This window comes from Amphibalanus amphitrite, unplaced genomic scaffold (genome assembly GCF_019059575.1).
Source record: "Amphibalanus amphitrite isolate SeventyFive unplaced genomic scaffold, NRLGWU_Aamphi_draft 001775F_arrow, whole genome shotgun sequence".
In the NCBI taxonomy this organism is placed as follows: domain Eukaryota; kingdom Metazoa; phylum Arthropoda; class Thecostraca; order Balanomorpha; family Balanidae; genus Amphibalanus; species Amphibalanus amphitrite.
Genome location: NW_024883268.1, coordinates 32297 through 103401, shown reverse-complemented (window position 1 = coordinate 103401; position 71105 = coordinate 32297). Strand labels below are relative to the sequence as shown.

Sequence of the window (71105 nt, the reverse complement as noted above, 5' to 3'; positions counted from 1 at the left end):
GAGCGCTTATTGGTCGCTCGATTATGTACCGAGCTTTTCGGTGGTTTGGGGCGGGTAAAGCTGAGCCTTGGCATCGGGGGAGTGTTTGTTGGTGGCTCCATCCGTAGGCCGTAGTCTTGCGCTCTGTAAAAGGAAGAAGTTAAACGGACACGATAACGCCGTGTAGTTCATCGGCCCGGTTCACCTCGTACGTACTATGGACCTGTGGAAAGTGCTAGGGGAAACTGTAAAACCTGTAAAGAATACTAGGGTAGCTCGGTGAATAGCCTGGGCCTGTTGTCGCCGGAATCAGTATCTGTAAATAGAGAACGTTAGTGGGGATGAGGTATTACCTCACCTTTGGTCGGCACGGCCGACCAAAGGTAATGCAATTCACGACTTACATTGTGGGGTTGCTGGTGGAGCGTACCGCCGAGTCGGAGCACTGCACAGTGTTTCGGACTGCAGAGAGAGTGTCCCCGGTTTGAAGGAGAGCTCTTTTATATCCCACCAACAGTCGTTAGTAGCTCTTGCACGCCCGTTTTTATAATGACATTCTATACATTATCGATTGTTCTCCAGTCCCCCGCTGTTTACGAGCCCACGCGTATCTCGGTCTAACCTTCACCCGTCTATCCCTACGCTATTGTTCCACCACCACACTACGTTATTTTGTGCTATTGTCTGCTTCTAATCTCCTTTACGCATATCCACCACCACACAAACAGGTTTCACATTGTCATTCGTCTTCCTTTGATCCTCTGCCAGGGACGGGTTCCTCGCTCCGGCGTGGCGCACGGCTGAAGGTAACGAGTGGTCGGTGCATCTAATCTGCAAGGCTGATCAGTACACACAATTCCACACAGTTCCGCCGCTCAGCTAGGAGACCGAAGCGATATTTTCTCACATCCCTCCCTATTTTATAAAGTTTATCTGACTTCCTCCTTTGGGGTGTAATAGTCGTCGATTGAGCGTCTGCTCTGCTGTCTAGGGTCTCCCTGGGTTGTCTAGTCATGTCTTGTTTTGTGGATAGGAAGTAAGGACAGTTACAGAGGATGCCTGGTAGGAAGTAAGGACAGCTACAAAGGATGCCGGAGATATCCGGAGAGAGCACTATTTGCCAAGACCCTGACCGGTGCTGTGCATCTTGCCCTTAGAATCGTTTTAGTGTCATTTTAACTGCGCCTTCAACTCGATCGAAATAGGTATACCAACCTAATGAAGCTGGTAGTTCTGTGGCCAATTACCGCAGTCAGTTAATTACCGATAATGAATTCTATCCTCCGTTGCAAAAATAAAACATGCTAATCTGAATCATCGGAACCATATTCCTCTTGTGTTGACCGATTTTTAGGATTTGTGGGACGTCTAGGGAGGACAAGTTTTGGATACCCGTTGGAGCAGATGTTTAAGCGATTTACAGTTTACCGACCGACCATCTGCTGGATTGCAATTCTTCGGGGGTGGTTGAGTCGAGGGTGCTTGATCGTTTGCCTTGGTTGTAACAGAGGGCGCTGTTTCTCGTCGTCGGGTGGTACTCGGAATCCAACCGAGAGCAAAAGGCTACTAAGAGACTGCTGGGGATGAAGTCAACCTGTCAGCCAAGAGGTCGGGGTTCGGTGTGGACCCTTTTGGTATCCTAGATACCGTTGTTGAGCCGACTGCCACCGGTGCCAATGCGAGTACCTGAGAGGCATCGAGAGGGGCGGTTGATGGTGAACATCATGGTATGTCGTAGCTCAAGATTCGAGACGGTTCTGGACCGAAGCGATCTGGTCTGCACTCTACGTTCATCAATTGGTGATGACGTTTCGGATCCTCATGGATCTGTCTCAAGACTAGTCAAGTCGATACTCCAAGCCCTCTGCAGCTTTAGAGCGCCAACGAGCTCCCAATTGATCGTTGGCACTCACCTCGACTCGAATATAGCCGACCATCTGCTAGACCTGGCAAATGAGCACTTCCCGTCGTCGTCTCAAGGGGTCTTACACGGTAACGTCCATGGCTCGGCGTCGCCGACGTCGAGACCTCACAAGGCGTGACTTTCTGGAGCTCGGTCGGCGGACCCATCAGGTCCTTATCGGCGATGTAGCTTCCTATCGCTATGGACGCAGCAGAACTGTCACTAGATTCAATGTCAAGTAGACCAGTGTATCCGGTGATCTGGCTCTGCGGGCTCGATATCCATCGGTAGGGATGATAGGGAGACAATTGATTCTGGAGCGCTCATACTGCTGAATGGTTGTTGAAAGGTTCGGAGTCTCATCGCATCTTTACTGTTCTGTCTTGGTTCGGAGATGGCTCAAGAAGGACGAGATATTTACGGGAGGAGTCACATTGAGGTTATATTACTCCAGAGACTCATGGAAAAATTGAGTGAAAATAGATCCACTATCGGTGCATCCGCAGACTGATCTTGAATGCCCCTTACGTTGACGTAACTGGGAACCCTATTGACCCAAGGGATGCCTCGCATCCCGGCTGTAAGCGGAACATACCGGTACCGGTAGCTCGTATTGCCCGGCGGGGTGGTGAGGAGCACTCGTCCTGTTCTGGTTAGAGCAGCGACCAGTAGCGTTCCTTTTGCTGCTCCATATAACCACATCCCCTACCAAGTGTGAAACACCGGCCCATCGTTGGTATTGCACCTGTGCCGGGCCAGCTGGTTCGTCGGCTGGCTGAAAACAGATCATACAAACACGGCTTTCTTGAGATCGAGGCGACTGTACTGCTTCCTTGAGCGCACAACCCTAGGGCTTTGTCCTTTACACTGTGCCTCGCGAACGGTTGTCATGGTGAAGAAGTTGCCTGACTGCCGGGCTGAGTCGTGAAAAAATCGGATCCTGATTTCTGAATGGCCAAATAAGGGGAGTCAATCGGTAAGAAAAGAAGAGCTTCCCGGGAACTTCGGGTGAACCACAGGCATTGCGATGCTTCGTAGAGCTGATACCTACCAGACTCCTTGATGATTGGGATCCGCATGCAAAAATTGACCCCGCCCTCCGTTGGTGGGTTTCTGTGGTTATGTAACGACGGTAGAATAATGGTCGTCTGTTTCATACAAAAGTTTCCATCCGACTGGAAGATGTTGTCCTAAGTTTAACAGGATATCTCTGAAGACCTTATCCTCCATAGTTTCCCAGGCTAGAGCTCCTCACCTGCTTGGGCAACAATGCGCGCTTATGGTATAAAGACCCTTTTGTGATGGGCCAAACCCTCGCGAATTAAGTCGGTCGCTATCACAAGTTCTAATCCTGCGGTAGCATGTGCCACTCCTATATTGAGCCGACTTCCACAGTCTGAATTTGGCTTAGAGCGGCTGTCACCCCGTTATTGAAGCTTTGATTCGAATGATTCTTCTCCGTTTGGAGAGTTTGTGAAGCTACAGTTTTAACATAACTGAACTGTTGGTCAACACGGTGAATATGTTTTCAGTTTGGTTGGCCAGTGAAGCGATTTGGCCGGAATGACTTTCAATGTCTCTCTCGGTACTAAATCCAACAAATATTTCCACGTCACTTACGATGTTACTAAGCCGCGACGTGCCGGGCGTCATTCTCCCGGATAGTTCGTTTAACAGAATTGAGAGTTTGTTGGTAGCGCTAAGGTCCTCTTTGAAGGCGGTGGAGAATTTTTCTTCCACGTGGCCGTCAATGCGTCTATCACCGGAAACTTTGTCGGACTCGACCTGGCCCCTCACGGCTTGTAGATGCTGCTCTACCCGAGATACTGTTCCAGGAGGGAGGTATGGGCTTGCTCATCTACTCACCAAGCTGATGGTGGTGAGATATTCCTCCGTCATAAGAACCCGTGATTATTACTTCACCCAGGGGCTGGAGTACACCCCGTGATGAAGTTGCTCTTCGCCTGGTTTTGGTCCCCTCCGACGTCTCGGGACAACAGCAGTAGCCAGACCAAATACACCAGCCGCCTAAACAAAACGGGTAGGATCAATCGCTAGTGGATGATAGGGTTACTGGTCGCATGGGGTTAAGGGGAAAAACGTTGAGGTGCTTGACGCCTTCTGCTCGACCTTCGAGGAACGACAGGCGGTGAGGGAATCGTCATATAGTAGCCGTCATCATCAGGGGTTTCCGAATCAGCTGTCTCTAATGGCTCGGAGCTATCTGAGCTCAGTCTATTGGTTCCTAGGTCCAATACATTAGTCACTCCGCTGTCTGATCCTGTTGTCTGACCTTGTCAGAGGTCTGGCCCTTTCTGGTCTGGGCAGAGCTAGTCCAACCAAGTCTGTGTCCTGTTCGTCGTCCGGTCCTGAATCACTAACATCGCTACTATCGACTGAGGGAGCCTGATCCTCCTGAAGGTATGGACTTTCCTCAAGGCGTCCCGATACACAGATGAGACATTCTGGGGTTTGAGACGGTCACAATGCACTTTCTCTGGGGGATGCTTCGAGCCTGGTTTCCTACCTCGTACGTGAGGCCATTGTCGTGAAGTCCCACTACCACGTATCCAGGCTCCCATTTCTTTGTCAGTTTTGAAGCATCTCCTGGTTTGACGGCAGGACGATTAGGTAGACCAATCTCCGAGCTCGTACTTCTTGTCTCGTGCTCGTCGTTGTAGTAGTCGTTGGTATCGTCTCGCGGTCTTCTGGTTCTCGATCGTTTGCTGATAGCGGTACGTTGCCGTTCCTTAACTGGGTCACCAGGTCAGAAAGTTCTGCGGAATAGTCGGATGGTTTGATGCCAGCGCTTGTTCTATCGGCACCTAAAACTGTCTGCCGTACATCAGGAACGCTGGGCTCCAGCGGTTGCTGGTTTGGAACGGGGAGTTCACTGCGTACTGGGATGCACCCAGGAATACGTGCCATTCCCGCTGCGTTCGATCTAGCGCCGTAGCTAGCATGGTTTTCACTAACTCCACACATCCGTTCTACGTTGGAGTTAGCTTGGCTGTGATAGGCAGAAATGAAAACATGTCGGACATCAAGTAACCGGTTGATTTCAGCAAGGAGCGACGCACGGTATTGGGGACCGTTGTCTGACACCAGGTAGTAGGGGATGCCGTATCGGAAAAAAGTTGCAACCAAGGCTTGGGCAACCGTTTCGGCTGTGGTGTCCTGTAGAGGAACGAGCTCCACGAACTTGGTGAAGGCGCACACGATCAAAAGGATCCAACGGTATCCTTGAGGGGTTTCGGGGAGAGGACCCATGATGTCGGTGTGAACCGTTTCCCATGGTCCATATGTGACTGGGGTCTTACCCAGAGGGGCATGGAGTGCCCGCCGGTTGCGTTTCGTGCTGTGGCATTTGACACAACTGTCACAGTAGGCTTTCACATCTGACGTCATCGAAGGCCAATAGAATTGTCTGCTCAGGTGTTCCTGTACAGCCTTTGCATGGTAATGGCCTGCCAAAGGATGGCTATGATGCTCTGCAATTAGCTGAGGGGTCATCTCACGGGGTACCACCACTCGTACTGGGTCAGCCTCCGTGGGTTGATAACATAGGATTCCCTCGCTATTCAAGTGATACGACGGTAGGTCACGCCAGAGGCGACGGTTGCCTCGGACCCGTTTCCCTTCCAACGTTTCAATCAATGGTATCCACAATGGGTCTGACCTTTGCAGTCTGGCGATCTCCGACAGATGGTTGTCCAGAGTTGACTTCCGCCTCGGGAGAGGCTGCGCGCTGTGGAGTGATTCTGGAAGTTGTCGGAGGCGCTGCTACGCGTGAGGTCTCCGAGAGGACGGATCCAGTCCTCCTGCGGGCTCCAGTGGGTCGACCAGAGGTTTTCGTTGTGGTTCGAGGTCCTGTTGCGGCAGCGGTCTGTTCGACACCGTCTGCCGTGACCTGGTCCCCGTCTTTCGAGGTCTGGCCCTCTGTTTCTGAAGTTGTCGAGAACAGGGCGGCTATACCAATGCCGATGTCGGGGTCATCGAAGGTTAGCTCGCGTTGGAGATCTTTCCAGTCGTCCTGTACCGCTCCGCGAGAAAGAGAGTCAGCTACGACATTCTTTGGACCAGGAACATGTACTGTCATGTTCAGACCTTGTAAGGCTAATTTCCATCGCTCCAGGCGAGTGTTCTGGACTCTTCCCTTTTGGGCATGACTAAGCACATATTTTAGAGGGGCATGGTCACTCTCCAGAACAAAAGATCGTCCATGTATGTAATAATGGAATGCCTGAATACAAGAAACGATGGCCAATGCTTCTTTCTCAATAGTACTGTAATTTTTATCTGCCTTGTTCAACGTACGTGAATAGAAGGCAATGGGACGCCTCTCACCTGTTTCTGTTTCCTGGCTGATCCATCCTCCCACACCTTTGTCACTTGCATCTGAAGCGACGATGAAGGGACGGTTAGGGGAGAAATCGGGATATGCCAGTACATCGGAGTTGACCAGGGCATCTTTGAGAGCTTCAAATGCCGCGTTACACTCAGGGGTCCAGTTGAAGTGGATCCCTTTTCTCGTGAGAGCGTTAAGGGGTGTGGCAATTGTCGCGAAATTGGGGACATGTTTCCTGAAGTAAGAACACAATGCCACAAAGGATCTCACATCCTTCGCGTTCTGTGGGGTGGGATACTCCTTGATTGATCGAATCTTGGCAGGATTTGGAGCAACTCCACTTGGTCCGATATGTCGACCTAAGAACTTGAGACCCTCCGTTGAGAACAGATGCGTTTTTGAAGGTTTGAGTTTCAGGTTGTTCTCCCGTAACCGCTGAAGAACTCGTCGCCACGTTCCCAGATGATGCTCGAACGTTGGGCTGTACATGCACAGGTCGTCAATGAACAGAACCAGTCCTTCGTCGGCCAGGATATCGTCAAAGATTTCCATGCCAAGTCGTGCAAATGTGTATGGGCTCTCGGAGAGCCCCATGCTCAATACTCGAAATTCGAGCTTGTCCCATGGTAGGACAAAGGCGGTCTTGTGACGATCGCTTTCCTTGATGGGCACCTGATGGAAGGCGGCGGCCAAGTCAGACGAACTGAACCACTTCGGGTGGTTTTCACCTACCTTGGCCAGGAGTTCGTCTGGATTGGGAAGAGGAAACGTCCGCTTCTTGCTGATGGCGTTCAACTTTTGATAGTTGACACATAGTCGGAGGCTTTTGTCTGGTTTCTCCACCAGCACCACTGGTGAGCTGTATTCTGAATGACTTTTTTGAATCAATTTCTTGTCCAACATTTCCTGAATGATCTTCCTGACCTCAGGTTCTTGAGATTTCGGAATCCTGTAGGGTTGAGAAACGACTGGTTCGTCCGTCAGGGTCTTGATGTCATGCGTGATCCTGGTGCACAACCCCAAGGGATCGTGATCGAGGGCGAAGCAGTCTCGAAATTCCACCAGGAGGTTCTGGACTTGGGCTAGGTGGTTATCGTCCAGGTCTCCGTACTTGAATGCTGCTAGAAATTCTTTGTGATCCGATGGTTCCAAAGACGACCGTGTCTTCGTATCGCCTGAAGGGCTGGCTCTAGAGGGACACTCTTGTCTCTGTCTCACCTGTTGCATGGGAGGTCCTAGATGCGCTGTCACGACGGCGTGGTCCTGTGAAGCTGTGCCTGTCTCTTCACCAGGCGCTTCATCCGTGCTGGGGCTCAGCAGCTCAGAGAATGGTATGACTTGAGCCTGTGTGAGGAATCCCAGCGGCTCGTCATTCCGGAACTTGTAACTCCGGGAGGTGTAGTTGGCGATTCCGATCATGAGTCCTTCGCCGATTCGGTCGGCTTCAATGATGCAGCGCAGGGGCTTGACTGGCTCGTCCGCATTCTGGTTGTGCGGATGGAACTCCCAGGAGTCCTGAGGAGACGATTCGATGCGTTGAATCGTGTCGGGGTTAACCTGTGCTCGGATAAAAGTAACCGAGTGGGGGCTGACATGCTGATGTCTGCCTACCGCTGCCACAGGTATGATGGGCGAGCACGGTTGTTGTTGCTGTGAATCGAACAGACGGACGGGGTGCCCTCTGACATGGAGCAAGAAGTTGGAAAGATCATGATGAATCTGGTGTCTGGGCTCGGCCAAGAAGTCTAGCCCTAAGATGGCTTCATATGGGCTGAGGTTTCTGACTATATGAAACAAGTGGGTCACCGTTAGCCCAGGAGCGAGAGAGAAGGTTACTTCTCCACATCCGATCAGCTCTAGTGCTTGACCGGTGACGGATTTCAATGACAGATCTGAGGTCACGATGGGGTTGTCACTGAGGGTTTTGTACGCATCGAAGTCGAGAAGCGAGTGAGACGCTCCGCTGTCTATGAGCGCATATACCTCCTGGCTACGGGCGGATAAAACTGTTAACTGGTGGGTGGCTGAGGACTCCGGCCCTGCGAGTTTTTTGAGCAGCGGTTAGCCGTGTGTCCAGGTAGCTTGCAGCACGCACACACGATGTTCGTGCACTCTTCAGCTCTGTGGTTCTCGTTACAGAAGGGACATTGCGGCTGAGGGCAGTGGCGAATCAGGTGATTCGGACTATTGCATCGATAACATCTCGGTTTTGACTCGTACCTGGGCTGGTTTCCAGCTGCTTGTCCATGAAAATCGGTTCGGAAGGGCCCATTCTGCTGGTTCTCTTCCTGGTTCCGACGAGTCTGGTAGGCTGGTCGCCGTCCTCGGCCTCCTCGTGTTAGGTTTCGAGCGCCTCCTCGACCACGGCCGGACTGGAATCGGGGCTGGTGGTTGTCGCTCCGGTCGCTGCTGTCATAAGATGCCTGACCTGCGTTGTCACAATGGTCTCCTAAGTCATTGAACATGGCGTTGATGGTTGACTTCCGGAAATACCTGGCGTTCACCTCTTCCATGTGAGCGGCGACACGGACAGCTTCCTCGAAGTCGCTGATCTGACGTTCCACGACAGGGCGACTCAGCATGGGTGGTAGGCCTGATATAAATTGTTCCAAGGCGATGCGGTTCAGAATGTTTTTCTGGGTGTCTCGCTGTTCAGGGGAACCGACATCGCTGGCTAACTCGGGGTATGCCAGCCGAGTCAAACGTTCAATTTCGTATGCAAACTTCCTAACCGGAGTGTCTCGTCCCATTCGTGCAGAGTGTAGTCTGTTCACCTGGGTGGTTGGGTTGGTCACTCCCCCATATTGTTCTAGGAGCGCCTGCTTCACCCTGTTCCAGGTGTACTGTGACGGACTTAGTCTATCACGCAAGCCTTCTAGGAACGGGATGACGTTGGTGTCTACTCGTAGAAATAGTAACGGCAGCAGTTCCTCGTCCTGGATGTTGGTGATTTTTCTGAGGAGGTCCACTTTTTGAAGCCAATCACTGATCGCTTTGCCGTTATATTCCCCTTTGAATGAGAACAGGTGACGCAGAATAAAAGCGTCGGAATGACCGGTTCCCCGATCATCGGGATCTCTAAGTGCATGAAATTGGTGACCTCTAGTCTCATTCCCCGTCTCCCACTGTGATCGGGACTGACCTTGACCTGGAGCAGATGGCTCTAGCGGCGGAAGAGGAGGAGGTGGTCGTCCTCCGATGCCGCCCATTGCGTTCTTTCCAGCTGCACTCGCAACCGGATGTCCTGTACCCGCCGTCTCGTACTCGTAGTATTCTTCCTCCGGTGCTGGCGGTGCGGTTGCGGAGGGGTTTCCCGCTGCACCCGCCTTTGCGTGTCCTTCATCATCCGATTTGACCATGCTAGAAAGAAACATCATTAGCATTGGTACTTTGTCGCTGGTACAAGTGACCTATTGTCCCTGCCACTGTACGCCTGGCCCTTAAACCTAAGACGTGAGCTGACCGAGAATACCACCCATACCCGGCCGGTGTATGTTCGGTGGGCATAGTTCCCCCAGAGGACCACCCTCTGCTATGCGAGTATGTCCGGTAGAACGGTGGGGCAATACCCGAACTACCGGTTCCCCCCAGCTCCCACGCGTCCAGGCTGCGACGACCATCCTGTTCCTCGTGAACAGACGGTGTGGTTTCTGTGGGCTACCTATTCCTTGCCCTACTCTTCAACGTATACGGTCGGACAACGCACACACGGCAGGTTACATAGTGTATACTTGAGTAGATGGCTACACGTCAGTCAGTCAGTCCGTTTCCTGAGTTACGTTATTAGGTACTCTTTGTTCATCGTCGTGTCAGGTCGGGTTTGATTAGTCGCCCCTGTTAGCCCGCTTTAGAACACAAAGAAAAATATTTTTAATTAGTTTTATTTTCCATTTCAGTTTTACTAACAGCGGCTAATAGGGTCGCCATCCACTCCGCCGCCTCCTGGTCCCAGTCCTCATCATCTGGTGACGGAGGTGGCGGAGTGACTCGGACGAATTTATATGACTCGGGGTCTGAGTCATAGCCGTCCCCGTCGGTCTTGTCGTAGTCGTTGCAGATTTCGGTCGAGTTGCGTCGGATCTCGTCGGACCTTTAAACAAAATATTGCGCATTAGTATCATGTCGGGGAGGAAGTGCCGGAATCATAACATGTAACAGCACTCCACAAAAACTAATTGTCTCCATCACCCACCAAAAATTGACTGATTGTAGAATAAATTAAACAAGCGTTAGGAATATTACACACGACAGTATACTGTTAGCACATGGGATGGTGACAAACCCTGTTAAAATACAGGTATCGGTTGAAGATGATATATGTATGTCGGACAAACATACAAACATGCAAACATAAGCGGGGAATCATCAGCGTGTCGCGGGGTTGGGCGTACTTCGGATAGCAACATCACTTCACTGGCTCAAATAGTCACGTCACAACATCACAAGGTGGGTACACAGCACAAGGTTCTGTTCGATCAGAACAGATTTTAAAATACCGCAAGAGCCCCCAGTGTGATTTAAGTGGTCCCTGTGTGTACCCAGTTGTTGCCTCAAGTGTTTAGTTACGTCTAGGGGATTTGTAGATACCGACTCTGCTGCACACCGTGTTGTACGCATGCCCCGCTGGTCTCCGCCCGACCCCTCCGAAGCCCTGTCTCCCTTCGTCACATCATATCCCTCCATTCCCTTCATCACACCATCACACAAAGACACGTACAGTGGGATAAAATATATTCAAACAGGCCGAAAGGGTAAACGTCAATGATTGAACAATGCCTGGAGTCCGTAGAAGCCAAAAAGTAAACATTGCCAAAAAGGGCGGATTCAGGCTTGAGAATACACGGTATATGTTACCGTGGTAGTAAATAAAGGTGGCCGAAATAGAGTGCTAAAAACACATAACCGAACAATATGCCGAAGCACAAGGTTACCGAAAACAGAATGACCGAAACAGTGTCAAGACAGTGCCGAACAAGTATTCGGAACGGAATGGGCCGAAACAGTGCCGAACAAGTTGCCAAAACAGTGCCAAAAGTAATCGAAACAGAATGCCGAAACAGTGCCAAACCAAAATGGCAGAATCACCAAAGTGTAGAGCGCTTATTGGTCGCTCGATTATGTACCGAGCTTTTCGGTGGTTTGGGGCGGGTAAAGCTGAGCCTTGGCATCGGGGGAGTGTTTGTTGGTGGCTCCATCCGTAGGCCGTAGTCTTGCGCTCTGTAAAAGGAAGAAGTTAAACGGACACGATAACGCCGTGTAGTTCATCGGCCCGGTTCACCTCGTACGTACTATGGACCTGTGGAAAGTGCTAGGGGAAACTGTAAAACCTGTAAAGAATACTAGGGTAGCTCGGTGAATAGCCTGGGCCTGTTGTCGCCGGAATCAGTATCTGTAAATAGAGAACGTTAGTGGGGATGAGGTATTACCTCACCTTTGGTCGGCACGGCCGACCAAAGGTAATGCAATTCACGACTTACATTGTGGGGTTGCTGGTGGAGCGTACCGCCGAGTCGGAGCACTGCACAGTGTTTCGGACTGCAGAGAGAGTGTCCCCGGTTTGAAGGAGAGCTCTTTTATATCCCACCAACAGTCGTTAGTAGCTCTTGCACGCCCGTTTTTATAATGACATTCTATACATTATCGATTGTTCTCCAGTCCCCCGCTGTTTACGAGCCCACGCGTATCTCGGTCTAACCTTCACCCGTCTATCCCTACGCTATTGTTCCACCACCACACTACGTTATTTTGTGCTATTGTCTGCTTCTAATCTCCTTTACGCATATCCACCACCACACAAACAGGTTTCACATTGTCATTCGTCTTCCTTTGATCCTCTGCCAGGGACGGGTTCCTCGCTCCGGCGTGGCGCACGGCTGAAGGTAACGAGTGGTCGGTGCATCTAATCTGCAAGGCTGATCAGTACACACAATTCCACACAGTTCCGCCGCTCAGCTAGGAGACCGAAGCGATATTTTCTCACACAGTCTTGTTTCAGTCTTCACTCTTCAATTCGTCATTTGATATTGTTAGAATCGGTATAACTGTCCCTACCTCATACAGTATTCATTTCATCACATGACCAACTCCAGCTTAGTAATAAATGTAGCTAAATATGCCATCACTCATAAGAAAATTGAAAAAGGAATACCTAAACCACGCACGGATTACTATTACCCATTGTCATTGTATCATTAACGTAACTATGCAAATCCTCCATAGGAAATTAAATACAAAAATTGCGGCCATTTATATACACTGTGTTACTGTTGCGGCCAACAGTCAAAATTATCAGACACTCAGTTTACATCATACAAGCCAGTAACAGTAAGCTTCAACTTTATTGTTTTTGGTTTTTGTTTTCCTAACGCGTCGAAAACGTCCCGTGCATCAGAAATGTAGAAAAAGAGTACCACTAAAATACTGCATTTTTACACTTCGACATGTTTTATCTTCTTCGAACTCCAATGCAGCAAGCAGTAGGAACAAACATGTGAGGTTTGAGAATCGTAACAAAATAAGGACAAGCTGAATTTGCGGATCTACTTGATAAATTGTTTTTGGATCTAAGTAGCAAGCTAAGTAGTTTGTAAGGAAGCTAACACTTCAACGCATAGCTATTGCTGGTATTTGTTAGAATCTGCAAGATTGTTGGCAAAGCATGAAAAAGAATAAATGAGGGGTAATGCGTGTGTCTATAAAAAATGATTTAAGTAGGCTTTTATTTTTGGTTCCTAATGCAGTCTTATGTCCGCATTGCTTTTACTTTTTGCAGTAAAAGTTAAAGCAGGTACTTTGAAGTTATTTTTCACCTTTAAGCCAGCTTTTCAGTAATGCACAAATTACCTAAACATCAACGTTTTATCAAAAAATTAACTAGATTTAATTTTTTAGAATCAAAGTATTGTTGATGCCGTTTCATTACTTTTGAAAAAGTACTTATACATCTCTAGACAAAACAAATGGCGAATGAGAACTGCGACGAGCAACGGTGCTGTGCGTCAATTATTATCAATTGTTTGTGTTTTGGGCTTGTGTGTTGGGCGATGTCTGTCTCCCAATTGCAATGGGTCTGTCCTGTCTGAATGGGTCGAACTGTCGATTTTGGGAAGAAGGAGTGCTTAATGAAGTCATTTTTGGTGGATTTTTAACTGTTATAGTCTGGATGCCCAAGGACAATGACGGTTCGCAGAGAATTGGAATGAGAATGCACGTCTGCCCGGCTACTTCAACCTGGGCTTCAAGCTCAAGCTTAGCTGAATGAGGTGCGATCAGTAAGTACTGGTCATGACAGTTGCAGCTGGTGAGGCTGACATGTCTGTTCAAAACCATAATGGTCAAGTGACTGAAGGGATGTCGGTTGGTTCAAAGCAAGATGACAACCCCAGGAATGCATATTCAATACCCGGGATCTTGCACTACATCCAACATGAGTGGGCAAAGTTTGAGCTGGAGAGATCCAAGTGGGATGTTGAGAGAGCAGAGCTGGAGGCAAAAATTGCTTTTCTACAAGGAGAAAGAAAGGGACAAGAAAATCTCAAGAACGACTTGGTGAGGAGGATAAAAATGCTGGAGCACGCCTTGAAACAGGAACGGGCTAGGTATCACAAGCTCAAATATGGTGCTGAGCTCTCACAAGGTGACCTGAAGCCTCCAGTGTTTGATGAGGGCAGTCAAGAAGACATCATGGAGGGCGATCAAATGATCACAGCAAACAGCAATATTTCCTGGCGTCAAGGTCGACAGCTTCTAAGGCAGTACTTACATGAGATTGGCTACACAGACACTGTGATTGATGTGAGATCAAATAGGGTGAGATCCCTGCTAGGACTGAAAGAGAACAAAAATGGTAGCCCACCACTTGTGAACAGTGAGCCAGTGATTGCCAAAGGAGAGGGACAGTCAAAAGCAGGAGCACAGAGCAGAGCAGGGCTTTTATCTGAGGACATGCTGAGGGAAGCAGAGCAGGCTGTTTTAGAAAACTTTGACTTCTTGAATGATGGTGTTGAAGTGGATGATGGAGATGATGATGATGATGACTGGAAAAGTGAAGAGATCAACACTGTAAAAGAGGAGAAGAGTGCAGGTGATGATGAGTCTGATGCATCAAGTATGGTGATGGCTTTGAAGTCCCTAGAGTTCAACTTTGGGAACATTGGCAACATAGTGAACCCTTGGGAAGACAGTGGTGTGAGAATGGTGGATTCAGAACGCCAGCAGCCACAGGCCAGGCAAAGTGCTGGACAGTATGGTGTTGGTGTGAATGATGAAACTCTTGAACAAATGGGCCTGGGAGAACTTGCCCAGCTGACTGTCTCCAATGATGCAGAGGGTATGTATGATGATGCAGTCGCAAGCAAGGAGTCATACTCAAAGATGTGGAATGCAAAGTACACGCTGAGATCCCACTTTGATGGGATCAGGGCATTGGCCTTCCATCCCATTGAGCCAGTGCTGGTCACAGCCAGTGAGGATCACACGATGAAGCTGTGGAACCTGAAGCGCACTATTCCTGCCAAGAAGTCGGCGTTTCTGGACGTGGAGCCGATCTACACATTCCGCGGCCACGTGGGCGCCGTGCTGTGTGTCAGCATGAACCCGACCGGCGAGCAGTGCTACTCGGGCGGCGTGGACGGCACTGTGCGCGTCTGGAACGTGCCCAACTCCAACATCGACCCGTACGACGCGTACGACCCGGACGTGCTCAGTCTCACGCTGAGTGGCCACACGGACGCCGTCTGGGGCCTGGCGTTCCACACGCAGAAGCCGCAGCTGCTCTCGTGCTCGGCCGACGGCACCGTGAAGCTGTGGAGTCCCGGCAGCAAGGCGCCACTGCTGCAGTCGTACGCCGCCGAGCCGGCCATGGGCGTGCCCAGCTCGGTGGACTTTGTGCACGAGGACTGCAGCCACATGGTGGTGGCCTACACCAGCGGCCGCTGCGCCGTCTACGACCTGGAGACCTCCAAGGTGGTGGTGCAGCTCGAGTCCAACCAGAACGTGGAGGGCGGCGCGGCGCGCGACCAGCTCAACTGCGTCGTCTCGCACCCCACCATGCCGGTGACGGTGGCCGCCCATGAGGACCGCCACATACGATTCTACGATAACGTCACCGGCAAGGTGGTGCAGGCGATGGTGGCGCACCAGGACGCCGTCACCAGCCTGGCCGTCGACCCCAACGGGCTCTACCTGCTCTCTGGCAGCCACGACTGCAGCGTGCGCCTCTGGAACCTGGAGACCAAACAGTGCGTCCAGGAGATCACCGCGCACCGCAAAAAGAGCGACGAGAGCATCCACTGTGTCGGCTTCCACCCGACCAAGCCGTACATTGCGTCCGGCGGCGCCGACGCGCTCGCCAAGGTGTTCGTCTAGGCCGCGCAGAGGCGACGGGCGGCTGTGCGGGACTCGAGGTGACGCCGCCGGACAGTGAGTGAACAGTGGACACGTGCGCCGAGTCATTGCGAGTGTGTGCGACTGATGATTCGTTTCTTCTTATGTCAGTCCTTGAGCAGGTGATTTTAATGATAGGTTTCGTCCTCCGATTACCGATTATTGACAGTGTGCGAATTTTATGAGAATTCTGAGATTATACGACGGTGGTATTGATGGTGCGGCGGTGGCCGTCCCGTGGCCCACGACGCTGCCTCGTCAGCTGGACAGAGGTACGTCCTCGCCGCCGAATCTGGTGAGTTGGGCGCTCTGCGCTGATTGGTGCAGCCAACTTTTTGGATCAGTTCGCAGCAGGCGGCTCGTTTTCATCTTCCGTCGGCGCTGTCGGCTGTACTCACTGCGACTATTCGGGTAGAAACTGTAGTGCAACCTGCCGACAAATTGTTTTTTGATTATGATTATGTGCATATTCAACACTCGGTAACGAGCCTAACGTGTTCCGTCTGCGCTCTTGATTGTGTAATTAACAGACCGCCCACCGGTGGTGTTACTTGAACCGTTTACTACTGCGCTGATGGTTCTAAGTTGTATCTTGAGTTGCACACTTCCTCAAGCAGAGAAATAAATGATTCGATTTTCGCGGCGCATCTGCTCGGTGTGTAGCGTATATGTTTGTGGCGAGGGGAATGTGGGCGTTTTAGGATAGAAGGATGACACTTCGTTTTTAACTTACAGCTGCGTGCTCGCTAGCCAAATTCATATCACGGTTTTGACGTGATTCACCTCAATGCGATATAAATTACATTCATATGCTAGTCTCAAAATAGCTCCCTTTGCGTCCTAAAACAGAATAATAACAGCGCTTGTTGAATCATCTATGTTTATGACCAGTAGTCGTTGAACAAATGTAACATCGCCGAGTCATACGCAAAGCGGTCGCAGGCTAAAATCAAATGGAGCAAGCGACAGCAACACTCGGAAAGTGGAAAGGGTTCGGTCCTCGCTGACGGCGGCGTGCCGCGCGCCCCGGCGCTCGGCTCTGCCGACCGCGGCCCCGATCCGGTCACACCGCTCAGCTGGCCAGGCGGCGGAACTTTTTGATGCGCTTCCACTCGCCGGTGACGTAGTTCATCTGGAAGTGTGTCTCGGCCAGGACGGCGGCGCTCTGGCCGGCGTCGGCGACCGCCAGCCGCTCGACCGACTCGGACAGTTTGATGGTGACCACGTCTCCCAGGTGCGGACACGGGTTCTCTGGCAGCGACAGCGTGATAACGCAGCGTCAGTTGCTCAGTTTGAGACGGTAATTTGGTATTCTTTCAGACTGCAGCAGGGTGAAGTTTCTATGTCAGTCTCATTCAATAATTGCAAACACACTTCATTTATGAGCCCAATTGATATGAGACGAGCTTTGAAAACTGGAAGCGTGCGGTATATCGAACAATCGTTATTGCCAGGTCAAAGTGTCAAGAAAATGTCTGCAACATTGGACACTCGACAGGAACGACACACCACCGGCTGCACGTAATCTCATTCAATCTCTCTCTCCCCCCCCCCCCCCCCCCCCCCCGCCACATACATATCATAACGCCCTGCCGCGACGATAAGATCAGGCTCGACGCGCTCTCCCCGCCCTGCCCCCTCCCCCTCCGGCAGGCCAGCTCAGATTACCCCCGCCGACGGACGGCGCTCACGACCCGTCTCTCGGGTCGCTCGGTACCGGCGCCGGACGCCGCTCACCCCTGGAGCCGGCGATGAAGCCCAGGATGAGCGCCTTCTCCGGCCGGGTGGCCGTGTTGGCCGTGCTGAACATCTCCTGCGCCTCGAGCATCTGCTCCCGGGTCAGCGTCAGCGGCGGCCGGGCGGCGGCGGCCGCCTGCTGACCGGCCCCCGAACCGTGCAGCTCCGACTGACGGCGGTGAGTGAAGGGGATTTGGGGCGGGGAGACGGCCAGAAGCATGGTGATTGATTGCAAGGCATACAAGACAGTTAATATGGCTAATCATTTCAGAGCATGCAAACGACTAACAGTCAAATATGAGTGTCTTCAGTTAGCAGTACCCCGTTCATCGTGACTGGTTGAGGGAGGGAGGGTTCGGCACTGACATGGGTCTTCTAGTTCGGCTTATTTCGTAGATGCCAACTTTCTTTTCCTCACACGTTGGAGCTGCATGTTTTCTAGCATTGGTCCTGCTTCCAAATGATAATGTTTAACGCATCCACGACCAAAATTAAGAACATGTCTATGGAGCGCCTTTGACGGTGAAAGCGTATGTAATATGCGCTATAGGAAGAATGCGACAAAGAACATCGAGGCTCATAAGACCCCGGCGATTTATTGGTGGCTAGGATTCGCGATCGACTCCCACCAGACCGGCGATGGCGGTCCGCTCACCTCATTTGCCGCCGGCGGCGGCTGGGGCGCACACGGCGGCGGCGGCGGCGGAGGCGCCACTGGCTGCGGCGCGTGACCCGTGTCAGCGCCCATCACCCGCCGAAACAGCAGCTGAGGACAGACGCGGCTGGTCCAGCGGGATCCGCGGGTGGAGACGAGGTCGAGCTACCCTTCCTCCCCAAACAGCACCGGGGTGACTCCCAGACAGCGCTGAGTCACCAGGTGTTCCCCAGCAGACACCAGGCTAACTGCCTTCCAGACAACAGCGAGCCACCAGCCTTCCAAACAACCGCGGCGAACCAAAGAATGCTGCCTTTCAGACAACAGCGAGCCACTCTCCACAGACAGCTCTATGATACGCGGCCAGCTTTTTCCCGGACGGGACCCGATCACTGGCGAACTGACCTGCTCCAGATGTGAGCCGGGACACCCCGCGGCAGGACGGGCCGGCCGCTGCGCCGGCGGCTGCGGAGCGTACATGGACGGGCCGGGACGGTACGGGGCCGCGCTGACGCTGGGTCCGAGTGTGGAGACCGCGGCAGGCTGTGGGTCCACACAGGGCGGCCTCGCCACCCCTGGAGACGGCAGTAGGTCACGAATCATTTGTATCTACTATCTGGTGATACGGGGTTAGCAGAGGGACAGCTCTGGCGACACGCCGATGATAAACGGACAGTAACACATTACTGACGGAGATGGCGACAGTCACTGATAGATGGATAGTTCTGGCGCCAGTCACTGATACATGTGATTTGTAGCTGGATAGTCCTGGCGACACATAACCGACACATGGCCACCGACAGTCAGTGACACCTCATGGGCTCCCGCAGCCGAGCCGGATCCGTAAAGGCGGGCTTTGGAGTCTGGACTGACCTGTAACCGGGCCGCGCGCCGCCGGGGCTGGGACCGTAGCGGCCGGAGCCGGAGTCGGCGTGCACTGCAAACCGGCGGCGTAGTCTGGTGTGGGCGCGACTGTCTCCTCCTGGGCAGCTTCCCCTTCCTCCGGCCCGCCGCCGCGTGAGGACGTCCCACTCTCAGCTGGGACGGGGACAAAATGTGTCAATGGGACTGGCTGTCAGTTGGGGAGTCGGCGAATGTCTAGTCAGAATATTCTGACAGCTGTGCTAGACAAGTTCCCGAAGTTCAGATGATCTAGAACATTTTCCTTCATCAAAAACACTTATCACTTCGTGATTAGTTACATATCGACCACATGATCACCGAAAAACCCATCAATATCGCCTGCATTGCACACCCTCAGATCTCAGTTTGTTCGCGTCCCCCCCCCCCCTTGTGGTGACTGCGCCTGGTGCCGGGCGGCTCTCCCCACCTGAGGCCTTCCTGCGGCGCTTTCCGTGCGAGGCCGGCTGTTCGGAGATGTCCAGCAGTTTGACCGTTCGAGTCTGGTGCGGTAGAAGCCCGAGCGAGGGCAGCGAGCGGCGTCCCTCGCCGTCGCCGAGCGGCAGTCGGGACGGCGTCCGCAGCAGCCCTGCCGGCAGGCGGACACGGCTCATGTCGGGCCAGTGCTATAAAAAATAGTACACACTACACAGTTTCAACCGGGTCAGCATTGGCACGAATCTTTGTTGTAGAAACACATCGTTCTAAAGTAAGCAGTCCTGTATGCGGCCCCGCATAACCGCTGGGCTGCCGTCTCTACTACGAGCAATGCGGCACAGCATATATTCAGGCGTTAACTGCTGCTGCCATCTAGTGGCAGTTATATAAGTAAGCGCCACCGCCATCTCACAGCCCGTTTCGGCTCAACTCAGGCACGCTCGTGGGTTGTGATGCCCCGTCGCGTCTGTGACGCTCCATTGGCAGTGTAAGGACTGCGTGACGACGTCCACTGACCGGCGGTGTCGGGTCGGCGCGGCGCCGAGCGCGAGCGGACCGGTACGGCGGCGGCGGCGGCGGCGTGGCGCGCCAGCTGCGCCGCCGCCTCGTCTGCCCGGCGCAGCAGGTCGGCGCGGAGCGCGACTGCCCGCGGCTGGCGGCGCAGCTGGAAGTGGCGCTCCGGCGCCTGGGGACACGGCAGGGGACGGGGACGGAGGAGTGGGACGGGTTACGGACGGGACGGGATGGGACGGTATCGTGGAACGGGTGACGGTTCACGGGACGGGATAGGTATCACGGCCGAAACAGATGCCACGGAGCGGGGCGGCTCCCGACAGAACGATACCACGGCATGGGTCTGGCAGGACGGTCACGGGCGAGAGACCGGTCACGAACGGACGGAATAATCATGGACGGGACGCACCATGGATAACGCTAGTCCTTTTTGATAGATGGCTGAGCCCTGATAAGTTGTCAATGACTGTTAAGTGTTAATTGGTACTCACGACCTCGCTGAACGCCGTCTTGTTTAAATAGTGGTGCTCCAGTGGAAGAAGGTTCAGGTCCAGGTCTCCGTTCACTGGGAGAAGGAAAACAAGGCGGTAAGAAATAGAGCGAGCATGACGACGACGAACCACGGACGTGATATTGCCAACTGCCAGGGGCATTATGTCACTGTTAGGTAAGTGTTTATATTGTTCACAAAACTCAACTATTAGCATAGCATATTGAAGCAAAGCCCGCCGCATACTACTTTGTTTTCGCTTCAATTATGTGGGAAACGGTAGACTCTGCAGAGTCTGACAACTGACAACCGACACTGACATAGCTCTTTTAGGTCGGCGACGAGATCCCGGAAGATGTTTTTATTTTCTTCCACCTGTCCGATGTCCGTGTTCAAACTTCCCGTGGCTGGGAAGGTTTGCAGCATTTCCGCCAACATGGAGACCCATTGATCCGAGTCACGGACGGCAGTCGCCAGCACCCCCTCCATCTCCGGGCGCCACTGAAAGGGACAGCGAGGGACGTCGCATAGGTGTCTTTAGGCTTGTAGGCCCGAGCCTTACCAATAATTCTGGCACTTTTCAATATTATCGCTATGGCGTTGCATTCGGAGAATGGCTTTGGCATCTTTATATAAAGCATTAACAGGCCTACCAATGAATTTCAGTTACCTCCGTGGGACATCGCCGACATTTTAATCAGCACTTTCGCGTTCCAATGGTGCATAGTCGCGGATGGTTGGGGTCAGTTGGGACTCGGCAGACAAGGTTTTCAGGAGCCTGAGATTTAGAAGCCCTCTTTATGACCATAAGCAAGTGTAACTTTACATAACTTTTGTCAAAGTCCTACAAAAGGCTTACTCACATGCTAACCATATTCGGTAGTTGTCATGCTAGCCTGATAAGTGATAACAAAAAAAAAAAAAAAAACGTACAACAAATGCCAGCCACATAACGGTGCAACTTACCTCTTCGATGTGTTTTCGTGGGATATGTAAAAATGTCAGCAGCAGTTTCAGCTTCACCTGAGTCTGGAGCTCCATGAAACATTCCTGAATGTTTCGCAATACAGTTGCATTTAATTGAGAACAGATGGACCCGCCAATCCAAGTTTCATTTGACGTCCCCAGCTTGTTGTAAAGCCACAGTGATGTGTCACTGTCTCGTACGTTGGACATTTTTGCTCAAAAGATGCCTCACACTGTATGATCGCAAACTGCATTGAAAATGAAAGGTCAGTAATTGTAAGTACGGTATAATTGCAAGTTCCCTAAATAAAATTGCATGCCACACACGCGACCAACGAAAAGGCGGGAATCAAGGATTTCAAATTTGGCGGCGAGCCGGCAAGTCTTTTCGGATGTAAACAAAAGCGTTGCGTTTGTCTTTTGTTGCGGACCCCATATTCCCAATACTTCCCATTAGCCACCATGCTCCATCTACGCAATATTACTTTACTAATACATCTACGGTGCCGTCTCGTGTCTTCCGTTCGTTATTTTTATGCATACGAATTTTCGTCCGTGTTTACGTCACCCATATCGAAATGACTACTTGCTCACGGACTTGCTCAATTCGACAGTGTTGACAATGACACAGCGACCGTCCCAGTGTTGACATTGAAACAGACACCGTCCCACTCACAATATTTATCGAGGCACTGCTACTGATCCGATGAGTACCTACCACTGACTTGCAGACCATCCCAAAAGCATCCGATAAACGAGACAAAAAGAAAGGCTCGAATCGAGCTCATATCACGGGTCGCCTCAGATTTCAGAAGACGGATATCCGAGCCACTGGGCGGGGAGAGCTTAGTTTCGTCGCCACAGTACACAGTACAAAGCCTCGGTTACCTTTATCATGAAAACGTTCTCGGGTGAAACCCAGTGGCCACCTTTCCCTTACTAGCAGGCAGTGATACGAGAGACAGGATCTCATCAATCTGTTCCAGTCGGTGTCACACACTGCAAATTGACACTGTGTAAACAAGCAGCTGAATAAATTATGCATATATTAGTAACACTTTCCAGTACATATAATTTAACACTCGTCTACAAAAGAATAACGCACGTTCCAGGCAGCTCGCACTCTGACTATGTAGTCACAGGTTAGAAAAAACGAGCGAGGTACGGCTCGAAAGCGTCGCCACCACCGCACCTGTCCAACGTCTCACCCGAGCCCATATATTTCAGCGCATTAAGGTTGCTCTCAACACCAGCCCCGTATAACCAAACAAGCCTCTTGGAGAGGTACACCAGTCGCGACCATAGCCCAGACGCTCGGGTGGCAGAGAGCCTGGCCGAGATTTCCACCAGAGAGCGCGTCCCAGCGCAGCACCGAACCACAATCACCGGCAGCGCCCGGTGACGCACCACAGCGGCTTCCCCAGGACCGGGGGGGGGGGGCACAGGCAGTGGGGGGAGGCAGGGTGAGCGATCCACACACCCTGCTACTATCAGCAGCTCCCAGGGAAGACACTACGTCCACTCACGGCGACACAGCCAAAAGGGCCCGCCCGGGGTCCCGGTAGGGGGGCGCACACCACACAACGCTAAGGCACCGCACTGTCGACCTGAGCTCCAATGGCCGGGGGTGAGTTGACGGCCGTCCGACCGCTCCATGGCCGCTCAGGGGTCCGATCCGCAGTCGTCCGCAAACGGCACGTCCGCCACGCCAGCGCCCAGGGCCGCCGCCTCCTCTGACCCTGCCGGACAGAACGGCTCCGCTGTGAACAACCGCGCACCGCTGCCGCCGTACGCAGCCTGGTGTGCGACGTGCGTACTATTAAATGAAAACAAAAACAAACATTCCATTAATTAGTTAAAAATCGCACATTTTTTTCTGTTTAAAGAGAAGTATGTGATGAAGAGCAAGAAAGAATAAAAACATCAGTGCCTTCTGCCATGAATGTAATCAAACGCTTTTGTTTTACGTTACTATCGATCATCAATGTGAGACTTCTAGCTAAGCAGCAGATCTAATGGCCGCCCCACACTGGACCTCGCATGCGGGTTGCGAGTTTGCGGGTTTTAAGTTTGCGGGCATAATACTAATTCATAGAGTGATTAGACCGTTCCCTTATGGTAACATCATGAATGCAGTGAAGCCGGTACACCTTCATAAAATTGCATATAGTCGCAATGCTATCGCAGCGAACCAAAATTCGACTCCAACGAAAAACCCGCAAGCCTGTTGTTGTTGTGCGTCCCTCCGTCTCACAGCTGAGAAGTAGCCGTCCGGCTCTGTAGGGACCTGTGGGCGGCCCCAGGGCCGCCACGACGGCGCCGCTCCGCACCTCTTCTAGGTCGGGGTTGATAGTAGAGTAGAGAAGAAGGGGCGCGGAGCGGCGCCAGGCGACGGGGAGCCGCCAGCAGGACCCTCTCGTAGAGGGCAGTTTGGGTCCGTTTGGATTCCCCCGCTGGTCGCCCAAGCGGGGGCGGGCTCGAGGCCCACACCTCCCACCGCGTGAAGGCGGACCCATCCGGGAGGCACCCGCAAGCCTCCCGAAAACTAAAAAACTCGCAACCCGCATGCGAGGTCCAGTGTGGGGCGGCCTTAAGTGTGGTTGTGCTAATTTTCCCCCGCAATAGTCCACCTGTGAACAGCGTTCGGTCTCTTGCCCTGCGTTCCGGATGCCCTGACGGTACCTTGTGTTTGATCATCAGCTCGTTGACTGGACGAAGACGGCTCGTCCGCGGTCGAATCCGACGGAGGCACGGGCGCGGCCGCCTCCGTTGGCACAGACGGACCTGACTGCCCTTCAGACTCCGCCGCCGGATCCTGGCACTCCGGACCCTGGGACTCTGCCGGCTGTGTGTGCGGCTCCTCCGCCGGCGCCGACTCGGGCCCCGGCCGGTGTGCCGCGGCCTCTGCCAGTCTGTCCGCCGGCGGTCCCTCCGCCCCGTCCGGTGGGTCGGAGCCCGCAGCGGCCCGCTCCGTCCGTTCCGCGACACGCTCCGCCGGTGCCGCAGAGGATTCGTCCGCCCGGCCGGCCGGCTGCTCCGCCTCGGAGGTCGGCCGATCGCTAGTCCGTTCACCCTCAGTCTCGCTCTCACTCGTCTCTGCAGAAGGAAAACACGACACACTAGAGAACACGGCAAAATAAAATAAAATAACTACGAGCACAGAAATCGTATCTTTCACACACCAATATTCCACATATTCATATTCCACACCGCACGCATGCAAGTATGTTCACACACACACACACCAAGTACTGACAGTTATTCTTCTAGCACAATCATTGGTCTCGCACCAAGGCTATTCATCCCATGGAAATGATCATGAGCAGAATTATGGTGATACAACAGTTTCCAGCCGAATGTCAGGAAATCAAAAGGTACCAGCCTAGGGCGATGGAAAGGGGTTAGGGCGGTGATGCGACGATAGGGCGGTGATAAGGAAAAAAGGTAGCGGGGCGGTAGATGGGGCGCTTTCATCGGGCATGTCACTCGCTCTTATCAGTCGTACTAGACTCGCTCTCACCGGTCGTGTCAGACTCCACTATGCTCTCACCGGCCGTAGAGTCTCACCGGTCGCGTGTCAGACTCCACTATGTTATGTCAGACTCCACCATGCGCTCACCAGTTATGTCAGACTCCACCATGCGCTCACCGGTTGTGTCAGACTCCACCATGCGCTCACCGGTTGTGTCAGACTCCACCATGCTCTCGCCAGACGTGGGCGCTGCCGGCAGCCGGGGCGCCGACGGCCGCTGCTTGCGGGCGGGGTTCCACGCGAAACAGTAGCTGCATCGGAACGCTGCGGACAGGCAGACATGGTCGGGGCACAGTGAGCCAAACGCACGCCAGGTCGATGGAAACGGCAGGTCTGGTCCACGACTTTAAATTTAAAGCGAATGCGCAAACTTTGTTTTACTTAGAGACGTGCAAGCAGCAGATGTACAAACTCCTTAAAACTAAAAAAGTACGAAATATTCCGTTGGTCTAGGGAATAAGTCACAATGCTAGTTTATTGCTTTTAGGGGAAATACCTACAAAACTATCAGACCTTGAGAACTCGCAATACCAAACGAAATGATTAAATTTGGTAAAGAAGTAATGCCGAAATTAATAACAAGTGTCTTTGTGGGACCAACTAGCGACAGCAGCTCCTTTCTGAAGGTTAAAGACGGGATGGGGAGGCGCACATATACCAAAAAGCTACGCGTTTATGAGGGGATCTGAGAGCACCAGAACCGAGAACCCCGGGAGCTCCGACTCCTACCGGGCGAGTGGGGCGTGGCGAGGCCACTCACCGAGGTACTCGAACTCCTCCTTGAGCGCCATGCCGTTGTGGCTCTGGCACTGGCAGCAGATGAGCGCGTACCGGTTGGCCGGCCCGTCGCCCACCAGGTAGTCGAGCATGCGGTCCATGATGCCGCGCTCGCGGGGCAGCACCGGCCGCGGCAGCGGCGGCCCCGCTCGCGGCCCTGCGGCGCACAGACACGCGGGTCAGGCCGGCGGCCGGTCGTGGGATATGGTGTGACCGAATGTAGTTTGTGATAAATAGATATACAGCATCCCACCAGTTGACGGCACTATCAATAACTGACAAAATAAAAAGTTAATTGGCGAGATTTACATAACTGGTCGGATATCAGAGTTCTCTCCAAACAATTACTAGTTTAATAATGCAACATCTCGTCACTAAAAAGACGCCATGGACAAGGCAGACTATCGTTCGCCGATGCCCAGCTGGGCTATCCCGCGGGTCTCGCGGGTCTCCCGGGGCCTGCCGGAGCGACTCACCGCCCATCTGAGGCTGCAGCGCGCGGCCCGGGACGCCCGACAGCGGCGACTGTGCCACCAGGCCGCCGACGGGCGCGTACCGTCCGGCACCTGCCGACCAGAGCGCTGTCACTCGCCGTCCACCCGACACCGGCACCGCACCGGCCACAGCGGCGCCCGCACGCCGCCAGCACACTCAGAGATTACCGACTAGCGGTCAGTGAGACGTGGCAAAGACGCTGTAGGATACCGAGTGATTACTGGTGCTTGTCCGGCCATCAGCAATAAGAAACGGTCAGCGGCCGACCGCAGGTCGACATTGACATTGTGTGCTGTAAAACTCGTAGCAAACGCGCCGTAGGTATATCATCTTACTACAACAGCAGCCTAGCACCAGGGTTAAAACAGTCAATCTAAGAAGTATATAGTTAATTCAGAACACCGACCTGGCTGGGGCGCGCCGCGACCTAGGGGAGTGCCCGGCACCGGAGTCCGAGCCACCGCCGCGCTGGCCGCCAGCTGACGGTGGCGCGCCACTGAAAAAACGAACACGTATGATCGCACGGTCTCGGGAACGTTTGTCATCACAGTGTCACAATGATGGTGGCGCGTCTCCGGCGACAGATCCGGTTAGTGGCACGTTTTAGAGGGACAGTTGAGTTGTCAGTCGCCACGTCCTCTCGTTATACATAGTCTCTGAGGGTACCTACACGGACGGCAGCCGAAACTCACCGGCCAGACTGCCGGTCTGCTGGGCGGGCGTGGACGGACTGCCTGTCGGCCGCAGCTGTCGACAAACGCCACACAGGAGTCAGCCGGTCAGCCAATAAACCAATTAAACATGCTTTAGTTTGTTCGCATTCAGCATACAATAATCATCATACGATTGTAACCTTATACGAATAACCAACTGAGACATACACAATAGAACGCGAGCAGTAAAGAAAAAACAGGATACCAAAATCACATTTTAGATGAATGTGAAGCCAATCAGCTTTAAGCGACTAATGACCAGGTTAATAACATCATGTATTGTAGACATTGGACATCACTCCGCAACAGTTATCAGCTTACCGGAGATCGTCTCAGCTGTTCGGGGGCAAATTTCTCCAAAATCTGTTTGGCAACTTTGTAAGTTTCCTTATCTTGAACCTCTTCCAAGATGGTTTCCTTCTTCTTTTTTAATGAAGCTAATTTCAGTTCATTTTTCGATATCTTCCTTCCGTAATACCACATTAACAGCCTCTTGAGTAAGTAGACCCTGTAAACACAACAACAGACTTACTTTTTCCAATTTCACATCTTGATAGAACTCAAGGAATGTCAGGACTCTAGTCAGAGAACAATGAACACTCAAAACTTACACAGCAGGGAGCACTAGTCCATCAGACACTCGCACAGCGGGGAACACTAGTGAATCGAACACTCACACAGCGAGGAACACTGGTGAATCGAACACTCACACAGCGGGGAACACTGGTGAATCGAACACTCACACAGCGGGGAACACTGGTGAATCGAACACTCACACAGCGGGGAACACTAGTGAATCGAACACTCACACAGCGGTGAACACTGGTGAATCGAACACTCACACACAGCAGGGAACACTGGTGAATCAAACAATCATACAGCGGGGAACACTGGTGAATCGAACACTAACACAGCGGGGAACACTAATGAATCGAACACTCACACAGCGGGGAGCACTGGTGAATCGAACACTCACACACAACAGGGAACACTGGTGAATCAAACAGTCATACAGCGGGGAACACTGGTGAATGGAACACTTAACACAGCGGGGAACACTGGTGAATCGAACACGCACACAGCGGGGAGCACTGGTGAATCGAACACTCACACAGCGAGGAACACTGGTGAATCGAACACTCACACAGCGGGGAACACGGGTGAATCGAACACTCACACAGCGGGGAACACTGGTGAATCAAACACTCACACAGCGGGGAACACTAGTGAATCGAACACTCACACAGCGGTGAACACTGGTGAATCGAACACTCACACACAGCAGCGAACACTGGTGAATCAAACAATCATACAGCGGGGAACACTGGTGAATCGAACACTAACACAGCGGGGAACACTGGTGAATCGAACACTCACACAGCGGGGAGCACTGGTGAATCGAACACTCACACACAACAGGGAACACTGGTGAATCAAACAATCATACAGCGGGGAACACTGGTGAATGGAACACTTAACACAGCGGGGAACACTGGTGAATCGAACACGCACACAGCGGGGAGCACTGGTGAATCGAACACTCACACAGCGAGGAACAATGGTGAATCGAACACTCACACAGCGGGGAACACTGGTGAATCAAACACTCACACAGCGGGGAACACTGGTGAATCGAACACTCACACACAACAGGGAACACTGGTGAATCAAACAATCATACAGCGGGGAACACTGGTGAATGGAACACTTAACACAGCGGGGAACACTGGTGAATCGAACACGCACACAGCGGGGAGCACTGGTGAATCGAACACTCACACAGCGAGGAACACTGGTGAATCGAACACTCACACAGCGGGGAACACTGGTGAATCGAACACTCACACAGCGGGGAACACTGGTGAATCAAACACTCACACAGCGGGGAACACTAGTGAATCGAACACTCACACAGCGGTGAACACTGGTGAATCGAACACTCACACACAGCAGGGAACACTGGTGAATCAAACAATCATACAGCGGGGAACACTGGTGAATCGAACACTAACACAGCGGGGAACACTAATGAATCGAACACTCACACAGCGGGGAGCACTGGTGAATCGAACACTCACACACAACAGGGAACACTGGTGAATCAAACAATCATACAGCGGGGACACTGGTGAATGGAACACTTAACACAGCGGGGAACACTGGTGAATCGAACACGCACACAGCGGGGAGCACTGGTGAATCAAACACTCACACAGCGAGGAACACTGGTGAATCGAACACTCACACAGCGGGGAACACTGGTGAATCGAACACTAACACAGCGGGGAACACAGTGAATCGAACACTCACACAGCGGGGAGCACTGGTGAATCGAACACTCACACAGCGGTGAACACTGATGAATCGAACACTCACACACAGCAGGGAACACTGGTGAATCAAACAATCATACAGCGGGGAACACTGGTGAATCGAACACTAACACAGCGGGGAACACTGGTGAATCGAACACTCACACAGCGGGGAGCACTGGTGAATCGAACACTCACACACAGCAGGGAACACTGGTGAATCGAGCACTCACACACAGCGGGAAATACTGGTGAATCGAACACTCATACACAGCGGGGAACACTGGTGAATCGAACACTCATGCACAGCGGGGAACACAGTGGTGAATCGAGCACTCACACACAGCGGGGAACACAGTGAATCGAACAATCACACAGCGGGGAACACTGGTGAATCAAACACTCACACAGCGGGGAACACTGGTGAATCGAACACTCACATACAGCGGGGAACACTAGTAAATCGAACACTAACACAGCGGGGAACACTGGTTAATCGAACACTCACACAGCGGGGAACACTGGTGAATCGAGCACTCACACACAGCGGGGAACACTGGTGAATCGAACACTCACACAGCGGTGAACACTGGTGAATCGAACACTCACACACAACAGGGAACACTGGTGAATCAAACAATCATACAGCGGGGAACACTGGTGAATGGAACACTAACACAGCGGGGAACACTGGTGAATCGAACACTCACACACAGCAGGGAACACTGGTGAATCGAGCACTCACATACAGCGGGGAACACTGGTGAATCGAGCACTCACACAGCGGGGAACACTGGACGTGAATCGAATACTCACACAGCGGGGAAGAGAAGGAGCGCGCCCACGCAGAGGAGGCGCGTGGTCATATCGTCCGGAAAGTAGTGGTAGTAGAGGAGAACGCCGGCGGCCACGTACAGCACCACAGAGTAGGCCACGATGACGGCGGAGACGCGCTGCTGGCGGCGGCGCGTGCCCGTCTTGTACTCCTCGATGGCCGCCATGTCGTCCTCGATCTGCTGCAGCACCTCGATGGTGGACTGCTTGCGCTGCGGAGCGGGTGGCCGCGCGGGAGGTCAGCCGGCCGGCCCCCAGTGCTCCCAGTGTACCCACGGTTCGACTGTGTGCACTGTAGCCGGGGTACGGCAGACGCAGGTACTGTCGTGGATCACAATGCAGCACATCGAACTCCATGTCTGATCAAAACAATACCGGATCAGGAGATCAAAACAAGGTTTTATGCAGCGCGAAGTAGATATTTGTAATTGTAACATCCGTTCACATTGACATTGGAGTATTAAATGACCTATTTACTGAATCAAGGAATAGCTAAAATTTAAACTCACTCACTGAAAAGAGGTTCTGCTGAACTTTGTTGATCAGCTGCCTAAGCCCCAGAGCCTAGAGGGAACTTCCAGATTTAAAACAATCCTATTGCATGCCTTTCATCCCCCAAATGTGAACATTTTTACACACGCACACGCACACGCACACGCAAACGCACACACACACGCACACACAAATGAAACTAGCCCAACAGGATGTGTTTACATTGTACCAGACCAACCAAGTCCTGGGTTAGGGCAAATGTTCTAAAAGGCCAACAGCTGAAAGGGAAACATATCGACCCAAACATTGATAAATATCACAACTTAACCCACGCCCTGGTGGGGGGGGGGCTATTTTTTGCCCCCCCCCCCCTCCAGACTTTTCGATATATCTCCAGAACCGCTGCGCCGATCGTCACCAAACTTTCAGTACCCTCCCGGACATCAATTTTACACATTGTGACCATTTTTTTAAGACTATGATAGGTTGGCCGGAAATGACGTCAGAGTGACGTCATGTTCTGCCGTTTTCGACCCAAAAAAAGGGTTTCGCGGGAAGAGCTGTCAGGCCTATAGCTTTGCAACTACAGAAAAATGATAAAGACATAAAAGCTGTAGAATTGACAGAGCTACGAAAATGCTATCTCGGATTTTTTAAATTTTTGAATTTTGACCCCCAAAAATAGAAAAAAGATTTTTTGAATATAATAGCCGAAAAATCCGAAAAGTTTTTTGAATTTAGAAAAAACGGAATATATGTGATAGTCCTTACCGCCTTCTATCCACATATACAATTTGAGATCGATACCTCTTTTTTGGCCAAGTTATAGCGAAAAAAAAAACTGTTCAAAATTGATGACGTCAAATTTTCAAACTCAATTTTTAGCATTCTATACCCCGTAGCACAAAACAAAGACCACCGTTAAACTCCCCGTGACGAGCTGCATCGAATCAATACCCATTTTATGCAAAACTATCAACTTTAAAATTTGACCTTTTTTGACCCGACCTTCACCAGAGAGTGACCTAAGCCGTACCTGATGGTCTTATAACCAACACCATTGAGTTGGAAATGAAAAATTGGCCATAAAACATTCATCGCACAACCTTAGTAAAGTTGGGTTCATGTGATCTGACCTGTGACCCTTGGTGACCTGACCTGTCACCTGATCTGGTATTGTCAGTGACCTCTAATAGCAACATATGTACTAGGCAACTGATGTCCTATCGCTGATTCTCGACAAAATGCGTTTTCCTCGGTGTTATAGCGCATTCCCTAGAAGACCCGTGAACGGTGAAATATTTCATCTTTGACCTGCCCTGTGACGTCATCGGTGACCCCGAGGTCAATGAAAATTGGTTTCCTTCGACAAATTTGACAGGCCTTTCGAACGCCGTTTGAACTTTGCGGATCGGTCAGTAGTTTCGGAGATATGAGGGGGGGGGGCAAAAAATAGCCCCCCCCCCCCCTTCCCCCACCAAGTCGCGTTATAAACAGACCCCACCAGGGCGCGGGTTAAATCTCCCAAAGGCAAACATATTAGCAGCTCATTTCAACTTACCCGAAATCGTGAAAATATGATGCCCATGTTTTCTTAAAAAGCAGAAACTTTAGGCAGCTGTGGTGTGACCCAATTAGTAGAGTTGCAAAGTTTCCCTACCGCATTACCGGCATGCCGGTAATTTTTCACTACCGCAGGTTTTTTTGTGGTATCTGGCATGTCTTGCCGGTAGCATGCCGGTGTTTTTGGTTTTGCACAAAAAAAAATTATTAGCATATGATTCAAACTTTGGACACTAAGAGGAAAATGTGGCATCTCTTGTAGGGGTAAACTGGAATCAACAATGCAGGTTTTTTAGTATGCCGGTAATTTGGTGGTGTTTTTGCTTTGGGCGTGGTAGCATGCCGGTATCCCCAAAAAAATTTGTGGGGCGGGGCGGTGCCGGTAGCAGCCTTTGGGGGAAACTTTGCAACTCTACCAATTAGCTTATAATAGATTGCTGTGAAAACAGGAAGGTAGGTTATTAACAAGATATTCATGAATTGCACATTTTGGGCATGGCCCACTTAAGACAATAAAATACCCTACCCACAACAAGCCACTACAATACAGAAGAAATCCATAATGAGCACAAAGGGCTGACAAGAGTCCACGATGTCAATGTCTACACTAAAATAGAAACGATAGGCAAACAGCTGCCTAAAACCACAAGAAAATCGTGAAATTCTGCAAGGATTGCTAGTTTAAGTTGCACCACTTGAAAGCACAGCACGCATACATACATACCTACCTACCTACCTAGTACCTAACTAGCCCGGGTTGAGCTGATTCTGTGACAAATTTGAGTGATTTTCCCCTTTTCAGCCCCCTAGGAACTGGAGGAATTGACAAAATAAAAACATGAAAAGAAAGAACACATCCTTCCTACCTTCAAATTGATACCACACATCAATGCTCACAATACTTTTTACACACAACATTCAAAAGCTTTATTGTATGCCTGGCCTATTGAAATACATTAGCTGGAAAGGTGTGGCGAGAAAACTGGTGTACTGTAAAGTGGGGCTATTTGAAACGGATTTATAAGTTTTTGAAATTTCCCTTAAAACGGTTGATATTTCCTACCTACTTGTCAGAATGAAGAGTATACTGTAAACCTGCGTGACAATGATAGTCGGGGTGACTATGATCATAGACCAATTTGGGGCCTAAAATGAGCATTTTGCAGCTGTGAACTGTATTTTCTATGCCAATGGTTATCACGAGCGAGCGAGCGCAGCGAGCGAAGCGAGTCTTTTCAATATAACGGAAAAATCTCAGTATGAGCGGCCCGGCCCGGCCCGGCCTGTAACGCTTTTGAGAGGCTTATATCTCAGCAACCGCTGGACCGATTGGCCTGCGGTCTTTTTTGCTGGGTACCCCCATCCCTTCTACCCCGTAATTGACTACTTTTGATACATCTCAGTGACCGTCGTGGCACGTGCCACGCAGTGGCGGTCGCAGGGGGGGGGCATCAGGGCCATGCCCCCCCCAAAGGCAAATCAGGGGGGGCCATCATATCATTTCCCCCCCCCCCCCAAACAACCGATGGGCCCCCATGGCCGTATGGGGCCCTGGCCCGTATTCGATTGTCACGAGGCTCGAGAAACCCACGCCAGCTATTAACAGCTCCCATACCAGTCTTTGAGGGTCCTAAACTGACGTCGGAGGGCCCTTCAGTGGCGGTCAAGCGTCCACATTGACCGCTGAGGACCCAAATTGACCTCTGAGGGCCCTCCACTGGCCTTTGAGGGCCCCTAAACCGGTCTCAGGGGCCCAACCGGCGTCTGAGAGCCTCATTCCGGCCTCTGATGGCCTCATTTCTGTCTCTCGAGTCCCAAGACCAGCCTTTAAGTGTCTCTGAGGGCCCCGCACTGGATTCTGAAGACCCGATGTTGGTCTCAAAGAGCCCGCATCGGCCTCTGGGGGCCCATCTTGGCCTTTGAGGGCCCTCCGCTGGTCTCTGGGGTCCAATGCCGGCCCTTGCCGGCCTTTTAGGGCCCAAAACTGACCTCTAAGGGCCCATGCTGGCCTGTAAGGACCCACATTAGCCTCTGAGGCCCCCCGCACTGGATTCTGAGACCCAATGCCGGCCGCTCAGGGCCCGCATCGGCGTCTGAGGGCCCACCTTGGCCTTTGAGGGCCCTCCGCTGGCCTCTGGGGTCCAACGCCGGCCCATGCCAGTCTTTTAGGGCCCCACACTGACCTCTGAGGGCCCCATGCTGGCCTGTAAGGACACACATTAGCTTCTATGGGCCCCGCACTGAATTCTGAAGACCCGATGCCGGCCTCTAAGGGCCCGCATCGGCCTCTGAGGGCCCATCTTGACTTTTGAGGGCCCTCTACTGGCCTCTGGGGTATAACGCCGGCAAATGCCAGTCTTTTAGGGTCCCATTCTGACCTTTGAGGGCCCCATGCTGGCCTGTAAGGGCCCACATTAGCCTCTGAGGGCCCCCGCAATGGATTCTGAAGACCCGATGCCGGCCTCTAAGGGTCAGCATCGGCTTCTGAGGACCCATCTTGGCCTTTGAGGGCCTTCTGTTGGCCTCTGGGGTCCAACGCCGGCCCATGCCGGTCGTTTAGGGCCCCACACTGACCTCTGACAGCTTGTGCTGGCCTGTAAGTACCCACCTTAGCCTCTGAGGACCCCGCACGAGCCTCTCAAGACCCGATGCCGGTCTGTAAGGGCCCGCATCGGCCTCTGAGGGCCCATCTTGGCCTTTAAGGGCCCTCTACTGGCCTCTGGGGTCCAACGCCGGCCCATGTCGGTCTTTTAGGGCACCACGGAGAGAGGGCTCCATGCTGGCCTGTAAGGACCCACATTTGCCTCTGAGTGCCCAATTCGGTCTCTGATGGTCTCAAACTGCCTTTTGCAGGCCCTGTACTGGTCTCTGAGGGCCCTAAACTGGCCCCTAAGGGCCCAAACCAGCCTAGGTCCCACACCGGCCTCTGATTGTCCCATTTCTGTCTCTGGGACCCAAACTGACCCTTATGTGCCTCTGAGGGCCCCGTACTGGCTTCTGAAGGATCGATGCCGGCTTCTGAGGACCCATAACGGTCTTTAAGTGTCTAATGCCGACACCTCAGGCCCCACACTAGCCTCTGAGGGGCCCCAAACTGGCCGCCTATGAGGTCTCTACACCGGCCACTGATGGCCGTATTATGTTCTCTGGGGGGCTCAAGCCTTACCTTCGGGGGTCACGCACTTGCCTCTGAAGGCCCACATCAGCCTCTGGGGTCCTACCTGGGGCCTTTGAGACCCTTCGCTGACCCTTGGGTCCAACGCCGGCCTTTGGGGGGTCTGACACCGTACTCTAAGGGCCCCATTGCAGCCTCTAGGCGATAGGTATCGCCTAAGCGCTATCGATGGGCCCATAAGTGTAGGAACCATGGGTGCAGTGGGCGCAGTTGCACCAAACACAATTCTGCAGTGGGTGCAGACAATGTATTCTGCATCCACAATAATCTAGAACAAAACCCCCTTTTCTCAGCAACACTACTTTCCATGCAGCACGACAAATTTAGGATATTTTGCCCACTATCCATCTTTCGAAGCATTTGATACTGTAATGGTCTTCAAAACTTACATTTGTGCCCAGTAAAAAAAGAGAGAAGATGAAACGGAACACATGTGATTGAACAGTGAACAGATACCGAGGACCCACTGTCAAAAGTTTTAGCACGATGATCTTAGAAAATAGCAAAGTTAGCCGCCTAAGCGGCCTCTACTTTTGCGGTAGTCCATTCACAGTTGCGTGAATTAGACAATATCAATAATTCAAAATGCACTTATCGGTACCTTTTCGACATTGTACACCCTCAAAGCTCGCAATGAGCCTCCGCTCCGGTGCCGCTCCCCCCCCCCCCCCCGCTTCACCGGTCATGGCCTAGATTTCTGTACCCGTGCACTACGCCCGTGGGCCCCTTTGAGCTAGCACCGGGCCCCCCGGGTCAGCGCAGGGGCCCCTTTGCCAAGTTGGCCCCCCCAAACTCCAAGTCTGCGACCGCCCCTGGTGCCACGTGAAAAGTCAAGGGTATCAAGCTGTTTTGCAAAAGTAGGTAGTGATTTTGAGAGGCTCATACCTCAGCAGCCGCTAGAGCGATTGACTTGCGGTAATTTTTGTAGGGTAGCAGCATCCCTTCTACCAAAAATAGGATAATCTCGATGCATGTGGGTCACCACCAGTGCACGTGCAAAATACAACAAAAAGAGGTGTCAAATTTGTTCCCATTTTAATAACTCGGTAATTACTGGGGCGATTTCGCTGAAACTTGGCATACAGGTAGGCACCCACCAGGCGATGCATTCCTATGTGTTGCGGTTAAGGTGCTACTGCACGTGCGCACGTGCAGGGGGCGCTTCCATATCTCGAGAACGGCTGGGCCGATTGCGCTCAAATTTAATACACGGTTGGGGACCACTGACCAGTTAGTAGGGTGCCGTGCAAGAGTCAGTTTGGACCCCGTTTGCACGTGCGCACGTGCAGAATGCCACTTCCAGATCTCAGGAACGGCTCGGCCGAGTGCGTTCAAATTTGGTACCTACACCGCTAGCGATCGGTTAGAAGGGTGCTTTGCGCAAGCCCGTTGGAAGTACCCTCTCGCCCTTCCCCTGCATGCACGTGTCCGCACGTGCAGGGCTCACTATCTCGCTCACTCGTTCTTCGCCCAAAAGGCGTTTTACTGGTATATGTAAAGCAATGCAGCATTATAGCAGACACTTTAGTCCCAGTTAAAAGTCATGTTCATGTCATGTTCACAGATTGTTTTTTTTGTCATTGGCATGAAGTATGAATTCGCTAGCATCTCCAGCAATAATAATGGTAAAGAGGAGGAAGACCCAGATAAAGAAAGAGAAAGCAAAGGCTTAGATAGCTACTCAGGATGGACTTGGAGGACGAGCAATGAGTTGCTCTATCTGTGGTAATTGGAGCATCAAAAGGAAGTGAAAAAGACAATCAACTGGGGGGGGGGGGGGCATGAGTAGTGTTGCAAGTGGTCCCAGAGCCACATGCAGACAAGGTGTGATGTAGGACAGGTAGCCTGTGGCCTAGGAGTTAGGACCTCTGTGACTGTTACTTAACCCGCGCCCCAGTGGCGGTCTCAGCCAACTTCGCCCTAATGGGGGGGGGGGCATATGTTACCACTCACCTCTAACTAAAAAACTAAGAGGGCTAGAAAGACGCGGTGAAAAGCAGTCGATAGCTCTCGATGCGTACGTTTGAAAGTATTTCAGTCATTTTTTATCTTAGAGCAATATTTGGGTCATCAGAGGTCATCAAAGTTCAAAATTGGCGAATTGTCATTATATTTTTCAGAAAACATGCCATTATCTCAGGAACTATGATAGCTAGAAAAACGCTTGGAAAAGCAATCGATAGCTTTTGAACTCTTCTTTTGATAAGGTCACTACCAAAAATGACCTCAGGTCAGTGGTTTAGCCTCCAGAGGGCAAAAACTCCAAAAATAGCTATTTTACGAAGTGTTTTTCGACAATAACTTTTGACTAAAAAAAAAAAAACACCACGACATTTCTATTGCCAGAATCGTGTTCCTCTCGCCGAGACGCGTCGAATGAACTATAATTTGACCTTGAAAGGTCAACTTGAAAATTTGACCTCAGGTCAAGGTCATGACCTGACCGGAAAAGGTAATATTGCATATCAGTCGATGCGTCTCGGCAAGACAAACACAATGAGGCCATCCCCAGCGTTCTATCTCTTTCCAATCGAGAGTTATTGGCAAAAATCTGTTCGTAGCCTCAAATGACCTCGGATGACCTCTCTAGAGGCTATCAGCAAAAAAGACACCTTGGTCGTCACGGATGGTCCAAATCATTGTGATTCTGAAATATTTGGACTGTTCCTATGCGTACACATGGATCTAGAGGCATTTTCGTTTTTCTCCATTCACTTATAAAGGAAAGGTCACGCTACTGACCTGACCTTAGGTCACGGATATAAAAATTCGAGATATACAAATTGTAGAAGCCCATAACATCATGCAATCCACCAAGTTTAAAACCTTTCTGACAAACATGATTTTTGCAGGCTGGACATGATTGCAAACTTTTTTAGGCTTGATCACTAAACTTGACCTGGTTACCTGACCTGACATGACCTGGGGTCAAAAATTTCACACATTGTCCAAAATTGACGTACAAAAAGCTACTCCCAGCGGCGCGGCGCTACGGCCGCGGTTTTTAATTCACACGCAAAAAAAAACGCAACAGGGAGGTAACATATCCCCCCCCCCCCACTGAGGCGAAGGTTAACCTTGAAGTCAGAGATTAAAGTAGCTAATTTTGCTGCTTTAGCTCTGTAATGTCAAATATGAGTTTAGACCCGGAGCATGCAACTTTATGTTAAACCTCGCCCGCACATGCCATTTTCCCATCCTAGAACAGAACGCACATGGGGGGGGGGGGTTGCCACCCCCGCCATTTCGTTCCTGTTGGAGATAGAGCTTCGCGGTAAGGACAAAAAGATTCTTTGAGAAGAGACGAATCCAATGATACCCAGATTTACCTTCTCAGGTCAGTCATTGACCTTCCAGGTCAGGTCAAACTAAAAACTGTTGCTGTTTTGGGTCACCGTCGGATATCAAGTGCGCTGCTTAGCATATACCGATGACGATGCTGTTTTCTGTTGCCAAGCCAGCTAGAACCTCTTTGTCACACTACCCGACCAGATTTTTGTCGCTGAGGTCATTTCAGGTCAAGTTAGGTCAAGGTCAATGATACGTGTTTGTATGTCTGTGTGTGTCTGTGTGTATACTGATGTGTGCACCGAGTGTTTATGTGTCCATGTTACATGAAATCATGATCTGATCATCTGAGAAGCTCTTACCACAAATGCAGTCAGAAAACTTCACAAAAACTAAATTCAGCTTGCCCAAAACGCAATTATTTTAGATGACCTAGGTCGACCTTGACCCTGACCTTGACATCTGTACATAGTCGAACAACATGTTCCATGATAGGTGGGAGGTAAGACCGGCAAAACAGGCCGAAATCAAGGTGTCAAAGGCTCACAAGGCCCATAGCCAGCGCAAGATGTTGAGAATCGGTCATTTGGGTCATGACATGGCCTGCAAAACAAGGTCATATCTCCAAAACAAAAAACCACAGAAACTTAAAAATTTCAGTGGACATCAAGAAAGGATAAAGGAGCAGCTATACGGAAAACCAGGCTTCTAGCTCTAAAAATGTTGAGTGCAGAGCAGAAAGACTACCTAGGGGAGGGGCGGTGGGTGGCAACCACCCCCCCCCCCTCCCCCCCATGTGCGGGCGAGGATCAATACCTCAATGATTCATAGTTTTGCTGTGAAATGTGTGTTTTTGTCAAGCAAAGCCCTTGATTTTATTTAAAACATGTAAGCTCATCACACAAGCCCCTTCTGAGGGCTCCTATGGGCTATGGCAGTGGCACATGTAAGGTGATCTTGATGTAGTGATGATAGTTACCGTGACCTCTGAGAAATATCACTTTTTTATAATAAAAAATTATTTATGATAAATTTCAAGACATTTAAAGGGACACTCCCACCTTAACATTAGTTTTGAGTTGAGATAGCCAATTTGGTGGCCATGGCCTGCAAATACCGGTTTGGGCACTCACAATATCGACAAATGCTTCAATTCGGAGATATGGAATTTCAAACTTGCAGTTTTCAGATTCTAAGGGGCTAGTGCATTGGTATGCCCCCTTAGAATTTGTGACGTCAGTGGAGATCTAACGATTTTTAAATCTTTTACTAAAACGTTTGGTAGCATGCGGTGGTATATGCTGCTTTGCGCGCAACAAATGCCGCACTTTCAAATAAAGTCGCTAGGAACAGCGGAGATCCCAAAAAGGAAACAAAAGTAAAAGTCTAATATCTTGAAAACCGGTGAATATTTTTCGATGAAATTTGGTAAATATTCGTTTTCGCTCTTTCTGAACCGAGCGACATCACTTTCGTGCCAATTCATTAACTTTTTTGAAGGTGGGAGGGTCCCTTTAATGTACCGTAAAATGGGGTGTTAAGGGACAGTGGGGTGTTAAGGGACAGTTGCATTGGAAAAACTTTGAGTCATATTAACTTCCTAATTTGAGAAGGTTCAATAAAAACTTCAGTGTGGTAGTTGACACTGTTTTGCTCTTGACCATAGGAGAAAATGGTATGGTTTTTCATGCAAGTGATTTGGTTCAAAAATGGATTTGAAAATCATGCTACATTTTCACAAAATTGAAACATCTCCAAAACTCTGTGTGTACCACATAAACTAGTGGGTGTACAGGGAAAATGAATGCATAGGTGTATTGTCACATGTATTGCACATGTTTCCTGAAAAGCTTATGCAAATCCACCCATTCATTCATCATCCTCTTCCTCTTTTCCAGATACATGCATATTTTGAGGTGGATGTGGGGTGCTAAGGAACAGGGAAGGAAAAATAAAAAATAATATCTAAATATAATTTAATTAAGTAGGCATGGAAAACACCAAATTCCACATAAAATGCTGGCAAGTTCATGCTTTTATCTCTAACACATCTTAAGTTATGTAACAAAACATCTCAACACTCTCTTTTACAATGATGGGTCAATGGAGACTGATGTAAGTAAATGTGATGTCATCATAAAAAGGCTAAAACAAAGAGGGCAACATAATGACAAGTGACAAGCTTCAACATGGGTTTTTATTGATGACAGAAGATTACTTTTTGGTTCTGTTTACCTTATAACTAGCACATTTTCCACAAGCGTAAACTGCATTACACGTAATTGGCTAAAAAGGTCATTAGTGGTGAATGAACCTTACTTGTTTTGTGACAGAATATGCAAAACATTTCAATAAATAAATTGTGTGCCCTTCCACACCCCAATTGTGGGCATTTGATGACCATTTCTTGGAATAATATAGGTGTCCCTTAGCACCCCACATTGGGGTGCTAAGGGACAGTGATGAAAAATAATAAAAAATGATATGCAGGTATAAATCTTAAAAACTTTAATGTGGCAGGCATGTAAAGCACCAAATTCCACATAAAATGCTGACAATTTGATGCTTCTATCTCCAACCCTTCTTGAGTAATATAACAAAACACCTCAAAACTGTCCCTTAACACCCCGTTTTACGGTACTCACTTAGATAGAAAATTGGGTATTAGTAGAGCAGACGTCACACAAAGGTTTTCCAACCAAGGAGAGGCGCTATACCCGGAGGTGCTTCTTTCTAACAAAGCCTAAACAAACCTAACCTGACCTAACCTAACCTACAACCTACAAACCTACAAACCTACCCTACAACCTACAAACCTACCCTACAACCTACAAACCTACAGCGCGTCTCCTCAGTTTGAAAACCTTTGTGTGACGTCTGCTCTACTAATGCCGAAAATTGTCCAATTGGTATGATGAAACAGTTTCCAGAGTGAAATCTCAGGTGATTTAGAAGATGTTGTACCATAATGGTCAGAAGTGATACAAAGTCACCCCGGGTAATGGTATTTATCTGGTAGCCTGGCTACTGTTCAGGATCCAATTTCGTCAATCATCTAGCTACATTTTGACCCTTGTTGTTGTAGATCCACTGTGGAACTTTTCCATTGATCTATGCGCTCTTCTTCCACTTCACCTGAATTTTCCAACTTGAACTTTGTAGTGGTCCAGTGCAAGTCGGTATAATTGTAATGCCTAGGGTGAGAGCAAGGCTATATAAACCGGTGAGAGGAACAGCGCTCCTGTAGGCCCTTAGAGGCCTAACAATATGCTTTATGTCAAGTTCTAATTGGGCTTTTTGGTGCCTAGGGCCTTGATGCTGGAATCAATGCATTCAAGGTAAAAAGCCCCCTGAGGCCTGAAATTACTAATTAACAAAGATACCTTCAACCAAGCTTCAATGCTATAAGAAACTCAGTGAACTCTATAAGTGAACTCTATAATAACATACCTAACTAGTTTCACGCACTGAACCCTCTAATGTCAATAGTTTCAGTTAGAAACTGCCTCATGGGCGCTGTTGACGTCTTGCTGAATTGCTACCATATTGCTACCAAATATAATTACGAAATCGTTCCGCAGTGCGGAACGATTTCAGGTGCGGAATCCCAGTGCTGCCAGATTTGGAGGATTTTCGCAAATCTGGAGGATTTTGAACTCTATTTGCGGACAAATTTCGCTTTTGGAGGATTTTTTATTCTGGAGGAAAATCTGGAGGATTTGTCGCCCGATTATTATATTCAATTTCATGGAAAATATAACACATTCAAGACTAAAAAGGCATTTTCCTGCCCAGCGTCACCCTACCCGTTAGGATATATCACGTCCTTTATCACCGTGAGACTGCAGAATGTCTCAGTCTGTAGCTATATATCTACGAGGGTACCAAACTACTGGCGGATCTAAGGGGGACATTTGGGAGCAAATGCCCCGGTTCCCCTGCAGCGCCCGAAATCGACGAAAACTTTCGTTTTTTTAGGATAAAACGAAAACTACACAATTTTTATAAGAAAAAGTATCTTTTAAACTGCACAGCAGTGCGAAAGGATTCGAAATCCGATGAGTTTTTAGAATTTGGTGAAACTTTTTTGGGGGTATAGCCCCCCGCAGCGTCCAAGACCGCCTTTCTATATCTACCAATAGGATTTGGAGGAATCTGGAGGATTTTTGTAACTGATCTGGAGGAATACAGCCTTCCCCATCTGGCAGCACTGCGGAATCCGCACCTGCGTGCAGCAGCTTTCCCTAAAAACTTCTATGCCACAGAATAGGGTTTTGTTGATAACCGTTGACAAATATTGTATTTGTATTTGTATTTGTATTTATTTTGAAGAGCACTCCACAGCAACAGTGGCTTTTCAAGCTCCGAGTCAGAGAATAGGGTAGATACCAGATGTGTACAAAACAATTAGTCATCCAACCGAAACATACCAAGTCACACACACACACGCACACACACTGAGTCAGACGACCTTACTTCAGTTTAAAGACAGCGTCCGGCTCCGCATCTGTCGCTTCAGGGCTCGTTGGAAGCGTTTCCCTCTGAGGGAAACGGTCTCAGGTGGCAGCTGGTTGTGAAGCCTCGGGGCTCTCGCACAGAAACGCCGTTTCCCCGCCTCGGTTCTTGACCGTGGTACATGGAGATGACTGTCCTGCCTGGTCGTGCGCTCACGTACGTCCGAGTTCGAGCGGAGGACGGCCGCGAGGGAGACCGGCTCGCCACTCGAGAGCAGTTTCTGCGTGAGGCAGAGCGTACTGTACTCAGCGAGTTGCTGAGCCCCCAGCCAGCCCAGGTTCTCCAGCAGGTCACTCGCATGGTCAAATTTTCTCCGGCCGAAAATAACTTTTGCTGCAAAGTTAAGGATTTTTTGGATTCTAGCTGTGTTCTTTTTTGAGCCGTTGCCATAAACTGATATGCAATAGCGAACCTGCGAGAGAACCAGGGCTGTCACAAGAGAGACGAATATGCCCCGGGGCACGACGTGTCGTACCTGTGAGAGACCGATGAGGGTCCCAGTGCAGCGGCGGCTGACGGCACCCACGTGACAGTCCCAGGACATGTTTGAGTCGAAAGTCACACCCAGATTTTTCACCTCGTTACAAGGCACGAGATTTGTGTCACGGAAGGCGACTGTGAAATTTGGTAGTTTGCGCAAATTTTGACGGTTTCCAAGAGCAATGAGTTGAGTTTTGTTCGCGTTGACCTTGAGGGCGTTCGCGCAGAACCAGTTATCCAAAGATGCGAGAGAATTTTCCATTCGAGAGATGAGCGCCGAAAGTTCGCTCTTTTTGCCTGAGACCATCACCTGGGTGTCGTCAGCGTACTGCAGAACCTTGGCATCGTTTGCATGGAGTGACAGGTCGTTTGAGAACACCGTAAACAGCAATGGCCCCAGGGCAGAGCCCTGGAACACGCCCATAGAGTTGGGGAGCGGGGGCGAGACACGCTGGGCGCCGGCGCAGTCACGCAGAGTCACGCTCTGAGTGTGACCGCTCAGGTAGGCCGCAAACCATGCAGTGTCGATGCCGTACAAGTGCAGTTTGCTGAGTAGTATATCATGGTCAATGACATCGAAACACTTGCTTAAATCTATTAGGCACAGAAGAGAGATCTCCCCGCTGTCGGCGGCACTAAGGATGTCGTCGGTGACTGTCACCAGCGCGGTTTCCGTCGAATGGTGTGGACGGAAACCGTGCTGGTTGGGAGAGAGGAGGTGGTTTGAGGATAGGTAGTGGTAAAGTTGGTGCTGAACCACCTTTTCCACCACCTTTGAGATGACTGGAATGATTGAGATTGGTCGGAAATTGGATGGGTCGGAAGGGTCACCGGACTTGTGGATAGGGTGGATAAGGGAGTGTTTCCAGGAAGCAGGATAGTCAGACTGGGTCAGGCAGGAGTTGATGATGTGAAGGAGTACGGCGCCGACAGCGGGGAAACTGGCCTTCAGCACCCTGATACAGATATCATCAGCACCGCGGGCGGTCGAGTTGCGCATGCTGAGCAGCGTGCTGGTCAAAGTGTCAATATCGATAGGTGATACAGTAAAACCACACGCCCCCACACGCGGTAAACGGCACGCGACGGATCGAGCAGCACCCCGGTCCCGGTCCGCCACCTCGGCGGCCACTCGCGGTCCGACAGAGACGAAGAAGTGGTTCAGCTCCTCGCTGGGTAGCTGAGGTAGCACCGGTGTGCCAGAGCGCTTGCCAGCCACAACCCCCCGCACGCTCCGCCAGGCGGCCCGCGGCCCGCGCTCCCTGATACCCTCCTCGATACTCTGTCGGGTATCACGGCGGACGGCAGCTCGCACGGCACGGTTAAGCTGGCGGTACTCGGGCGCGCTCCGTCCACCCGCGCGCAGGGCGGCGCGGCGGCGACACATCAGGTCTCGTGTAGCAGCCGAGATGGGAGGGGCAGTCGGGTTACGGACCCGAACCGACCGCATCGGCGCGTGCTTGTCGAGTACGGGCATAAAAATCGACAAAAAGACATTCCACTTCTCAGACACGGTCGGTAAACTAAACACTCTACTCCAATCAGCACGGTACAGGTCGAGAAGGAAGTCATCATGGTTAAGACGTTTAAGACATCGCGAATGAGTGATGACAGGCCTGCGGCGAGCACGGGGCACGGCAGCATGTAAACGAACTATGTGGTGCGGACTAAAATAACAGAAAGTCACCCGACAGTCAGAAACTATGCTGGGACTAGTCCCATACATACGTCGAGAAGTGAACCAGAGGTAAAAGTTGGCGATTTCACAAGTTGACACATCGAGTAATCAGATAAAAATTCTTCCAGACGGACACGGGCCGGCGCTGGGGCGCTCTTTAAAAGGTCACAGTTCAGGTCACCACAGATAATAAGTGTCAGTGCCGGGTATCGGAGCACCGCACTCTGTACAGTAGGTCTATTAAAAAAGTCCCCAGCGCCAGTGGGCGCTGCCTTCGCTGAGCCGAACCCCCGTCTGCCCGTCCCATATCGCGCCGGGCTCAGGTCAGGTAGGGTCAGCGGGACCGCTCGGTCCGGCCCGCGGGCGGTGGACGGGCGGCCGGTAACGCTTTCCGCCAGCCAGCTGTATCCAACAAACGGGACGGCCACCGCTCAGCGCAGCGAAACCGGTGTTAAAGAATGGCAGTAGATGTTCATGGCCACAATGATTATGAGATATTCATTGTTAGCCCGTGCTCCACAGGAATGCCTAGACTCTCACGCCCTGTTGGAGGGGAAATGGGGATTGAGCACCATTCTTATAACTCAGCTTTGGGCATTTAAGTGGTATTCGAAGTAGCATCAAAAGTAGCAAAAAGAAGAAAAAAATACTTCAGCCAATTTTATATCGGGTCAGAGCAAAAGATCATGTCACCAGAGGTCATCGATGGTAAAATTTTGCTTGGACACAGGGTGCGTTGCGCGCACCGGTGCATTGGGTTTCCAATTTCCATGGAAGCATCAACAGACTCGGAAGCTCGTAACGCTAGCGTGGAGCCGAATTCATATCAACCGCTGCAACAATGCATGGCAGCGCAGCGCAGCGTGCTGCAGCGCGGGGCCGTGAAACACCGCCTAGGGCTATCTATGTGTCAGGGCAATCCAACCCACGTGATGGGCTCGGCCCCAGTGGAGCATGAGGCCCAGGACTTCCGCCCAGGCCCCCTGTCTCCCCCTAATTCCTGTCATCCTTCCCACTCTGAAATCGACCGAAAGAGCCTAACCTAACACAACAAGCAGCTCGTTTACCGCGCTATGTCTGAATAATATTGTCAGATTTAATTAAGGTCAACGGCTTAGCACGTAAATAACAGCAGCTGCCACCATCGGTATTATGAGAAAACCAATTGCTTTTCCACAAACACTAAAAGTTTTAAGCTAAACTTGCATGAAATCAATTTTACCAGCCTCGCGTTACTCTTATCAAAACGCTTCGAATGAATTAAAAGTTGATCTTTAAAGGTCATTTGAAGAATTTGGCCTATGTCCAAAGACATGACCTGACCAGAAATGGTCATGATGCATAACAGGATACTAGATCCGTATCGTGGAACTTCACAAACACTTTACACGATTTCATAACTTAAGCATGTCTATCAAATATATTTATTACATGGCTCATGTGTAAGCTGGATGTGTGATCATGCTTACGAGTATGTTGAACGCAACTGATAATCTGTTGGCCACAATTTCTATATTTAATTTATCCTCCCGGATTTCATATTTTTATTAATGACACCTTGACGATGTCGAGAAAAAAACGCTTGGGAGATTTCACAGCCTGAGATACATTCAGTATAAGGAAGGGTCAAGGGTGCTAGATTCCTTCCGTCCTCGCTATCCTCAGGAAAAACCAATCCGCATCGCCCCTAGTCTTCATGCTTCCCTCTCTGGACTGGAGGTCACCCCACCAGCCAACCTGTAGTTGATGTCGGTTCCATTCCAGGACACCTAATCCTCTTCGGGTGGACGGCTGGACCGTCCCGACAGGGCAATCGTCCCACCGGGAACGGTCTCGCTTCCGCAGATCACTGTCGCTGGCTCGCACAACCCAATTACTACACCAGAGCATAGTTATGTCATAGCTCTGCAAGGGCCTTTTTCAGACCGAAAAAGATTGCCCCCCCCCCCAAAAAAAACTATTTTCTCATTCAGTATTCTATCTCATCAAGCACCACATGTTTTCAGAGTGTTTATTATGCGTTCCGTCCAAAAAAGCGCAGTTCAATTTTCTCCATTGGACTTGAGCGATCTCAAAATTGACCCGGCCTTTCTCTCAACAATGTCAAGCTTGCAACGTAAACGTTTCAAATTCATATAGGGTAAGGTGCCTAATTATCGGCCCTTTCATATTTGCGACCTACCTCTCTACAGAAAAGCTGGCAGGAGAAATCGGGGTAAAAACAATGTCAAAAGGTCTACCATACTTTGGTTATCAAACTAAATTATTTTCCGGTTGTCGGTGGTTCTGGTGGAACGTTTTAGGGGAGTTTAGATAAAAATGGCCAGTTTCTTATCCAAAACGTGTGTATTTGGACCCTATCTCATGAAAAGCGATGCACGTTAAGATAATGCACCCTTTTATTCTAAATCGACAATCCTTTTCCAATTGATTGCCGTTTTCCATAGTGAATCGCGTAACTGTGCACTGCATGGTGGTCAAAAATGTGTCGCAACCCATATTTCCTATTTGCGCCCGACACGCTCGCAAATAGCTCAAGAAGGGAAAGAAAGGGGAAAAGACAGAAATGAAAATGAGGTGTTGCTGAAGCTTGCGATGTGTGGCGGGTGATACCTACCAACTGTCGTCACCGACTGCAGGGGTGCCGAATCCAGGGCGGGCCTCGAATATCATGCGAGATAGCCCGCAAAATGTGGGTTTTCGCCTTATTTTCGCCTTTCGTGCATCACGTGATCATATTTCACCTTCACAAAGGTGTTCGATAAACGCTCCTGCTCAAACGATTGAGTGTTTTGCCGTTTTATGCGTATAATTTGCCTTTTTGGAATTATGTTTCAACTTTTCAGGCGTCGCATTTTTTGCCATTTTTATAATGGGCAAACCCACAGACTTATTAGCGACCATTCCCGGTCGCTAATAGGGACGAGTTCCCTATAAGCGTTTTTTTGCAGGGGTTTGCAAAAATGCTCAGTGCAAATAAATTGGTGGATATTGGGGCAGAAAATGAATGGATTTTAATAGAAAATGACCGATCTCACCGAAAATCAAGCCAGTAATACAGTGGCACCCATAGAGCGTGAGCAATGACGGTTCAAATTAAGGGGGTCGATAATTAGGCACCTTACCCACCCCTTCTTCTCGGCCGGCGAGGGTTAAAGGTAGTGTGCCACCTTTGAAAGATTTCCCGTTTTATTTTTCCTAGAAAAAGAAGCTTCTGTTTTTACCTAATATCGCAACAAAAATCAAAAATGGGCCTGGAATAGTGCCTTTTTCGCCTAAAAGTTTATCGGTTTTTAGATATGTATAACAACTGTAGTGGGCTGAGCTGCAAACAGGCGTCGGCAACAATCGCGAATGCGGCGCACATGTGACAATAAGCAAAGGCCATTATAGAGTTACGACGTACGGGAATGAGTTATCAGCTGTCTAATCGTAGACAACACAATGTCGAGCCTTAACCCTCGCCGGACCTATTGGTTTTCTACATACGCGCCGGCCGAGGGGGGGGGGGGGCGGGTACGACCCCCCCCCCTCGCCGTTTCGCCCCTGGTGGAGCTAGCGCGTCGCGGAAAAAACGAGCGTGTGCGCCGTTACGAGAAGCAGAGATTGGTACCCGATTTTAAGGTCCTAGGTCAACCGGTGACCTCTGAGGTCAGGTCAAGTGCCCCAAGGTACGGTTCAGTTTTTGGTGAATAACTTCGCAAAAAACGGCCGCAGAGCGCCGATTTTGGCAGCATCGTGTTCGTCTTGCTCAGGCGCGTCGAATGACATACTTTTTGTCCGGGTCAGGTCAACTTGGGGTGTTGACCTTAGGTCAAGGTCAGGTCAGCACCCCCAGGTCACGAAGTTAGTCGAAAGAGGTCATGTCGCATATCATTCGATTCGGCAGGTCTTCCTGAGTCCATTGGTGGCTTTCCCGACTCGCTAGCTCAATTTGATCAAGAGTTATTGACGAAAAACTAATATGACCTTGATGACGTCATAAATGACGTCACGCAAGGTCAACATTGCAAAATTGACGCATCTAACCTTGCAAGGAGTGCATCAAATCACGATTCTGTGTGTTTGAGATAGTTGGAGATCGTTCCCGGCGCCAGAATAGCAGTTTTCATTTTTCCCCATTGACTTATAATGGTGAGGTCACGAAAATGACCTGACCTCATATGACCTTTAGGAAAAATCCGAGATATACAAGTTGTGGGACTCATAATGGATACTAGATCCTGCAAGTTTCATTTCCCTGTGACATCTCCTCTGGCAGTGAGGGCGTTGCGAAGTTGCGACATCTGAAGACCGTGCAGAGGTTCACTTATGACGTCATAGGTCAGTGACCTGACCTGACCTAAAAATGCGGTTGGTGTCAAAAGATCCGGCTTGGATCAAAGGTCAGGTATGCCAAGTTTCAGCTCTCTATCGCCAGCGTGTTCGGAGCTATCGCGAAAAAACCCTATGGGGGGGCGGCACCCGCCCCCCCCCCCCCCTCGGCCGGCGAGGGTTAAACTGTAAGCCTGTATTGGTATTGTTTCTTTTATTTGGCTGTCGAACATTATTTATGGTTTGAAATATGATTTTATGTAAAATAATTGATATGAAAAAGCCGTCTCTTAAGTTATGACCCCATTTCACCACACGCAAGTGGCAGAAATGACAATGATCAGCTGACGCATTTTTCTTGGCCGAAGTCAGAGCGCGCGGCCCGACGCACCACCACCGCACCACAAAGTATGAGCAGAAGCCGCGCCCAAAGCCAGGGCCCCGGTAACGTGAGGTAGCCGAGTCGGTGCAGCGTGCGCTGACCCAAGCCGGGGCCGCAGCTTTGGGCGCGGTCTACCGCATCCCCCCGGGCTATCACATGACACCGGGAGGACGCGGCCCCGGCTTGGGTCAGCGCACGCTGCCCCGACTCGGCTACCTCACGTTACCGGGGCCCTGGCTTTGGGCGCGGTCTACCGCACCACCTAACAGGCGTGTTCGAAACCGCAGGAGATGATGATGAACGGGTTTATCGAAACTTGATTGGATGAGCATATCGGTAATAGCGATTTCAGTGTGTGCATTTATTGTTCATAGTGGTGTGAAATGTGGTTGGGGTACGACCGACAACCCGTCGGGGCGAATTTCGCACTGGGGTACTCAAAATTTGAAGAATTTAAGACGCTTCCATGAGTTTTGAAGGTATGGATAAGTTCTAAAAATCCGGTTCTCCTTAGCTGGGCCATTAACTCCATACGGTCCAGGAAAGCTGGCACACTACCTTTAAACCTCGCTTCGAATTATTGCAGATAATGATGCGACCGAAAACAAAGCATTTATCTGTGTCTAGAACGGCTGCTGTCTTGTTGGACAAGATCCCCAATCTTAATTTGCTAGATGGGAATAAAATACTCGGCATATGATACATATATGTATACCCCTCGATTTGCCCTCACGCTAAGTCAATTCTAATAATCACTGTCGCTTTTTTATCCGAGATGATGTCGCCGCTAAATGGGTTGTTTTGTTTGCTTGCTTGCGTTGAATGGTCATTACTTGAAGGATTATGATGTAATAGGAATGGGGCAAGGGAGGATATGCACTGCAGTGCAGGTGTTTAATTTAGATCCCAAAGGCATCATTTCCGGCATCGTGCAGAGTCACTATCTTCCCCTCCTCTGCACTGCGGCATCTCTGCGCCCCACACACGGCGTGCTCACTCCACGGCCGGCCGCCGCCAACTGACCCACTCGCCGGGCGCCGCGACCTGACCCGTGTCGCTGCCGCGGCCTGCGCAATACAGTCGGGGCTGGAATCCGGGGGTTCGGCCGGCCGGCCGCCTCTGGAGCGGGGGACTTTTTTAGTAGACCTACTGTACCTGGGCCTCGAGGTCTCTAAAGTCGGCGTCCAGCGCCGCCGCCGTGTAGCGCGGCGGTCGGTAAATGCTGCACAGCACCAGCTGGCGCCCGTGGTCCAACTTCAGCAGCGACCAGATAGTTTCCAGTCGGCTGTCCGGCGGGTGCTGGGCGGTCGGTTTGAAGGGTGCCACAGTCAGGTCGTCCCTGGCAACGACCGCCACGCCACCGTAACCACGGCCGTCAGGACGGTCCACGCGATGATATTTGAGCATCATCGTCTTTCTGACTTTCGGTCACCGGCCGGGGTAACTTTTTCAAATATTCTCCACCCGTGGATTATGCAAACATTCAATAATCTACACCATTCAATTCTAGCCAAAATCACGCGGCGCTCCCAGGATTCGAACTCACGACCCCCTCTAGGACGAATGATAGAGACGATGACGGACACAGACGAGCCGGATGTGGGACTAGGCGGACGTCGGATGATAAGAGCAGTAGGTAATCGCTGGGGTGCACAGCTGCGACAAGGACAAGGCTTGATGCTGCAAAGCTATTCCTATAAACAGAACGAGGGTTTGGAGTTTGATCCAAACCGCGGACCTCTCGGCCGAGCGTCACGTCAGCTCCACGTCAACACAGCTTCCCATGAGCGCCCGTCGGCCGCCGGTCTAAACACATTGACAACAATTATGTGCCCCCGGTATAATTAATGTTATCCGTCCGTACCTGCTCTGTGACTTTCTATTCGCTCTATAAATCAGTATTCGTGTCAGGGGGGCGACACGGCTATTCGCGCAATGTATTAATTTATGGGCCGCGCGGGGCCTCGCGATGACGCGGCTGGAGGCAACTGCTCAGCGCGCTAGGATACTTCTGGCGGGGCCGGGCGCTGAACGGTGTGCAATGAATGGGTTATGGTCGGGCAGACAGAGATGAGGTATAGAATTTGAATTGACATCAGCAATCGGGTGGGGAAGGAGAACGTTTCTAATCGAGCTTGGGATGGGGAAAGCCGAAAATATCACGATCGGCTCATAGCTCAGACAGGGCCGGGTGCCGTACCATGTGTTGTATATTTAGGCGGGCAGACAGAGATGAGTTATTTGATTTAAATTCACCTTACCATCGGTGTCTGGTGGGGTTTGAAGACGTTTTTAGTCAAGCTGGGAGTGGGGCAACCCACTGGCGGATCCAGGGGAAGGCATTTGGGGCAAATGTCTTTCCCCACATTGGCAGCGCCCGAAATCGCTTTTCGAGAATAAAAGAAAGCTTCACAACTTTTCTGAGGAAATGTTGGTTAATCACACTGCACAGCAGTGCGCAAGGAATCGAAATCCGAGTTTTTTAAATTAATTCCGAGAAACCTTTTTGGGGTAAGCCCCCGCAGTGTCCAAGACCGCTTCCTGGATCCGCCAGTTGTGAATAAGTCACGGTCGATACCGAGCTTCGGCGGGACCAGGCGCTGTATACAGGGTGGGGCAGAAAGATTTACCTGTTTGTTTTCAGTCCATAACTCAAAAAGTTATGAACGGATTTTGATAAAATTTTGCATGCAGCTTCCCCACTGACTCATGTATCAACATTAGGATCGTTTTTGCATTTCGTAATATTTGTTGGTGAGCTATGGCGAAGATGACTAAGAGAGCCCAAATTGCGTCGCTAAAGTAGGGTGGCCATAGCTCCTGAAGCGTTGCCAAACAGCTCGGTGTTGCCGTAAAAACTGTTTGCAGTGTAATTAAATGACTTAAAAAGACAGGGTTGGTGTCGACGAAGTCCATGCCAGGCAGAATAAGGGATAGCTGCTTCAAAAAGCTGGTTAATATCGTGCACAAGAAGGTGTTTCAAGTTCTAGGCGAAGCATGCGCAAACTGCCAAGGGAACTCGTGTTTCGCCCAGAACCGCCAGGAGAATCATAAACGACGGCTTGGGCTTTATTTCATACAGGGTGCAACATCGGCACCTAATTTCGGCGGCATCCAGGGAAAAGCAGCTACACAGGACCCAAAAGACATTGGAGGGGATCAGGAGCGCCGGTAACAAGGCAATTCTTTTGGTCCAATGACAACATGTTCATGCTTGAGCGCCAGAGACACTCCCAAAACTCAGAATTTTGGCAGATGGTTCATCCAGCATTGATCCTGCTATTCGCACCATTTTTCGTCGCCAGAAGCGTGCTGGTGTCTTGGTTTGGGCTGCCGTCGCATCCGACGGCTCAAAAGGATCCTTGGTCTTCATCAAGGAGGCTGTGAAAAAGTTAATTTACAGGTTTAAGCCCATCTGCTGGAGGAACATGTTTTGCCTTGGGTCACTCAGTCGTTCTGAGACGAATACGTCTTCGTCCAGGACGGTGCGCCACCGCAAACGGCCAACATCGCTCAACCGTGGTGGAAGACCCACATGCCTGGGTTCTGGGACAAAGACATTCGGCCATCATCAAGTCCAGACCTGAACCCGATGGACTTCGCAATCTGGACCATCTTGGAGAGGAGGGTGTGTGCAGCAGCACACAGCAGAATCGCCGCCCTGAAGCTGGCCCTTGAGACGGCACCGTCGAATCTTGGCGGGGACACCGTGCGGCGCTCGTGCCCCTCCGCAGAGGAACGTTTCGAGGCAGTGGTGAAGGACAAAGGTGACCATATTGAGTCATAATGCCGTCGCTGAGAAGTGAACATGCTACTGCATATATGTGCCAGAAATCAATTCGATATCTTTGTTCAGGGCCAAAATATTTAAGAAAATCAAGAGGTAAATCTTTCTGCCCCACCCTGTACAGTTGTTCTTTCAATGAAGAGGTGGACAGACACCTAGCCCCACATCCTACTGCTATGCCCGTGCTTCTGTGGGTGAAACACTAAAGCATCACGGAATCCCACAGGACCTGCGAGTCGACGAGGTGGCCGCTTTGGCCGCCGGTTACTGCAGCTCCCTGGAGTTGCCTGGGACCGATGGCAAAACAACAGCTCCGGCGGTGCCCCTATGGGCCGTAGTAATTAGTGAATTCCTTCCCGTAATGTAGAGATCATATCCTCAATGATCTCCATTACCATTTTATATTCCTAAACAGTATGACAGAACAATTATGCTTGCCTACGTTCAGGCATTACCTCTGATGGTCATACGCACGGTACAACATGTGTTGTCTGTCAAACAACAATCGACGACAGGATCCCTTCTCATCATCTCTTAAGCCATCGGTTGTCAATTCACCCACCCCGTTTCCCTAAAAATAGACGGTCAGATTCGGCCTGGGTCCTTACGACCCTTCTAGATTCGCCAGAGACGGGATCGGATCGCCGTCATTGCACCCGTCTTAGTGTCTTTAATACTATGACAGCTTCGACCACGGACGTCGGACGGGGTGATCGTTCCACGAATGTACGCACCATCCAGGCCTAGGATGCATCGAGGTTTACAAGAATGCAGTCTGTAGATCAATCAACATAAAAATGGTGGTATGCAACCACATTAAAATATCTCCCCGGCTCCCGGAACGTTCCAACGCCCCTCCGTTATGCATTCGCCTTGTGTGTCCGCCGAGCCGGCTTGCCTCCAATGACGTCATCGGCCGGCCGGCGGCGTTCAAGGTCAAACGGCTGGTGTCCTTACCTGGAGTTCTATAGCCTTGATTCGTGTTGTAAGTACCTATCCCAGTGACCGCTCTGCCTAGCTCGGAGCCTATTCCGCTGCAACTCGGTGTCCGCCCTCCAGTACCTACCTACCTAACTAGTATCCACTCCACAGCTAAACGTCCGCTCTTTAGCCCAGTGCCTGCTCTCAGGGCCTCGTCTAAGAGATTTTCACTGGGGGGGGGGGGGCGGGCAGGGACTCAAGGAGCCGAACCTACTGTTAACGCCAGACCCCTTGAGACCCTAATTTTTCGCGATTATTTTTAAATGCGTGGAGTAATTTCAACCATATTTAAGAAATAGCTGTTTCAAGACCTGCCGAAACTTTTTCTTCAAATACATTTTGTCGTCACTTAAATATTTGTGGCACTTGTCATTGACTCGTAATGTTAACTGTTTTTCCATCCTGGATAGAGGCTTTCTACGTCATGACATTAGGCTCCGCCCACGACTGCGGCATTGACCCGTGCCCATCAGCGACCTCTGTAGTCTGTACAAACGACACCCCTGCCATCTGTAAAGGACTATGAATTTCGCTGATGTTTCAGGTGCTATGAATCAATTGCAGCAGACGGTCAAGTAAATGTCATGCTCTTGTTGACTCTTGTATATGGGACCAAGAGGACCATCACTCCTCGATCTACTACTCACACATGTTTCGAACAAAGTTACAAACGTTAACGATTCCTAACAAATACGATTTTCGATGTAGGCTATCTGTTTGGTGAAATACGAGCGAGCCTTATGATGTGAAGCGATGGCAATTAGCTAATTATTGCGCTGGTCGATGGGTGCATAGCGATGTACAAATCAGGAGCTACTTGATGACATCCGACATCCCATTATCGCATTATCTGCAACGCCATAGGCTTTAAATACAGGTGAATATTTCCTGGCCTTATGTCAGTTATATGCCATCTGCCCGTCATTTGCAGCTTATAAAAAATAAACAAATATCAGCGAACTTATCAGCATTGTAATGCGCATTGAGCATTTATGGCTCCTCAGTCAGCATGTCGCTCTTTGGGCACTGTCAGACAAGACGTTACGCACAAGTCCGCCGGCTTTCGGCACCGCTCGACCGTCCCCGCTCCCCGCCACAGCGCGAGTGACCGCGCGCCGGCCCGAAACCGCCGCAGGCCAAGACCACAGAGGCGGGGCTTAGCTGTGACGTCATAATGTATCACAGACTGACTGGTGATAGCCTCTACACGCCGGGTGAAAATCTTGCTCGAAATTTAACATTACGAGTCAATGAAAAGTGCCTGAAATATTGAAATGGCGACAAAATATCTAAATTGTAAAAGTTTCGGCAGGTCTTTAAAAGGCCATGTCCTGAGCTTGGTTGAAATTCTTCCATGCATTTAAAAATAATCGCGAAAAATTAGGGTCTCAAGGGGTCTGGCGTTAAAAGTCAGTAGGCGGAACTATGGTCAAGCGTACCCATTTTCGGGAACGCATTTTCGTTCCCATGTTTGGGAACGATAAACCCAAATATGGGAACGCCATGTAGGCATTATTTAAAACAAGAAAAAGAACCGTTAAATGACGTCCAAAAAATATAAAACGATCGTGAACCTCCTGATATTTGTCTCAATATTGTTGGGAAAGAGTTTGATATTGTAAGGCCCATCGTAGTTTCAAATCGTTCCCCTATTTCTAAAGCAGTCCATCATCCGGGCCGCGAGCCCAAATTTGGGAACGCTCTCGTACACTGGCGCTGCAAGCGTTCCTTATTATGGGAACGGCGTACCCAAAATTGGGAACGATTTCACCGACGCCTTTCAGGGGCTCTTTTCATTAACAAGCATCACGTCCAACGCCGCAAATTATTGTTAACGCAACAATCATCAGCATGGGTGGAGAACCTGCCCCGGCCACCCCGGCCGTGGCCGGGGTAACTTTCAGCCGACCCCGGCGCGGCCGGGGTAACTTTTTCCACTTTTGTAAATCCTAAAAGCTGTCTCAATACGAAAAACTGCCATCTATAAAAGCGTCTCTCATTATTCTTATCTTCCTTGAAAAGTTCTTGAAAAATTACTTTATTTTCATTTTGGAGCTTCTATGTTTTTAAGTCTTTTCATCTCGGAGTCCGACATGTTTCATCAAAAAGAAGTATGTAAATCATATTTCAGGGCCGTTATCGTTAGATGGCACTGTAATAACATCACAAGACAGGACGAGGGTAATAGCCGTTTTCACGACGGCCATCTGGTACACATTTGGTGCACATCTGGTACAGATTAGGTACAGATTTGGTCAAATTAGGTTCAGTGTGTCTCTTAGTAGCTATCAGCTAGGGTTGCACTAATTGCTTATATGCCTGCTTCGTCATATTATCAGAGAGTATCATCGATTTAAACACTGAAATAAATTCATAAAATAAAGATATTTGCTAAGAAAGAGATTAGGACGTGCAGATTTGGTCAAATTAGGTGCACTCGCTGGGTAGCCCGTCGTGAAAACGGCTACTATCAGTGAGATAGAAGGACGAGCTGCTGGGGCTCAAGGCTCCCCCAACTTAACCCGCGCCAGGGTGGTGGCCTTATCGTAACACGTTGAGTCGAGAGGTGGGCTTTTCACGCTCCTTCTAACTCGGCTAAGTTGGGCTACGAGGCGAGAAGCGGAATGTCGTTTGAAAGAGCGACAAACTTGACCAGAGAAATCTGGTCATGTTTTAGGCAAGCTCAATAATAAAATCACCATAAATAAATATATAACAAACACCATAGGGGAGATCCGTGTAAGACGCCCAGGGTCGGTAAGAGGCCCCATCGCTTTTTTTACCAAACCAATAATGTTATTTATTTTTTAATGTTCTTGTAAAGCAGAAGCCCTCTTGAAACAACAACTCACGAAACCTGAGGTATCAGGTGCGTCGCAGCGACTTTTGGTAAGCCTGTTTCTGTTTTTGCCCCTTTACTTGCTAGATATATGCATCTTTATCACCCTTATATATCTGAAAAAAAACAATGGCTATCAAATGCGATCTTATCTCATCGAAATTGTCACATGTTAGCGTCAGAATAGACCATGTTCTGGTGCACTGCAAATGTCTCATAAACCATAAATATTGTGACGTTAAAACACTACATTTTTTTTAAGAGGCCCTCCCTTCGAGGATGATAAAACGCCCCCCGATAAAAAACGCCCCCGATGCTAAAACGCCTGCACCTGCGGCAGGCGTGGCATTCTTTTTTCAGGGAGTTTGTTTTTGTTTCTTTTTTCTGTTTCTTTTCTTAGAGGTAATAGGTACACTTTTCGTTGGTCATCAGCGTTTGGTTGTGCTAGTTTTCGCATTGTTCGAGCGCTTTGGGAGTGTTATTGGTTTCGATAACACCGTATTTGCTTAGCTTTTCGAAATAAAAGGCCTTGCAGCTGTGTTCGCAAAGCGTCTTTTACCAGTCGACTTGACTTGTAAAACGCCCGAGGGGGGGGGGGGCGTCTTACCATACCCATAGTGTAAGAGGCCCTTTTGCAACTTTTTCCAAAATGTTATAGTTTACGGTTTGTGTACCCCCTAGATTCATTTTGAATGCAAATATGTATGGGAAAATGATGCATGTTCACAGCGCATGCACACGTTAGCTCTTAAATATTATCAGTTGTCTAAAAATAGCAACTGAGCTTAAGGGGGGGCCTCCTGCACCACTCTCCCCTATAATAAATCATCAAAAGCCAAATTTCTCTGAGTTTAGCGTTCTCCGACAAATTTTCTCACAGTTCATGAACATAACGGAGATTAAACACTGCAAATAAAACATTCGATTACTCGTTTAAGGCTCGGTCGCGAATAATATTTCAGTTGCGAGCTCAAATCAATAAGAGGGTCAAAACGGTCAAATTTGACATTTTGTTTTGTGTGGGAAGATTGCAACTTCCACGGAATAAGCTTTGCAAAGGGCATGATGGCATTTTTAGCACGATCATCCAGCAAATTTGACCTGATGACCTGACCTAGCACTAGGTAACGTGCGTCCGAAATTTTAAGGCGTGTTGCAAAATTGTTGTTACAATTACGAAATCTTCCGCACCTGCGTGCAGCAGTTTTCCCTAAAAACGTACGAACGGCAGACATCCATTATTCTATGCCACAGAATCGGGGTTTGTTGATAACCGTTGACAAATATTTGAGCATCATCGTCTTTCTGACTTTCGGTCGCCGGCCGGGGTAACTTTTTCAAACATTCTCCACCCGTGATCATCAGATGACCTTTCCGGCAAGACCGTCGCATGTTTCGCCCGGTCTTCTGCGCTTTTATTCCCGTCGATCCCGCAGCGGGCACGCCCCCCTCTGCAGGATTACGTAATTCACAACGCTCAGCGATGTTCAACAAGGTCTTCCATACCTATAGCCACCGCACACTGGGCCGGGGGTCCGGAAAAGTGCTAGAAATTATTTGTGATTGAGTTGTTGATCTCAGTGACAAGCAAACATGCTAAAAACGAAGTGGGGCTGCTTAACCCTCGCCGGACCTATTGTCGGACCCCCCACCCCCTCGGCCGGCCGAGGGGGAGGGTTGGTACGACCCCTTTTTGCCGTTTCGCCCCTTATGGAGCTAGAGCCTCGCGGAAAAAACAAGCGTGTGCGCCGTTTCAAGGCGGAACGATTGATACCCGATTTTAAGGTCCCAGGTCAACCGGTAACCTCTGAGGTGAAGTCAAAAGGCCCAAGGTAGGGTTTGGTTTTTGGCAAATAATTTCGCAAAAAATGGCCGCAGAGCAGCGATTTTGGCACCATCGTGTTCGCCTGGCTCAGGCGCGTCGAATGGTATACTTTTTGTTCGGGTGAGGTCAACTTAAGGTATTGACCTCGAGTCAAGGTCAGTTCAGAGCCCATCAGGCCACGAACTTATCGAAGGAGGTCGTATCGCATATCATTCGATTCGGGAGGTCTTCCCGAGTCCATTGGTGGCTTTCCCGAGTCGCTGGCTCAATTTGATCATGAGTTATTGACGAGAAACTCCTATGACCGGTGTGACGTCATAAATGACGTCACGGAAGGTCAAAAATGCAAAAGTAAAGCATCGGATCTTGCAAGGAGTGCACGAAATCACGATTCCGTGTGCTTGAGATAGTTTGAAATCATTCCATGCGCAAAAACAACAGTTTCCTTATTTCCCCATTCACTTTTAATGGTGAGGTCACGTGACCTCGAAGAGTAGCAGGCATTAGCAAAAATTGCGAGTAGGGCATGACAGAAAGATGATTGGTGGTTTGTATGGCATGGCCATTTTTAACGGCTCGAAGTAACATTTCTCAAAAAGTCTAACTAAAGAGCAAGTTGTTGTTGATTATCACTGACTTGTGTTTAGGGGTTAATAATGACTGAATTTTTGAGTTTGGCCCAGAAATGTTGACAGCATTGTGTGCGTTGATCAATTCTGAGCTCAGGGACATATATTTTATTTAGATTATAAGCGTTTGTTTTTCACAACTTCCAGCGTTTTAAAGAGCGCCGGGCCTTCAGTAGAGCGGCGAGGTGACAATTGCCCCTACATCATGTGGTTTACTGGCGCATATCTCGAAAAGTAGCAGGGAAAAGCAGCAAAGCACCTATATGGAACAAAAGATGAGTAATCAGAGGATAGTATAAAATGTTCATTTTTAGCTGCTCGAAATAACGTTTTTATAAAAGTCTAATTAAAAAATTGGATATGATTTTAAATTACGTCTTGCAGCTGCTTGCAAACAGCTAGCTTATCTTGCAGAAAAGCGATGCAATATGTCAGAATGATGTTGGCACAGTGAACAACAGTGCCCTGAACTAGTCTGACAGGAAATTTCGTTCAAAACGACGATTGGTCAACTAATAAATTACCACTAAAGTTCATCATTAAAATCGGTAAATGTGGTGGCCTATAGAGAGTCTAAATTGTCTTGTGTTTGGCGACAACTGACGAGCTCAATTTTGACCTTAGGGCAAAACTAGCATCGGAATCGTATTCTTCGATCAATTTGGGATTAAATGATACCTATTTTGTTCATATTGCGGACAGTCAGTTTGGGGGAATTTCTAGCGCTTTTTCAGGCTGCCGGCCTACAGTGCACCGTCCGCGCTGAGGATGGAGACATGTCAAGCACCTGTCTGTTTATCACCGATAGTTGACGAGTACAAGGAAGTATCCAAAAATGGGAACGCTGAATATGTTACACCCTCAAAACACCTAGTCCCAATGAAAATCTAGTTTTTTCCTTTCTTGATGAGTGTAAGTGGCAAAAGGCCTGGTAGGATGGGCACGAGGAATTATCGAAATCAGCATAAAAATTATAAATAAGCCACACAGAGCGAGCTATATAAGAGAAATTCCCCCAAAACGATCACGCTTAGAAACACGGAAGACAAAAACCACGCTCATGACGCTCCTTATAAAACAACTCTAAACAGCTAGCATCCAAATAAAATATGTCTTTCCGGGATGATAAAATACAGCTGGATAATTTTCAACCGCTTAAACTGAGTTTACAACAGTAGCTCGGTAAATTCACTCACGTTCCACGCGGTCGTGCGCCCCGACACAAAAGTCAACAATATTACCTCGGGACCGTCCGCGTCTTCGCTTGCATTTGTCAGCATCTGGTGTCGATAGTATGAAAGTTCATAACCAGGCGAAAATTATTATACTTTACCTCAAACTAAAAAATGCTTCATTTTCCTTAAAATTGCATGCTAAATGTCGTATAACCCATATTTCCACCATTCTGTCATTTTCAAAAAATCATTAAAAATATCATTCCACGGTCAATTTCCTTGTTCCACGGTCAGATTAAAGATAACTTTATGGAGATTTAGTAGATACTTAAATCAGCGTGCACTTTTTTGAGACGTGATGCACTTTTGAGTTTTAGTGGGAGAACGGCCGAAAAATTGCCTTCCGTTCTCATAAATGGGAACGCCCGTTCCCATATTTGGGTACTCATGACCATAGTTCCGCCTACTGAAGTAGGGTACCCCCAAATCTTCTTTTCTCACCGGATTTAGGCCACTTATTTTTCATCACAGCCCTGAAACCTGATGAACTTTTTTAACACTAAATAAATAAAAATAGTAGAACATCCGACCCATGCCTCTGCATTAGTTTATAACCCCCTCACATTGCACCACCAGACAGTACCTAACCACTAAAACAGGGTATATTGAATTAGGCCACTAAAACGCCTTTTGGGCGAAGAACGAGCGAGCGAGATAGTGAGCTCTACACGTGCGGAAGGGCGAGAGGGTACTTCCAACGGGCTTGCGCAAAGCACCCTTCAAACCGGTTGCTAGCGGTGTACCAAATTTGAACGCAATCGGCCCAGCCGTTCCTGAGATCTGGAAGCGGCATTCTGCACGTGCGCACGTGCAAACGGGGTCCAAACTGACTTTTGCACGGCACCCTACTAACCGGTCTCCAACCGTGTACCAAATTTGAGCGCAATCGGCCCAGCCGTTCTCGAGATCTGGAAGCGCCCCCTGCACGTGCGCACGTGCAGTAGTACCTTAACCGCAACACATGGGAATGCATTGCCTGGTGGGTGCCTACCTGTATGCCAAGTTTCAGCGAAATCGCCCTAGTAATTACCGAGTTATTAAAATGGGAACAAATTTGACACCTCTTATTGTTGTATTTTGCACGTGCACTGGGGGTGACCCACATGCATCGAGAGTATCCTATTTTTGGTAGGAAGGATGCAGCTACCCTATAAAAATTACCGCAAGTCAATCGCCCAAGCGGCTGCTGAGATATGAGCCTCTCAAAATCACTACTTTTGCAAAACAGCTTGAACACCCTTGACTTCTCACGTGGCACGTGCCACGACGGTCACTGAGATGTATCAAAAGTAGTCAATTACGGGGTAGAAGGGATGGGGCTACCCAGCAAAAAAGACCGCAGGCCAATCGGTCCAGCGGTTGCTGAGATATACCTAAGCCTCTCAATAGCGTTACAGGCCGGGCCGCTCATACTGAGATTTTTCCGTTATATTGAAAAGACTCGCTTTGCTCGCTGGCTCGTAATAAGCATACAAAGAATGAAACCTTAGTTTTTGGACCCGCTAGGTACACCTTTTTTAAGTCGGTCATTTGTTTACGATTTCAGTCTCTCTCTCATGACTTGAGTGCTTTACTGTTCATCGAAGTTCAAATTTAACGACTTATTTCCGTTTATCTAAAGGCCTGGCTACACTATGCGTTTTCTGCGTGCGTTTTTGCAGGTTTGCGTGTTTTGCGTAATATCGTTCTAGGAAAAAAGTTATAAACAATATAATTTTTTACTTTGGTTATATACAAAAGCTAATATAACTCTTATGTAACTAAAATTTAAGGTGAAAAACATCACAAAAACGTAATATCGTTCTTTTTTCTAGAACGATATCACGCAAAACACGCAAACACGCAAAAAACGCACGAAGAAAACGCATAGTGTAGCCAGGCCTTAAGAATCTTGCTCCCGTTATGGCTATAAGGGAGCCATCACTTATTTGTATGCACTTCTGCTCCTCTGTTCGTGCAAGGTAGAGTTAAAACGTTGAAATCAACTATTTTCTGAGAATAATCGAGCGAAATGGACAATTGATGCCCTCGAATGACCTGAACATTGACCTTATCTTAGCAATTTACTACGAACGCATATATTTTTTTTTGCGAACCACATCGGTTTCTAATGGGCCCCACCGGCTTATGAGCGTCAGGTGCCGAGCTCTGATGGCCAGTGCCAGCTTCTGGACCCACGTCGGCCTCTGTTAGCCCACACTAGTCTTTCCCGTCCCCAGAGACAGACCGCCAAGCTGAGCTTACCAGCATCTGCGATGCTGGGCTCCGCATCGCGGGACCGCAGGTTGTTTGAGCAAGCACCTTTGTAAACGCAGCAAAAACGCCCGCCGCCAAACGAGAGGATGAGCCTTGCACGTGCAGACCGGAGTCGGTGTGCTACGGAATGACGTGCACGGCACCCTATTCGCCGGTCTATAGCGGTGTGCCAAATTTGAGTGCAATCGACCCGGCCGTTTTCGAGATCTGGAAGCGACACCCTGCACGTGCGCACGTGCAGCCTGGGCCCCAATTGACTTGTGCACGGCACTCTATTCGCCGGTTTCTAGCGATGTACCAAATTTAATCTGAATCGGCCCAGCCGTTTCCAAGATCTGGAAGCGACCCCTACAGGTGCGCACGTGCAGCTGCACCCCAACCGCGGCACATGAAAATACATACTTACTGACTTGTGCACGGCACCCTACTAACCAGTCTCTAGTGGTATGCCAAATTTGAGCACAGTCGGTCCAGCCGTTCTTGAGATATGGAAGCGTCAGCCTGCACGTGCGCACGTGCAAACTGGGTCCCATCTGACTTGTGTACGGCACCCTACTCGACGAGCCCTAACGGTGTGCCAACTTTGATCACAATCGGCCCAGCCGTTCTCGAGATCTGGAATCGTCACCCTGCCCGTGCGCACGTGCAGCGGCACCCCAACCGTGACACATGGAAATGCATCGCCTGGAAAGTGTCTACCTCCATGCCAAGTTTTAGCGCAATCGGCCCAGTAATTACCGAGCTCTTGCGCTTATTACAAAACAGGCACCTCTTGGCTTTGCACGTGGAACGTGCGTTAGGGGTCACCCATATGCATCGAGAGTAGCACACTATGTGAAAGAAGGGAAAAAGCTACCCCACACAAAAAACCGCACGTGTATCAGCCCAGTGGTTGCCGAGATATAAGTCGTACAAAAACGTCGCCACGGCGGCCGGCCGCTATTTAGCAGTAAAATCGTGTCGCATCCTTCTATGGGAGGTATCCCCGTCACCTGTTCGTATACTGTCTGAGCAAAGGCCATACGTTACGGTCCAAACTCCATAGTGAGGCGGACATACGAATTTACGAGAGTTTAGCGACGAAATGATTCACTTAATTGTTAAGTAATCGGTACCATTAGGTACGCCATAAATTTTCTCTAGCATCTCACCGTAGATGCAGTAACAAGTGCTTTACTTTTCAATGTATATAAAGACTTGCTCAGCTCAATCAGTTCACTCTGTATTGGCTCAAGCCGTATCATGCGAGCGCAATACAAACTAGAGCACCAGACAGCGCAGCGCTCCCCAACTCACTGCTCGCCCAGTCCACCCGGGCCGCCGCCACGACGGCCCCCCGCAAGTAGACATCCCGCACTGCACCGACAGCCGCGGGCGACCAGCTGACCGGCCAGCTGACCCGCCAGCGCGGCGAGGGAGGGGAGGGACGCAGCTGAAAGACCCGACTACATATATATCAAAGAAACATTATATGTAATCATCGATGACGCGACATAAATCTGCTTTATTGGGGTTAGCGGTGTAGTCTGTGATGCCATCACAATGAAAATAGCCTAGTTTTGTAGAGCATCAAATTCTGATTCCATAACGACTCTCGCTAGTCCATTTTCAATTGTAAATAGGCCTTTTATTGCGATGCAAAGTCCCGAAATGGTGCCGACGGCGGCCGGTCCCCCGATGGTACCATACCATAGATGGTAAACAGGTTAGTTCACATTCCCGCCGCTATGCGGGCGGCGGCGGCGCCACCTGTCCTCGTGTCCGCCTGACAGCGTAACGATATAGGTCTGAGCTCAAATCTCGGTAATGTCGTGCTTTTTTACTATATTTCTCAAAAACGGCAGCACGTGCAATAACGTTGTATATATCATTGGAAAGAGCATCAAAAGTTGTATAAAATATCAACTTTTGACTTAAACATATCTTAAACGTAAAAAGTTATTAAGCAGCAAAGACGCTCCCCTTGACTTTCCATGTTAAATTTTTTTATTTTTAAACGAGCTTCAAAAGAGCAAACGAATTCTGACAGCTTAACGAAGCATACCAACATGTTCTATGGTCTTTTCTCAACAAGTCCTGAAAGTTAAAGCAAAATCGTATCATATAATTTTGTACAATGAGCGAATGAAAATGTCTCTGCAAAAACGCCCATTGACTTAACATGGGGAGCGAAAAAAGTTCAACTTCAAACTCGTGCAACTCAAGTTAACGAATTCTGACGGGTATACGGCGCACACTGGCGTGTACCAGAACGTGTTTGCCATAAAATGCGTGGAAGAAAATCACCTCTTCCTTGGCTCGTTTTCCCGCTATTGGCGATCGCGCAAAAAGTGTCCGAAACACCGTTGACTTAACATGGGGAAAATGCAATTGCACGTGGCACGCGCAATGATTTTTGTTGCGAGTAGCGACCGGTACCATCAGGTAGATCACCTGCAAAAGTCTATACCCTGAAATTTTTACGATCCTAAACGCAAAACTCTAGGCCCCAATCAAGATGTCTCGATTCGCTGCCAGACTTGCAAAACATAGCCCGGAGAAGGACCGCTCCGGTTGTTTTTCAATAGAAAAACACAATTCTAACGAATAGTGTTTGTCTTTTCAAACAACCTGCGGTTACCAGCATCTGCGATGCTGGGCTCCGCATCGCGGGACCGCAGGTTGTTTGAGCAAGCACCTCTGTAACGCCGCAAAAACGCCCGCCGCCAAACGAGAGGATGAGCCTTGCACGTGCAGACCGGAGTCGGTGTGCTACGGACTGACGTGCACGGCACCCTATTCGCCAGCCTATAGCGGTGTGCCAAATTTGAGTGCAATCGGCACGGCCATTTTCGAGATCCGGAAGCGTCACACTGCACGTGCGCACGTGCAAGCTGTGTCCAATTGACTTGTGCATGTGACCCTATTCGCCGGTCTCTAGCGGTGTACCAAATTTGAGCTCAATCGGCCCAGCCGTTCTCGAGATCTGGAAGCGTCACCCTGCACGTGCGCACGTGCAGTTGCACCCCAACCGTAGCACATGGAAATACATACGAACTGACTTGTGCACGGTACAATACTAATCGGTCTCTAGAGGTGTGCCGAATTTGAGTGCAATCGGCCCAGCCGTTCCTGAGATCTGAAAGCGTCACCCTGCACGTGCGCACGTGCAAGATGGGTCCTATCTGACTTGCGCACGGCACCCTACTAACCGGTCTCTAGCGGTGTACCAAATTTGAACTCAATCGGCCCGGCCGTTCTCGAGATCTGGAAGCGTCACCCTGCACGTGCGCACGTGCAGTTGCACCCCTACCGTGGCACATGAAAATGGATCGCCTGGTAGGTGACTACCTCCATGCCAAGTTTCAGCGCGATTGGCCCAGTAATTACCGAGTTATTGCACTTATTACAAAACTGACACCTCTCCGTTTTACACGTGTCACGTGCAGTAGGGGTCACCCGCAAGCATCGTGCATAGTAAAATACTTGTAAGAAGGGTATACGCTACCGCACACAAAAAACCGCAAGCGTATCGGTCCCCTGGTTGCGGAGATATAAGTCGTGCAAAAACATCCCCACGGAGGCCGGCCGCTAATATTTAGCATTAAATCGCATCCTTCAATGGGAGGTATCCCCGTCACCTGTTCGTATACTGTCTGAACCAAGACCATATATAGGTCTGAGCTCAAATCTCGGTAATGTCGTGCTTTTTTACTAAATTTCTCAAAAACGGCACAACGTGCAATAACGCTCTTTATATCATTGGAAAGAGCATCAAAAGTTGTATAACCTATCACCTTTTTACTTAAATATATCTTTAAAGTAAAAAGTTATTAAGCGACAAAGACGCTCCCATTGGCTTTCCATGTTAAAAATTTTCATTTTTAAACGAGCTTAAAAAGAACAAACGAATTCTGACAGCTTAACGAAGCATAACATCATGTTCTATGGTCTTTTCTCAACAAATCCTGAAAGTATAAACAAAATCGTATCATATAATTTTGTACAATGAACAAATGAAAATGTCTCTGCAAAAACGTCCATAGACTTAACATGGGGAGCGAAAAAAGTTCAACTTCAAAGTCGTACTACAAAAAATATCGACTTCTTACGGGTAGACGGCGCACATGGGCGTGTACCTGAATGTGTCGGCCATAAAATGGTGTGCAGCAAACCATACCTTGACCTGCGATTTTTTCCGCTATTCGCGATCGCGCAAAAAGTGTCCAAAACCCCGTTGACTTAACATGGGGAAAATGGAATCGCACGTGCCACGTGCCACGAGGTTTTAAGCGAGTAGCGACCGGTGCCATCAGGTAGATCGCCTTCGGGAGCCCATACCCTGAAATTTTTACGAAAATCGAGCCACAAGTTTAGGCCCCTACCAAGTTGCCCCAATCTCAGGCCAACTTTGCAAACATAGCCCGGAGAAGGACCGCTCCGGTTGTTTTTCAATAGAAAAACACAATTCTAACGAATAGTGTTTGTCTTTTCAAACAACCTGCGGTTACCCAGCATCTGCGATGCTGGGCTCCGCATCGCGGGACCGCAGGTTGTTTGAGCAAGCACCTTTGTAAACGCAGCAAAAACGGCCGCCGCCAAACGAGAGGATGAGCCTTGCACGTGCAGACCGGAATGGGTGTGCTACGAACTGACATGCACTGCACTCTAGGACCGGGCAGCACTTGTCGAACAGCACTGCGGATCCGAAGGTAGGGACTTTAATTGTGGAAAACCGCCCGCCCGCCGCAAAACCGCAAAACTCGCAAAACGCACGCTCAAAACGCCAACGACAAAGCCGCAAAAAAAAACAATCGCCCGCAGGCACAAAACCGCAGAACAAAACGCAAAAAAAGCCGCAAAAACGCCCGTCCGCCGCAAAACGCAAACACCGCAAAAAACGCAAATACCACCGCCACAAAAAATCGCCCGCCGCCAAAGGCAAAACGCCGCAAAACACGGCCGCCCGCCGCAAACCTCAAAACGCCGCAAAAAACGGCCGGCCGCCGCAAACCGCCGCTAAAACGGCCGCCCGCCGCAAACCGCCGCTAAAACGGCCGCCCGCCGCCAAACGCAAACACCGCAAAACACTCGTATCGCCCGCCCGCCCGCCGCCAAACACAAAAAAACGCAAAAAACGTCCGTAACGCACGCCCGCCCGCCGCCAACCGCAAAACGCCGCAAAAAACGCAAAAACGGCCGCCCGCCGCCAAACGCAAACACCGCAAAACACTCGTATCGCCCGCCCGCCCGCCGCCAAACACAAAAAAAACGCAAAAAACGCCCGTAACGCACGCCCGCCCGCCGCCAACCGCAAAACGCCGCAAAAAACGGCCGCCCGCCGCCAAACGAAAACACCGCAAAAAACGCAAAAACGGCCGCCCGCCGCCAAACGCAAACACCGAAAAAACGCAAACACCGCCGCAAAAACGCCCGCCGTAGGCAAAACGCAAACACTGACGCATTAAGACAAATATGACGCCCTGCGGCAAATGTGGTGCATTCATATCTGCCGTTTAAGCAGCCATCCCTTAATTAGAGCGCATCCTAATCGTTCAATGTTCGACAAAGATACGCACATTCTGCACTTTATGGCAAAAATGGCGCTTTGAGACAAACGTGGCGCACTGCAACAAACGTGCCGCATTCGTTCATGTCGCTTAACAATTCATCAACCCACCAAATTCTAGTCTAATCGGACTTAAACTGACAAAGTTATGTACATTTGAATATTTCACTATAAAATATATCCGCAACGGAGGTGCCCAAATTTGCACGTGTGCCACGTGACCGCCGGTGGTGTAAGCAGGACTTGTCTCCTCACTGATTGCACCATTTCAGTATTCCTGGCTTGTGCTGTTTTCGTGCTATAAGGCCACAAATCGGCAAACACACGATAATCTGGGAGGTACGCGACTCAAATACGTGGCCACGTGGCACGTGCCGGACCTCTGATAGTTTCACCATTCACGCCACGTGATGACCCATCAACGTGGCCATCAGCATGTAAAAAATGACCCCGGTCGGTGTCACTCACCGTCCCTGAACAGTGGACGGCTAAACTCGAAAAACGGGAAAATTTAGGGAAATTTCACCTTTCGAATATATAATTTCCCCAGAATTTTAATTTCTTTATTTTACAAAAAAAAAATCCGAGATAAGTTTTTAGCCCCCTTCATTCTATGCCTATACCAGTTTTCAGATCGATACTATCATAAAAACTGACGGCCTGACGGCCATTTCCCCCATTCCTTGCATTTCACATTGTTGGTGTATTTAAGCACCAAAATTGACCCCGTGCCACGGCACGTGCAATAGCACGTGCGCCACGTTACCACTAGTGCGACAAGCTGGACTCACCTGTCTAATGAAACAACAACCTGCGGTTATGAAAATGATCCCTTTTGGCTTTTACCCAGGGATGCGGAGCCGTGGAAATTTCAAACGGCTCCGGCTCCGGCTCCGGCTCCGGGTGAAATGTTATGGCGGCTCCGGCTCCGGCTCCGAGTAAAATGGTCCGGCTCCGGCGGCTCCGGCTCCGACTCAGTACATCCCCTATGCAATCAATTAAATACGGGTGGAAGAAAAATTGGATTGGTTATACGCGTTACCTACTCTTGCCATGACCGGCTCACCGCGTCCCCGCGCAAACGCACCTCGGAGAGAACTGGCAGAACAAAGGACTAGGAAGCGATGGCATTGGAAACGCAGTCGCCGCAAATCGGAGTTCACTGAACCATCGTAAGCTGACACCCATCTCGGCTGCATTGGGGGGTGGGGGGGGGGGAAGAGACGGTGCTGGGAGTCGCAGTCCACTGCACTGGCTTCAAAACAATGGCCGTCACCTGATGACCGGTCCTCATGTTCTGGGGATGCAATAGACGTGAGGGGGGGGAGGAGCAGACAGGAAGTTGATTGCGTACTGTGGGATACTGGGGATATTCGGCTTTTTCATTCACTTGATGGCCCATGACGTACTATTGGTCTCAAGATAAGGGCCCAGGCGACCTGTAGTTTTGATGCGGTGAATATCCTTACCCTCGCCACAGCTCGGGCCGAGTGCACCCCTCCTCCCAGCCAGCGCCACTCGCATTGTGGCGAGGATGAGGGTATTCACCGCATCAAAACTACAGGTCGCCTGGGCACTTATATTGAGACCAATAGTACGATATGTTTTACTGCCTTGTACCTACTGTCAAACCGAACTAGGTCAATTATTTTTTCCTCTTCAAAAAATAAAAAGGAGCCGGAGTCGCCCCCTTTTTTGGCGGCTCCGGCTCCGGCTCCGGCTCCGGGCTATATTGTTTCACGGCTCCGGCTCCGGCTCCGGGCAAAATATGCCGGCTCCGGCGGCTCCGCATCCCTGCTTTTACCCTTAAGTGTGCTGGTAGCGTCCTTCGTTAGTGACTTGAAACTGGAGCTCGCCGCTCTGACCGGGCCGGGCCGGACTGGCCTCGGGTCTGACCGGCTCCACACGCACCGAGGACAGGGTGGGCCGCAGGGGGGCCTCCCGTACCCACCGGCTGCCGTCCTGATCGGTACCGACCACCTGGTATGTCCAATACATGCTGGGTGAAGACATTGGTCATGTGCGCATGGTGCATGCTACAAACACTCGTTATTGTATTGTCAGGTACGAGCGGCGGTCTACCTATAGGTGTGAGTTCATTTACCCGCTCGGTAATAAAGATGGATCAGCAGCCGGCAGCAG

General features: G+C 50.0%; 3 protein-coding genes across 10 annotated transcripts; 1 reads left to right on the top strand and 2 right to left on the bottom strand.

Moving 5' to 3' along the window:
* The first annotated feature begins 10607 nt into the window (after positions 1–10607).
* LOC122375101 (striatin-3-like) lies at positions 10608–16253 on the top strand. The gene has a single exon (XM_043354291.1). The coding sequence runs from the start codon at positions 13515–13517 to the stop codon at positions 15594–15596; it is 2082 nt and encodes a 693-aa protein (XP_043210226.1). The 5' UTR covers positions 10608–13514; the 3' UTR covers positions 15597–16253.
* A 224-nt stretch (positions 16254–16477) lies between these two features.
* LOC122375102 (negative elongation factor A-like) lies at positions 16478–21693 on the bottom strand. 2 transcript variants are annotated; one of them, XM_043354292.1, is made up of 10 exons: positions 21314–21693; positions 20668–20848; positions 20349–20422; positions 19861–20029; positions 19337–19495; positions 18880–19044; positions 18412–18581; positions 18007–18117; positions 17352–17520; positions 16478–16865 (listed from the first exon to the last, which is right to left on the bottom strand). In XM_043354292.1, exons 1-10 carry the CDS (start codon positions 21521–21523, stop codon positions 16687–16689), a joined length of 1587 nt encoding a protein of 528 aa, XP_043210227.1. In that variant the 5' UTR covers positions 21524–21693; the 3' UTR covers positions 16478–16686. The 2 variants fall into 2 exon arrangements, with proteins under 2 accessions (XP_043210227.1, XP_043210228.1); XM_043354293.1 differs by lacking the exon at positions 20668–20848 and having other exon boundaries at positions 21314–21508.
* Positions 21694–22342: 649 nt separating this feature from the next.
* On the bottom strand, positions 22343–42005 carry LOC122375100 (endoplasmic reticulum junction formation protein lunapark-A-like). 7 transcript variants are annotated; one of them, XM_043354285.1, is made up of 12 exons: positions 41945–42005; positions 32448–32468; positions 32030–32099; positions 29959–30188; positions 27152–27338; positions 26810–26864; positions 26524–26613; positions 26099–26188; positions 25606–25779; positions 24993–25109; positions 23996–24409; positions 22343–23052 (listed from the first exon to the last, which is right to left on the bottom strand). In XM_043354285.1, the coding sequence occupies exons 3-12, from the start codon at positions 32054–32056 to the stop codon at positions 22976–22978; spliced, it is 1461 nt and encodes a 486-aa protein (XP_043210220.1). In that variant the 5' UTR covers positions 32057–32099; positions 32448–32468; positions 41945–42005; the 3' UTR covers positions 22343–22975. The 7 variants fall into 7 exon arrangements, with proteins under 7 accessions (XP_043210220.1, XP_043210218.1, XP_043210223.1 ...); XM_043354283.1 differs by having other exon boundaries at positions 24963–25109; positions 41945–41988; XM_043354288.1 differs by lacking the exon at positions 32448–32468 and having other exon boundaries at positions 32030–32086; positions 41945–41991.
* Between the last annotated feature and the right edge of the window lie 29100 nt (positions 42006–71105).

What these genes read in the sequence shown, in the direction of transcription:
- LOC122375101 (XM_043354291.1), top strand. Translation starts at nt 13,515, where the DNA reads ATGACAGTTGCAGCTGGTGAGGCTGACATGTCTGTTCAAAACCATAAT.
- LOC122375102 (XM_043354292.1), bottom strand. Translation starts at nt 21,523, where the DNA reads ATGTCCAACGTACGAGACAGTGACACATCACTGTGGCTTTACAACAAG. An exon ending in GCGCCGCAGGAAGGCCTCAG is followed by an intron (nt 19,045 to 19,336) that starts GTGGGGAGAGCC and finishes TCCCCGTCCCAG; the next exon opens with CTGAGAGTGGGACGTCCTCA. An exon ending in CTTCATCGCCGGCTCCAGGG is followed by an intron (nt 16,866 to 17,351) that starts GTGAGCGGCGTC and finishes TGTCGCTGCCAG; the next exon opens with AGAACCCGTGTCCGCACCTG.
- LOC122375100 (XM_043354283.1), bottom strand. Translation starts at nt 32,056, where the DNA reads ATGGGCATCATATTTTCACGATTTCGG. An exon ending in TCATATTTTCACGATTTCGG is followed by an intron (nt 30,189 to 32,029) that starts GTAAGTTGAAAT and finishes CCCGCTCCGCAG; the next exon opens with CGCAAGCAGTCCACCATCGA. An exon ending in TCGCGGCGCGCCCCAGCCAG is followed by an intron (nt 26,189 to 26,523) that starts GTCGGTGTTCTG and finishes TCTGGTCGGCAG; the next exon opens with GTGCCGGACGGTACGCGCCC.